We start from the raw sequence: 60,512 nt of genomic DNA on the forward strand, positions 1-60,512 counted from the left end.
ATCCAACATGTTTGTCAAGCGTGTGTATGTCAAGGAAGTATTATTAACCATGTGACGGTCATACAGTTGATGAGATGTAGCGTCTTCTCTTGTAGAGGTCGGGTAGCCGTGAAGTCTTGTCTCGCCACGAACCCCACATTGGTGTCATGCGTCAGGTACATCTCTGTATACCCCTACAGCGATCTACACGTTTGATTACACGATGTATAAATATGTGTGTATAAACACAACACATTGTATTATAGACATTGTACTACATTACGCACGCACACACACACACACACACACACACACACACATAGGACTCGTGGAAACAGCCAAAGACAGATACCTACCACACAAGTACAATCCTGCAGCCACATTGTAGAACATAGTCCCCAGCTTACTGAGTTAACACTGAGAGAGTTCAGCTCCTGAAGTGATTTGCCGTGAATACGTCCGAAAAATTAGTTTCACTTGCTGATATTCCCCTTTCAAATGAATATCTCTATGTGTGTACTGAAACCAGTACTGACTGACCCGTGTAGGATACTGGGAACAATATTTGATACTTTTGAATGTATAGTACAGTGTAGTACAGCGCAGTATAGTGTAGTATGGTACAGTATAGTATACAATGTAGCATAGTGCAGTGTAGTATAGTACAGTATAGTACAGAGCAGTATAGTGTAGTATCGTACAGTATAGTATACAATGTAGCATAGTGCTGTGTAGTACAGTACAGTACAGTGTAGTACAGCGCAGTATAGTGTAGTATGGTACAGTATAGTATACAATGTAGCATAGTGCAGTGTAGTATAGTACAGTACAGTACAGTGTAGTCAACAACGTCTCCCTGGGGTCTTTTTAAAGATGGCGGCACTTCCGGTCGCGCGATCTAAGATGGCGGACGCGTTTCAAGATGGCGGGCGCGTGTCAAGATGGCGGACGCGTTTCAAGATGGCGACGGACGGGGAAGGAGAGAGAAGGGGAGGAAGAGGGAGGGAGGGAGGGAAGAAGAGGGAGGGAGGGAGGGAGGGAGGGAGGGAGAGTGGCGTGGACGATGGCGTGCGGTGACGATGATGTAGTCCTAAAGTGTGTTTATTGTGGTACCAGCCTCAAGGATACCTATATTTACCGGTTGACGCATGGATGCAAGTGTGTAGTGAAACGAATGCTGGGCATTCACCCATGCCAATGTATGACCCAGCTGTGGTCCCTGTGAGTGAGGTACACCCCACAAAACGGTCCTTTTCTGGGCCACCCATCTCTCTCAAAAGAATGGTACATTCAAACAACAATAATAACAACGATAGACTGGCGTTTTTTTCAAACGTTTATTTCCCCCGCTAACAAGAACACTTTGACAAAAGATGCAGGATTAGGGGCGTTACTGATATCTTGTTTACAAACGGTATGAACTGTAACATCATAATTGTAACATATCACAATATATTCACCTAATGATCTTAGCAACGTTGTGATTTCATTGTATCTACTATTAAATGGTTCAAGTGGCTGTAAAGTTTGCAACACAATGCCCAGTAACGGTACGTACTCACACATGTTGTTTTCATTCAATGGGCTTTCCTGTCCACCATACTCTTGATCCATTTGTTTTGGGGAATCGTTTGCACTCCTTCGTAACCCCGTGTCAGGATCGTGACTAAGGCGATCACTAAGGCGATCCCGAGATTTAACTGTGAAGAGTGGGCATAAGACCATTCTTTTGAAAGTGACGGCCCCATGACAAATGGCTACCGATGTTGTGTTTACGTTAGACATTGCATAACTGTGACGTCATCGATGACTTCACAGCTCATGTGGCATTCCTAGAACTGGGTATTTTCCGAGAACTGCTCATTCTCATTTCTTTAACGTAGGAGCCCTGCGTTGCCATTCGGGGCGATAGCATTAAGTCATCTATGTTTTTCCAGTTTCATCTGTATACCATCCTGGGCACTGGATATACGTCCTTTTGGCTGTCTCCCCATAACTTAGTCACGTTTTCAAATAGGCTCGGTAGGATAGGTTCCCATAGAGGGAGTAATTTCCAAATGGTTGTGTTCCACAGGCACACACACCTCTCGTAAGAGGGAATGCATCATGTCGTTCACCGTGGACACGGCGAGTGCGTGATCGCCATCATGAACTGCATCCGTGCCATCGGTATTCTTGATTTTGAGGCAGATGCGGAGGTAACACTGACTCAAATCTATGTAAGCACTGACAGGGTTAGCAATGTTAAATTGGAGGGGATCCGTGACGTAAGATGGCGCAGGTCTTCCTGTCTACGCCAATGGTACAACCGACTATCATGCCACATTTCAGTGTATCTATTGTGCTACATTATTGAAGGACACTCACACCAGGCGTTTGAGTGAGTGGGTTAGTTTTACACCACGCTCAGCAATATACCAGCTATATGGTGGCAGTCTGTAAATAATCGAGTCTGGACCAGACAATCCACTGATCAACAGCATGAGCATCCATCTACATAACTGGGATACGATGGAATGTGTCAATCAATTCAGCGAGTCTGATCACCCGATCCCGTGAGTCACCTCTTATGACAAGCATGGGTTGCTGAAGACCAACACTAACTCGGATTTTCATGGGAATCAGGCATTTGGAAGCAAGTGCCTTGTGAAAACAAAGATGACCATCTATGCCTGTCAGTGTTTAACACACCTGTGGTCAGTCCCACTGTGAGTTAATCTCACCCAGCAGTCCTTTTCAGGACCACGCATCTCTCAAAAGAATGTTGCGACCAATGCAAACAATAGGTCAATCTTTTTATATCATTCGACAAAAGATGCAGGAAGTAACACAGACATCGATGTAGGCATTCACAGGGTTAGCAATGTTAAATTGGAGGGGACCCGCGACCGGAGGGGGGGTGCCAGAGGACTGTAATGAATCCACTGACCTTCTTGGGCCAAAGTCATCACAGGAGAGACAGGAAAGAGATCCTATTGTGCCTTGGAACATTCGCAGGCATCCTGGCGCATCATATTGACAGCTAATCTGGACAACAGGTCTGGAAAACAGGTCTTGACCGTACCGTGTCTGGTGTTGAACTGAACCCCTCTTCCATCTGGACGGCCCTTTATGCTGCCTGATCAGGGACATCTGGTTGGTGGTGTACCGTGTACAAAGCACGTTGCTCTTCTCTTGCATTCTTCTTCTCCTTTGGCCACCAGTTGTCTGTAGTTGTCATTGATTTCTTCCTCAGGACATAACAGGCACAAGTATTCACAAGGGACTTTGGCATGCTGCAGGTGTTCTCGCCAGGGTTGGTCTGTGGCTTCCCATCAATGAATTTTCAGGCCGCAACAATAACAGATCACACTATCACCTCGTCCATGATAGAAATAGCCAGCCATGGCCAAGTCATAAGGACACTGGGCCATCTGTATAGGCCATGTTCGAAACGACCTCGCACGTTGATAAAACTTGGCATACTCGGGGTGAGTTGGATTCTTCAAGCTGTATCCAGGTTGTGTCCACGAGGATGACAGAGGAGAAGGAATATCCTCTGAGAATGATGACAGAGGAGAAGAAGGAATATCCCCAGATGGTTTCCATGGGGATATATCCACATACAACTTCTTGTGCCTGATCTTTTGAGACACCCATTCCGTATCGGGGACATCGAATGCACTCATGCTGATATGTCTGCACTGTCCGACGACTTGAAGCCAAATGACGCCTTCTCTCAAAAACAATGCTTTACGTTTCTTGTGAATCCCACAGCCTGTTTCCGTTTTCTTTTGCGCACGGGTGATCCTGGTGGTGGGTGCTGTCGCAAGGTGGCGAGTAAGACTTGTTTCCCATGATGTTACAAACTGTTCCCCACACTTCGGTGTCCAGAACTGATATCTTGCACTAATCCCGGCAGCATCTTGACGCCTGTTTTAAGAGCTGATTTTCCCACCGTCTTTAGGATGGAAAGTGCTGAACGTCCCATGTGGGCCTTGACCCAGCTTTGACGTCCTGCTGCTGCTTGCCACAAGGCAAGCCACCCTCCATAGCCTGAAGGATGTTTAGGATCGTAGCAGGTGTGGTGGAGCCATGCAGGAGACAAAGACGACGACTCTCTGTTGTTGTTTCTCTATGGACGTCTCATGTTGACACTGTCGTTGACATCTAAAAGTGAATCCACTGACGAACCCGGTTGAGAGAGGAGGCGGGGGGTATCTGCTGTTGTGGCTGTTGTAGCTGCCTTCTTCTTCTTTTTGGGTTCCAGAGGAAGGTTGGATGGAGGTGGTGTCAAAAACAAATCAGCTGGGGGGGTCAGCTGATCCACCATGTGAGTCCCATACTCGAGGGACACTTGAGGGACACAACGAGACAATCGAGGGACACAACGAGACAATCGAGGGACCCAGAGGGACACTTGAGACAGGCTCTATTTATTTGTTTTCACTTTGGAATGTAAAGGGTGGTGGGGTTGTGAAAGAGATGGGACCGTACACGATGCTCTTTGGCCGTGGTAGGTTTCAGGTCCAGAAACAGATAGGAATAAGGAGTCAAAGTGGCATCCTCATAGGCTTCCCGAAGGAAGGCCGTCTGTCCTGGAAAGATTTGCCTGCACAAGTGATCCATTTGAGAGGCGTCCCTCGGGTTTTTAAACAGTACCATGTAGTGGGCATTTAAACTAATGGTGCGATGATGAGGCGATGAAGCAAAGAGGTTTTGGGTCAAGTACAACACGGACGTGTTGTGATGATGGCTTTTCTTGGTAAACCATCGCAGGACATCATCCTCTTCCTCTTTTGTATTGTCGCCCAGCAAATCATCAATGATCAACCAATGGGGCGGGGCGTAGGCAAACCCTCTGTCTTACCACCAGACCCTGCAGGTAACTGAGTGTTGGCTTCCCCCATGGTTTGCACAAACGTCAGGGGTATCCCTAACCTCGAGGTAAGAACTTCCAAGTCCTCATACATGGGTTGCCATTCACTGTACACCCACACGATGCCCTGAGGTGGAAGATCAAGGATCCCCGGTTGAAACACATGTTCCATGAAGGCTTTGACAAACGATGTTTTACCCGACCCTGTAGGGCCTGCAATCAACATGGTAAAGGGATGACGTAACGTGAGTGGGGTGACCATGGCATCAACCAGGTCTGACCCTGTCCCTGACAGTGTCCCTGACATAGTCCTTGACAGACGTCTTTCCACCCTGCGGGTTGCACCGGAAATGACCTCCAAGAGCTAAGATCCCTGAAGATATAGATGACTCAACCCTTTGAAATGGAATTCACATTTTATTGAGGAACAAAAACAGGTTATGAATGAACAATGATGCATCAACAGATCAACAGTACATCTGTGACCTCTGGATCGTTGGAGAACAAAGGTAGAGTGCAGGTGGCACGTCGAAGATCATAGCTGGGTGGGTGAGGCCAGAGTTTCACCTGGAGTTTGTCCAGCAGCTTGAAGTACAGTACACCATTGTCATAGGCCATAGGACGTCCATTCCTCAACTTGAACATGATGTGTAACAGCTTGCTGAGGAAGGTCTCCCCTGCATATTTCTTGGCATACGCATCGTTGATACCTATGAGTATCAAGCGAACAGAGTTGTTGTCGCTGTCGGAGAGGATCTCTAAGTGGTTTTGGTTATACGCCATCCAGTAATAGTCTTCCTCAGTCAACTCACAAAAGCGACCCATCATTCCATACAGTGTTTCTCTTTTCGGATGAATACCCGCCAGCTTGCGGATGATCGACGGCGACTTTTGTTCCATCACACGCATCCGGTCCTGGAGATCCATGTAAAGTACTGTCGGAAATGCTAGAAAAATGCTTTTTGACTTATAATTAAAATTCAGAGGTATTACAGTTCCTTAAATAACAAATATCACTTTAAGAAACATCTACCTAATGTAGACCGAGGGAATAAATGTTGAGACATGCCCTAAAATGCGTTTTTACTGATGAAAATACCCAAAACTTAGAAAAATAAGGGGTAGTGGGACGTTATTTGATACAAACATTAACTGCCTGTGTTACGTCATCAGCATGCATGGTATCGACAGGTGAAATTGACACCTGAGCACACGCTCGGGCGAGGGGTCATCTCAATAGATGTTTTCTTCAAAATGTTGAATATGTGTACGTATAGTATACGTATTGGTTATGTAAGGGATCATTTGTGTATGTGTGATTGTTTTGAAATAAACATACGAATTACTGTACATTGGAAAGAATCCTATCACTTGTGTTATCTTATTGATTGATTGTAGAAATGTGCAACGTTTTAATAAATGTTTTGCATGTCAACATTATATTTCATTGCAAAAATAAGGATGTAATTCGGTCAGTTTAATCTAGTTGTGAACATTGGCCAAAGATTTAACGAAGTCACTGGTGTAGCCTTTAGAATATATATATTCTTCTTCTCCTAAAGTTTGTAGACCGCCCGTCTAAGTACTCCCTTGTCAAAGTTGTCAAGGATGGTTTTCCGTCCCAGTTTCGCTTTTGAGACGGCCCCTGTCTTGTCTGATTTGTTTACAATATTGTAAACTTGTTGGTAAGACGTACCAACAGCTCTACAAGTTCTGTATTAAACCATTTCTATACTAATGAAAGGTTTACCTCTGTCTTTTTCAAGCACAAAAAACTTATAACCCTTTGCAACAATCGTCTGCAAATCGTTGGCCATAGTGGACGCTGTGATAAAGATATGCATGCATGACGGGAAACATATGTACCAAGACTTAACATTTATATTAATATTTCTTCAATAAAGGAATGATAATTAAGTAAAGTAACACAAACATTCAGCATCTATTTGTTTAAGAAAAACGTTAATTTATATTTTTACACCACCTGTATTATTAGCATAAATGTAAAGACTATTTCAGATTTCTGTTGTTGAACTCTGAAAAAATCTGAAGTTGTTGTTTTGGTACCAAATTTTCTCCTGTAAACTGCCCTTTAAATGCATGGGAATGTTAAATCAATTGAAATAAAAATTAGGTACACTATAGGTGAGTTGATGTATTGACAACATGATACATTTATCACCTTTCTAAAGATATTAAGGCTAAAAAGCATTTTTCTAGCATTTCCGACAGTACTTTAGTTGGTCTTGTATAACTGGCTTTGAGCCATCATGTTGTTGTGGAGATGGGCCATGTCAGAAGCTAGGTCCTTTGCCTGCGAAGCCAAGTTGACGAAGGAAGAAGGGAGGTTGCCTGGAGATGCCATCTTCAACGACTGAGCTGGTGCAACTGATGACCCGCTTGTCCGATCCTGCATTTTTATAGGCAGCAACAGCGCGAGCTATGACGCCACTTCAAATCGCGTCACGATCGTGTTGTTTCTGCACAGCGTCTTGCATCGCTTCTCTGAACTGTTCTAAAAAGTGTCTCTCTTCTAGATACGTTGCGACCACAAAGAACAGTGTGAACAACATGTCTAATCATGACTCGGTCAGAGTCTTTATATATACACAGGGTGATGTCACGTGGGTTGTTCTTGGATGACGTCACTGGAGTTTGTCAATGGATACCGTCACTCACAACAACAACTTTTCACGAAGATGCATTAACGCTTTTCCCAACTTGTTTTTCCCCCGACCATTTCCAGGGTTCGTCAATATCAGGATGAGATACACCAATTCCTATTCCCCATCTTTTATCAAAGGGGCTAGCTTCAGCTAACGGCTTAGGGTAGGATTGAATCAATATGTTTCAAGTCATTGTTCTGGGAAAATTAAGCCGTTATCGCCTTGGTCATCACATCGAGACTGACAGTGTCCCACACTTTTTGAGTAAAGCTTTTCACACATCGCCCCAGACGTTTTTGCTTTGCTGGAACAGCCTCTTGCAAAATACATGTCGCACTGTCCAAATCTCCAAAGTAGATTGCTTTAGAGTACATGTAACACTGTTCAACGCAATTAAATGTAACACCATCCAAGGTAAACACAGCTGGATGAAAGTTGCTGAACGGAGACTTGATTCCATAGAAGAATAGCCAGCTGACTGTCACTTGTGACTGTGACTTGTCACTTGGAGTCTCTAGTCCCAGTAATGTCATGGCTTCTGTCTCTCCATATTCCTCCAAATCTTGCAGAAGAGGGAGTAAGCTTGGGGTCCACGTCTGGGAAGCATGTCTAACAATTCTCTGACACGATCAAAGGCGGTTCGAGGTTTTTCGATAATCTTTGCCTTCATGAAGATGGTAAAGGACTTTAAACTCCATCAGTTTGTCGACCATGGCTTCGAGCTGCTTGATAGCGAGATTCTGGACACTGTCATTCCTCAAGCTTGACCAAGCAACGTCTGTTAGTAGTCTATTTCCCTCTCTTAGGCACAATAATCACTCACAGCCTTCCCATCTACTCCGACTCGGAGCAAGTGCTTGATATATTCCTACGCGCAACCAAGCCGGTAGCACTTTTTTCGCTCGCGCAATAAACCGTTACGAGAACTGTAGATGTGATGTAATTGTTGATAATTCCCACTAAATTTTCGCATTCGTGGGTCACCCCACTCACGTTACGTCATCCCTTTACCATGTTGATTGCAGGCCCTACAGGGTCGGGTAAAACATCGTTTGTCAAAGCCTTCATGGAACATGTGTTTCAACCGGGGATCCTTGATCTTCCACCTCAGGGCTTCGTGTGGGTGTACAGTGAATGGCAACCCATGCATGAGGACTTGGAAGTTCTTACCTCGAGGTTAGGGATACCCCTGACGTTTGTGCAAACCATGGGGGAAGCCAACACTCAGTTACCTGCAGGGTCTGGTGGTAAGACAGAGGGTTTGCCTACGCCCCGCCCCATTGGTTGATCATTGATGATTTGCTGGGCGACAATACCAAAGAGAAAGAGGCTGATGTCCTGCGATGGTTTACCAAGAAAAAGCCATCATCACAACACGTCCGTGTTGTACTTGACCCAAAACCTCTTTGCTTCATCGCCTCATCATCGCACCATTAGTTTCAATGCCCACTACATGGTACTGTTTAAAAACCCGAGGGACGCCTCTCAAATGGATCACTTGGGCAGGCAAATCTTTCCAGGACAGACGGCCTTCCTTCGGGAAGCCTATGAGGATGCCACTTTGACTCCTTATTCCTATCTGTTTCTGGACTTGAAACCTACCACGGCCAAAGAGCACTGTGTACGGTCCCATCTCTTTCGCAACCCCACCACCCTTTACATTCCCAAGTGAAAACAAATAAATAGAGCCTGTCTCAAGTGTCCCTCTGGGTCCCTCGATTGTCCCGTTGTGTCCCTCTGTGTCCCTCAAGTCTCCCTCAATCCCCACACGGTTTAGTTGCCCTCAAGTGTCCCTCATGTGTCCCTCTGTGTCCCTCAAGTGTCCCTATGTGCCCCTACGTGCCCCTCGGTTATAAAAGTGCGCTTAGTTGCCCCCTCGATTGTCTCGTTGTGTCCCTCATGTGTTCCTCAAGTGTCCCTCGAGTGTCCCTCGAGTGCCCATCGAGCGTCCCTCTGTGTCCCTCAAGTGTCCCTCGAGTGTCCATCGAGTGTCCCTCAATCCCCACACGGTTTAGTTGCCCTCAAGTGTCCCTCGTGTGTCCCTCTGTGACCCTCAAGTGTCCCTCTGAGCCCCTCCGTGCCCCTCGGTTATAAAAGTGCACATCTAAGTTGTTTTATCAGTTGAGCTGGAACCGGCCAAAGAGCACCGTGTACGGTCCCATCTCTTTCGCAACCCCACCACCCTTTACATTCCCAAGTGAAAACAAATAAATAGAGCCTGTCTCAAGTGTCCCTCTCGGTCCCTCGATTGTCTCGTTGTGTCCCTCTGTGTCCCTCAAGTCTCCCTCAATCCCCACACGGTTTAGTTGCCCTCAAGTGTCCCTCATGTGTCCCTCTGTGTCCCTCAAGTGTCCCTATGTGCCCCTACGTGCCCCTCGGTTATAAAAGTGCACTTAGTTGCTCCCTCGATTGTCTCGTTGTGTCCCTCAAGTGTCCCTCATGTGTCCCTCAAGTGTCCCTCGAGTGTCCTTCGAGTGCCCATCGAGCGTCCCTCTGTGTCCCTCAAGTGTCCCTCGAGTGTCCATCGAGTGTCCCTCAATCCCCACACGGTTTAGTTGCCCTCAAGTGCCCCTCATGTGTCCCTCTGTGACCCTCAAGTGTCCCTCTAAGCCCCTCCGTGCCCCTTGGTTATAAAAGTGCACTTCTAAGTTGTTTTATCAGTTGAGCTGGAACCGCTGAGGTGCCAAAACATGGGTCGTGTCAAGAAAGATTGCCCTGTTCCTGGTTGTACTGCAAAACAACTTTCAAAACTATGCAATCATTTATCACAAGTACACAAAATGGATTCTGATGGAAAGAAACCCTGGTTGAAAATGAAGAACAGAATGACTGAAGTCAAACCTACTCTTCCCAAGTCGGATCTATCACATCTTCCTCCTCCTCCTGACCCTGCTCCTTCGTCAGCGTTGAAGTATGCACAGAAGATGCTGATGGTCTCAGAAGAGGTATGGCAAAGTCTGCAAGAAGAACAACGTCAATGGCATTTGTTCAAGTCCAACCTGTTGGAACAGAAGCGTGTGCACACGCTTCACGATATGGATACCCTCGTCCGTGATGACACGGTTCCTTTTAGGGACAGAGAGCAGCAGTATAACACCTTGTTGCAACACACCTTGGCGTTTCAAGACCAAGCAGCGGTCAAACCACGCCCCTTGGCAGCTGGCACCCCCAGGACTGGAACCCCCAGGGCTGGGACCCCCACAAGGGACGAGACACCCAGGAAGAGGACTCCCAGGGAGGGAGCTCCCTTTGCTCACCGTAAGTACGGTTGATTTAGGGAGTCGTGTATCTGCATGTGCCTGCCTAGAGGTCGCATTCATAAGAATGAGTCCACGAAGCCGGTCGCAGAGCAGTGGCTCATGGTTTGTTCTTTGTTTCAGAACCCGATGTCGAAGCCATTCTGAATGAAGTCGTGCAAACAGTTCCCAAAACACTACAAGACAAGGCCAGGCAGTTGATGCGACGTATTCAAGCCCACCCCGACTTGGGTTGGAATGGGCACGGTCAATTCGTGGTGGAAGGGGAACCCATGCCTGGGACTCACATGGTGGATCTCATCAATGATCTTGTTCGACAACGTACCAAATCAGACCCTCCACGGGGTTGGACTATTCTGGGTCAGTATCTTGCTTCCAGCAACGTACCCCATGAACTGATTGGCAACCCTCTACGTTGGTCCTGGATGATGAAAACCAAAGGGTCATCCACCCAACCCCCTGACACCCCCCGTGAAACGTCAACACCCCCCAGCTGACTAGTTTTTGACACCACCTCCATCCAACCTTCCTCTGGAACCCAAAAAGAAGAAGAAGGCAGCAACAACAGCCACAACAGCAGAGACCCCCTCCTCCCCTCCTAACCGGGTTCGTCAGTGGATTCACTTTTAGATGTCAACGACAGTGTCAACATGAGACGTCCAAAGAGAAACAACAACAGAGAGTCGTCGTCTTTGTCTCCTGCTTGGCTCCACCACACCTGCTACGATCCTAAACATCCTTCAGGCTATGGAGGGTGGCTTGCCTTGTGGCAAGCAGCAGCAGGACGTCAAAGCTGGGTCAAGGCCCACATGGGACGTTCAGCACTTTCCATCCTAAAGACGGTGGGAAAATCAGCTCTCAAAACAGGCGTCAAGATGCTGCCGGGATTAGTGCAAGATATCAGTTCTGGACACTGGTGGCCAAAGGAGAAGAAGAATGCAAGAGAAGAGCAACGTGCTTTGTACACGGTACACCACCAACCACCTGTAGTTGTTGAGGTCGAGATGTCCCTGATCAGGCAGCATAAAGGGCCGCCCAGATGGAAGAGGGGTTCAGTTCAACACCAGACACGGTACGGTCAAGACCTGTTGTCCAGACCTGTTGTCCAGATTAGCTGTCAATATGATGCGCCAGGATGCCTGCGAATGTTCCAAGGCACAATAGGATCTCTCCCCTGTCTCTCCTGTGATGACTTTGGCCCAAGAAGGTCAGTGGATTCATTACAGTCCTCTGGCACCCCCTTCGGTCGCGGGTCCCCTCCAATTTAACATTGCTAACCCTGTGAATGCCTACATCGATGTCTGTGTTACTTCCTGCATCTTTTGTCGAATGATATAAAAAGATTGACCTATTGTTTGCATTGGTCGCAACATTCTTTTGAGAGATACGTGGTCCTGAAAAGGACTGCTGGGTGAGATTAACTCACAGTGGGAGTGACCACAGGTGTGTTAAACACTGACAGGCATAGATGGTCATCTTTGTTTTCACAAGGCACTTGCTTCCAAACGCCTGATTCCCATGAAAATCCGAGTTAGTGTTGGTCTTCAGCAACCCATGCTTGTCGTAAGAGGCGACTCACGGGATCGGGTGATCAGACTCGCTGAATTGATTGACACATTCCATCGTATCCCAGTTATGTAGATGGATGCTCATGCTGTTGATCAGTGGATTGTCTGGTCCAGACTCGATTATTTACAGACTGCCACCATATAGCTGGTATATTGCTGAGCGTGGTGTAAAACTAAACCCACTCACTCAAACGCCTGGTGTGAGTGTCCTTCAATAATGTAGCACAATAGATACACTGAAATGTGGCATGATAGTCGGTTGTACCATTGGCGTAGACAGGAAGACCTGCGCCATCTTACGTCACGGATCCCCTCCAATTTAACATTGCTAACCCTGTCAGTGCTTACATAGACTTGAGTCAGTGTTACCTCTGCATCTGCCTCAAAATCAAGAATACAGATGGCACGGATGCAGTTCATGATGGCGATCACGCACTCGCCGTGTCCACGGTGGACGACATGATGCATTCCCTCTTACGAGAGGTGTGTGTGCCTGTGTGTGTCCCTCTATTGGAACCTATCCTACCGAGCCTATTTGAAAATGTGACTAAGTTATGGGGAGGCAGCCAAAAGGACGGTACCAGTGCCCAGGATGGTATACAGATGAAACTGGAAAGACATAGATGACTTTAATGCTATCGCCCCGAATGGCAATGCAGGGCTCCTACGTTAAATAAATGAGAATGAGCAGTTCTCGGAAAATACCCAGTTCTAGGAATTCCACATGAGCTGTGAAGTCATCGATGACGTCACAGTTATGCAATGTCTAACGTAAACACAACAGCGGTAGCCATTTGTCTTGGGGCCGTCACTTTCAAAAAAAAGGTCTTATGCCCACTCTTCACAGTTAAATCTCGGGATCGCCTTAGTGATAGTCACGATCGTGACACGGGGTTACGAAGGAGTGCAAACAATTCCCCAAAACAAATGGATCAAGAGTATGGTGGACAGGAAAGCCCATTGAATGAAAACAACATGTGTGAGTACGTACCGTTACTGGGCATTGTGTTGCAAACTTTACAGCCACTTGAACCATTTAATAGTAGATACAATGAAATCACAACGTTGCTAAGATCATTAGGTGAATATATTGTGATATGTTACAATTATGATGTTACAGTTCATACTGTTTGTAAACAAAAGTTCAGGAACGCCCCTAATCCTGCATCTTTTGTCAAAGTGTTCTTGTTAGCGGGGGAAATAAACGTTTGAAAAAAATGCCAGTCTATCGTTGTTATTATTGTTGTTTGCATTGAATGTACCATTCTCTTGAGAGAGATGGGTGGCCCAGAAAAGGACCGTTTTGTGGTGTGTACCTCACTCACAGGGACCACAGCTGGGTCATACATTGGCATGGGTGAATGCCCAGCATTCGTTTCACTACACACTTGCATCCATGCGTCAACCGGTAAATATAGGTATCCTTGAGGCTGGTACCACAATAAACACACTTTAGGACTACATCATCGTCACCGCACGCCATCGTCCACGCCACTCTCCCTTCCTCCCTCTCCTTCCCTCCCTCCTTCTCCCTCTCCTTCCCCGTCCGTCGCCATCTTGAAACCCGTCCGCCCTCTTGAAACGCGTCCGCCATCTTGAAACGCGTCGTCCGCCATCTTGAAACGCGTCCGCCATCTTGAAACGCGTCCGCCATCTTGAAACGCTCCGTCCGTCGTCCGCCATCTTGAAACGCGTCCGCCATCTTGGATCGGGCGATCGGAAGTGTCGCCATCTTGGATCGCGCGACCGGATGTGCCGCCATCTTGAAAAAGACCCCAGGGAGACGTTGTTGACAGGTGGGAATTTTAAACGCTGATGTAGGTGACGCTGTTCACTTCAAGCTCGCCTCTTCGTGTAACCATGTTTCATGAACAGGAAAGTAATGAGAATTGATTGTTATTTTAGTGTCTATAAAATAGTAGCACAAGCAGTAGCAATATTTTAGGTTTTTGGTAAGCTAGATATAAGCACTGCACACCAATGAATACACAATGATATCAGAGCGGGTGTGTAGCCTAGTGGTTAAAGCGTTCGCTCGTCACGCCGAAGACCCGGGTTCGATTCCCCACATGGGTACAATGCGTGAAGCCAATTTCTGGTGCCAGTGCCGGGATGTTGCTGGAATATTGCTAAAAATGGTGTACAGCCAAACTCACACACTCGTCTGCATCAGGCATACGGCCTTTCCATGAAGTCTAGGGTAATGTTTGTGTCGCTTTTATATTGTTGTTCATGACGCTACCATAATGAATAGGAGCGCCACAATAGTCTGCGTTAGAAGTGCAATCATTGTTTTCTGGCATGATCAGGATCTCGCCAGACATTGCCTACCGTCTCTCTCATCATCAAGGTTTGTGTGCCAGAAATAGTTCACACATCATACAGCGTGACTCCAAATTTCCAAAGATTGTTTATGCCACATGGTTGGTTGGCCACAGTTACGTCATCATAAGGCAAATGAAAAATTCATTATCATGACATTATCTCTAAGGTGAACAAAAGCGATAAAATCCTTTCCATAATCATAATAGATATCTGCCACGGTCGGCTGCACGCTTTCAGTCTCTCAGGAATGAATTACCAACAAACCGTGATGACAGGAGTGCTCGAGGAAGGTCGTGGTCACCCCGGGCCCGCTCCACGGGACCCGTGAAGATATTGATCTTCAGTAACCCATGCTTGTCGTAAGAGGCGACTAACGGGATCGGATGGTCAGGCTCGCTGGCTTGGTTGACACATATCATCGGTTCCCAAGTGCGCAGATCGATGCTCATGCTGTTTATCACCAAATTGTCTGTTCCAGACTCGATTATTTACAGACAGTCGCCATATAGCTGGAATATTGCTGAGTATGGCGTAAAACTAAACTCACTCACTCACCCGCCCCACGGGGAGACATGAAACAAACGCATTCAGTGGCAAGCCAACAGTTGACCTAAACATAACCACGAGGACATATGGTGTAACTCACATTGGGGTTTTTGCATGAGACATCCCGTTTGTAATTGGTACATTAAAACACACCCGAAACAAAACCTTTTGAAATCTCCACCTAGGTCCAGATAGCTTATAATCCGGCCAAAGGAGTTACAGGAGGCTTACTGAAATGCTTATACCCCCTTTACCCTTGAGGCGGAATGAGCCGAAATACTGTCCGAATGAACATTCCTGGAAATTCGAACTGGCTCATATATCTAAAATTGTTGTGCAGATGTAGAGTTACCTTCCTTAGTCGTGCAAGGATCCTCTGGCCTCGAGCCTTGTTTCTCTCACGAACTGATGTACATGTAAAAGCATATATAGCAATGTTATACCCAACTTACTCATATACACTCTGGATTTGACTTTTACTATGAGTTATCAATTTTACCCATATCAAAATAGGAGTTTATACCATTACGACGTGCTGGTTAGCGTTGCTTGTGTGTGTGGTGGCTGCTTTCTTTAGTTTACCATGCGCCAAGCTTCCTGCTTCTGAAACAGGCAAGCCTTCTGATAGCAGCACATGTTTGACTATAAAATCGCTCAAATGTTCTGTTAACGAGCAGATGTCAGGGGAACACTGATCCCGGACAATCTCTCGAGTGTTGACATTACAGCTGTGACAGATGAGTTTCCAAATTTGATACGCAGACAGATCACGTGAAGAGAACCGAAAAACTGCTGAATCTACGGACCAGAGACTCCTTATGCACAGTTATCCAGATCTCTGGGTATAAAATACATCTTCTGGTTAGACGTCATCTGTAACCAACACGCCTGGAAGTGTAGCGACAGGTCTAATACCCATTCTACCATGGCTACGTGAAATGCTCGAATTTGATTGGTCAATCCATAAAATCAGACGGTATCAATTTGGATTGAAAATGCGTCTGATTTCACGGCGCTTCACTGCGCACGTTTACAACACTGTCGCACTACTTCAGCTTGGCCACCAACATGACTAATATCAACACAACAGACGTGATGGAAATGCTGATAAAACATTTATTAAAACTCGAAAACTACAATTATACAATTTCTCCTCCACAATTATTAAGGAACCTCACTATCATAAATATAACCTTCTATTATAAAAATATTCAAACTCAAATACAACACACAGCCCCAAACATAAACAAACAATATCTAACATATAAATCAGAAAATCTTGTAAAAATACATCCCTATCTGTCCCTATTTGTGCGGCAAAACGTTCGTAAACATTTACCAACGTGGTAAATGGTTTATTTGTTTCCGTTTAGAATGGGAAATTCGCAAGATAACGCTCGGGCGAAACACAAAATTTGCCACTCATACTCCATCATGTCCTGTTGCATCGTTCAAAATATCAAAAATTGAACCATGAGAATTCCGCTCTCTGCCACCTTACCCGCAAGGCTGTCACTGCTATGTACGTACACTTTGAAAAGCTTGGCCACAATCCAGTCCCAAATGATGAGAACAATGTTCCAAGGAATCCCAAATTAGTCGCATGTACACAAAGCAGCACTGTCTCTCTCTTATGTATGGTGGGGTGGAATCATGATCGACACTCGCCGGTCATAAAAATCAACAGGCTTTGATGAGTTACAGGTCATAGATCGATCAGAAAAGTATCTATTCTTCGATTCTGCAGGGTTCAGGTTCGACAGTCAGTCAAGTCTGTACCACTGTCACTTCGAATTTCAACCTTTCGCAAAATGTAAACACTGGCTCGTCTGCCATTTCAAACTGTTAAGTAACTGTCTACTTCCAAGAAAAAAGTAGGTCCGACGGTTCCATTATAGTGTGGCCAGGGGTGGGGGGTGGGGTTTACAGTAACACGGCACACAAAACAATAGGTCGGTTTCGGTCGTGTGGAGTTATGATTATATAAACCAAGCTCTTAGGTGTTACATTATTGCATTGAATAAATAGTAGCTTGTTTTCTTTGGACAGAATAGTTTTTATGTTGCAATGTTTAAAAATATACGAACGGAACCTACCACTCCCTTCACAGACAAGTTCAATTCGCCTCTCGTCCCATGCCGGATTACGCAGTGTCTTCCACGGGACGAGGAAGTTCGATGTTAAATCGGTTATGATAGAATGGAGATAAACATACTGTTTTGGAAATTAGATGAATGTTAGACCGAATTCATAGTCTCTAAATTAATCATTTGAAACCTCACGCTACGCGTTCGGCTTCAAATGCAATTTAGAGACCATCAATTCGGTCTAACATTCATCTAATTTCCAAACACAGTACGTTTATCTCCTAAATCTTCCAGAGACTAGACTACCTAAAATCATTCACAAGCAGTGTTAAAAAAGAACACGTTCGTGGGGACATCATGTTTATAAACTCAGTAAGTCACTGGTTATAGATAACTTGATTTGAACATATTTCTTTCACTATCTTACATAAAATTAACTTATCTGATAATATAATTTATATTCTATTTGTCAATTTGAAGTTGAAAAAGTATTCCACTAATTTTGGGTTAAATAACGTTAAATAAGTTAAATAATTCTTGCATCACTATTGAGCCTACTTTCTGAAAAGTGCTTACATGTGCATAATTTGAAATTTGACCTTCAATTTATTCTGTTTGGTCTGAAGGAAAGTATATATCCTGATATGTTTGACCTACTATTGCATTAGCTGAATTCGTTATCTATAAATGTAAAGTTTTAAAACAACCCTGAATTTTAATCACTTTAAACATTATATCCACAACAGGTATATATCATTGAAAGAAATATTATGCTTTTAACAAAAAACAAGTTCTATACAAAGTGGATGAGGTACCAGGAACTAGCTAATGAAGATATGTCGATTTCAGATGTTCAGTAATATTGATTTAATGAGTACAACCATTCTTGATTAATTAAATTTATGTTTTGAGGAGACTACATTAAACCTGTTTATGGTTGAGTGCAGAATGTGAGTGAATCAGAGTGGGAATGAGTGTCAAAGTAAGTGGGTTTCTTTTAAATAGCTGATCCCTTATATCATACTTTAATATAAACTTAAGTAACAAAACTAACATGTATAACAATTGCCTTTTTAACTGGTATAATTTTGTTTTTTTCTTTTAAAGCTGCCTATTTTACCTCATCTGATTTGGCCAAGCAGTACCCTGGATGTCTGGTTCTGCTTGTAACAGGGGCTCAGAAATAAAGTATTAATTCCAATAAAAAATTAAAACTATTCACTAGGAAGCCCTCGGTAGCCCTCTTCCAAAGTATTAACGTGATTAGCTTGTCGATGACATGTGTCAACCAAGTCGGTGAGCCAGACAACCCGACCCCGTTAGTCGCCTTTTACGACAAGCATGGGTTCCTGAAGATCAATTCTAACCCAGATCTTCACGGGTTGTATCACATTTGAAGCACAGATCCCAGTTGATGATTTATACAGTACAGCTCAATTCTGGAATGACATGGTAAGTGTACACTGCATGAGTTCTGGGTATAAATTATGTTCTCTATTCTGTTTACTTTGGAGGCTATATAAAGAGAGTGAAAACGTGTGAATAGCTTCTTTGTACAACTGTTCAATGCTATGCAGCGAATCCTTTTGGATTTCTTGCGACAAAAGCTATTGATACTGTGAAATGACTTTATTTCAATACAGGTCATGAGCTTGGCGAACATTGCTGCTACAAAACCAATCCAAGTTTGAGGAATGTTAAAACCCTGCCTTACACACAGACACTAAACAAAGGGTTAGGATTCTTGGTTCTTGCTGGGTGACCCCATGACATCACTGTAAATCTATTGTACTTCGTGAGTGTATTTTTTTCAATTTATTGTTTACACCCAATAAAGGCTTTAAGATTCGCTCTGAACAGTATTTCTGTAGCATTGAAGACTACGAGATCGACATCTCTAAACCAAAAGAAAAATACCCGAGATAGTGCCCCTTCCAGTATTTCATGAAAAGAGGATATAACGAGTACTCACAGTTTATACAAGAACTTCATTGTGACAGACCATGTGTAACACTGAACACATCAACGGTTGAAAGGACATACTCCTCTGCATTTTGCTCTCTCTCTCTCGTTCTTCCCCCAATTAGTTTGTCCAGTGTCAGAACGATCCCTCCAGTCAGGAGAAAAATTCCTCCTAGAATAATGACAACGAACGACCAGCTCAGATCCGTCATTAAGAAGTAGTCTTCTTTTTTGATGGCAAAAATTATTCCCCCAGCTAAGATGAATATTGCTGAAAGTAGAAAGCATACATTCGGCATATAGAACTCAAACTGTTATACGAGGGGCTATCAAAACGTTTTGAGCCTAAAATGTTCAGAGGCGGAACATTGATGCAATCCCCATTTATTTATCAACATAATCGTCTTGAAAGTCGATGCACTTGGTCCATCTTGTCTGCCAGGCATGTATGTCTTGTCTATAGAACTCCTTTTCTTGGTCCTGTAGCCACATTTCTACAGTTCTAGTGAGTTAATGAATCATCCTCAAATCTCCTACCACGGAGGTGCTTCTTCAGATCAGGAAACAGGTGGTAGTTACTTGGTGCATGTCTTGAGAATAGGGTGGGTGAGGATTTCAAATCTACATTCTTCGACAGCGGCCAATGCAACACGACTGGTATGGACTGGCGCGTTGTCCTGAGAAAGAAGAACTCCACGTTTGAGTTTGTCTCTTCTCCTTGATAGACTGTCTCACTTTCTTCAGTAGGGTACCATAATATTCCTGATTAATCGTAGTTCCTCGTGGAAGGTAATGTATGTAGATGATGCCTTGGCTATCCCAAAATATTGTGGCCATAACCTTCGTGGACGATCTGGACGACTTGAACTTCTTGGTCGGAGGAGACTTGACGTGCTTCCATTTCATGGATTCCTGCATGCTCTCGGGGCATGGTCATAAATCCACGTTTCATCACTAGTAACTAACCTAAAATGTTTATATCTTGTTCTCATGGCATTACTTATGGTGACCCTCGTGAGCCTCATTTCGCTGGTGAATATTATTGGGACCCATCTTGTGCAAACCTTAGACATGCGGAGATGTTCATGCAGGATGGTTACAACTCATCCATATGAGATGCCACTTGTCTGCTCTTACTCATGGATGGAGGTTCGACCGTTGCTCATTACCAGGGTGTTCGCTAGGTCAATGTTTTCCGGGCTGGTGCTGGTTGTTGGCCGACCAGGGCCCCGTTCCTCACACCGATCGTAGCGCTACGACAGTCGTAAGTCTATGTTAAAGTATGGGAGTTACGATCATCTTAGCTGTACGATCGCTTTAATTTGTGGAACGGGACCCAGGACGGGGTCGTCTTCAAGACCATCTCTATCACACTGGATTTCCCTCACCCATCGCTTGATGGTTGCAGATGATGGGCAAGAGTTCCCATATACTGCTGTCAATCGCTCTTCAGTGTGCTTCGCCGGATGGTCCTAGAGGACCAAACACTTTGTGGCTGCTCTGTGCTCAAGCTTATCCATTTCTGCCGTTTCAATAGGGATACATGTGGTTAGATGTCACGTGACTAGAAACGGGGGACATGTACATGTCAATATTACGTGTATGTGAATGATATAAACCATTCTTCAATATCTTAGTTATTTTTAACATATTTTCGGCTCAAAACCTTTTGATAGTCCCTCGTACATACCAGTGACAACGGGTATATACAGATATAAAGACTACAATATTTAACGTGTGCAAATATACGTAGAAAAGACAGGAATTTCTGATCTAATACTTACATTTAACTGAATAAATTCTTTTATAGTATCTTCTTTTCATATTCATGAAATTTGTCACAAACACCAAAACCCTTTTTAACGTATAAGTGTATGATCAAAACGTACTTGAGAGATAGGCCAACACCAAACCACTGTTCTTTAACAGTTCCAGGTTGGTCTTCACAAACACGAAGACGCACAACACAACCACACAAGCCCCTCCAAGGCACAACCCTAGTGATGATAAGGCCGTCGCTGTACCGTCAGCTGAAACAAGAGTAGCTGCGTCGCTATTGCCGTTTTAAAAAGTAAGGCTAATGGTAGACCAACTGCTCTATTACAACGCCACATGATTTTTTGAAAATCGTAACTCATCTTATAAAGTGTGAGGGATAGCAGATCCAAATCGTGGTGATCGCAAGAGATCTTTATATTCGTGGCAAGATATTAAACATGTTTAATACTACTACGTAGTAGAGTGTGGCCATCAGAACAAATCGTATTAGAGCGTGAAAATGTGGAATGGGGCGTGTCGGAATGATCGTAATAACGAGTATTAGATCTTAGTTCCCATTGTCCTACGATTATACCAAGATCTATTTCGATTCTATGAAGATCTATTACTATCACATTAAGATATCCTGCGCTGTGTCACATTGTGCACAATCAATCTCGATCTAATACGATTCAACGCATTTCTATTAACTTTTTAACAGGCTGTACTACGACTAACGATCTATCACGATATATCAAGATCTGTTACGCTCCCTTGTGCTGCGACACGTTATGGCGCGTTTGGTGTGTTTTCCTATAAATCGGGGGCGGTGGGGTAGCCTAGTGGTTAAAGCGTACGCTCGTCACGCCGAAGACCCGGGTTCGATTCCCCACATGGGTACAATGTGTGAAGCCAATTTCAGGTGTTCCCCGCAGTGATATTGCTGGAATATTGCTAAAAACCAAATTCACTCACTCTCTCCTATAAATCGTGTCACGCTGCCAGACGAACTTCATTGTGATCCAACTGCCAGCCGTATCACACTATTTTTTCGTCATTACAACAAAGTTTATTTTGTCAATAAATGGGAGTCATTCAGTTTTGTGACACAACTACTTTGTTGTAATGAAAGTTTATTTTCCCAATAAATGAACGTCATTCAGACATACTGAGTCCCTGTCCTCAAGAAATGAAAGGTAACAGAGAAAATGTCTTCTTCGTTACTGAAGCAGATCAACATAATCGTGGACAAGCAGATTCAAATCTTTAAGCTGCAGAATGTTCAGGGGGACAAATTGTTCAAGAGATCATCTGGTCTGGTATGGAACAGCTCCTCCTCCATGAAGTACTTCTTGAGGTACTGGGGCGGTGGGGTAGCCTAGCGGTTAAAGCGTTCGCTCATTACGCCGAAGATCCGGGTTCGATCCCCCACATGGGCACAATCTGCTTCAACAGATATTTCTTGAGCGGGAAAGCATCTTCGCCCAGAATGAAGGTATGTTCTTCTCGTTCATCATTTACCAAAGGTTCCGGTGGTGGGAATATTGAATATTTGTGCACCACACATGTAATCTATACCACTCAATTCTATATCCAGATGACATGGTAATTCGCATTAAAATGTCATTAATATGGAGCAATAGCCCTTGCAGTTATGGAATAGACAAGCTGTGTTTTACTTTGTGATGGCTATATGTTTCCCACTCACAGCCCCTATTGCTCTCCTTGGCCTTTGCTTTCCATGCCGCCGGCAAGCCTCATCTTTGTAGGCCTGGACAATGGCTCTGCATGCTTCTGGGATAGGATGGCAAATAGAGGATTTACTACATCTGAAGTTGTTTAAGAATTGAATGTCTGTTTGTGTGTTTGCACTGAAAATTGAACGATGTCAAAGCGTTGTTCAAACTCGTGTGAACGAGCGAGTTTACGAGCTAAGAGAGCTTCGGAAATCTAGGCCCTGATCGTCAAATATTCGCAACAGATCTTAATTGAAGCGTAACTGATCGGATATCCAGCTGTAAGGATGCGTGTCAGATCCTATCAGAGCGAATGAAACCGTAAAAGAGCGTCATGAAAGGGAAAAATATACAAAACGCCGTGCTTAAACCGAGGTGCCGTCCAAAGCGGCGTCGAACCTAATTCCCGCCTTCTCTAATAATCCAACTTACCCCAAAAATATGGCATACACTCAAAGGAAGAAGTTGTGAGAAAACATAGCTGGAACAATCCCCACGACACATGTAATCCACTAGTTCTATGAGAGGTGATTGTCACCCACCAGGGTGTTAGGAAGCCAATGATGTCAAAGATGACGCCAGCCACACAAAATCCAAATCCAAGCTTGATTTTGGGAGACAACCCCATCATGTGTAATGACATACCCTGGGAACCTGGTTGAGAGATTGCTAACGTGGTCTCATGGGCCTTATACCCTGTTGGTCCCCTCTATACTGATTGGCTGACAAACAGTTACGCCTCCAAATATTGTCAGATGAGTAGTACACGGACGAATCACACTGTACACAGAAGTGTTTGAGCTGTTTTTCGGCGTTCCTGCATTCAGTCTTATCAGTTCGGAAGACACCAACAGAGGCTTCGTTTGTTGTAACATAAAGGATATCTGTCATTGGCATTATAAATACGTAACAATACCCGTGAAACTGTTTCTGTTGGGCATAAGAAATACAATGGTTGTTATAGACAGTTACAGGAGGCCTATTGACGTTAGAAATTCATTAACATCTTTAGTCCTGCTTCTTGACATTTTAACTAAAGTAGCACTGTTCTGCTAGCGTCTAAAAATATGCTGTATTATGTATATATAGCATGGCCTGTTTGGGTTTAGTGGGACAGTCTGTGTGACGTTAGTTACCAACAAACACTCACTTTGTTAACGCGAATGGAGAGAACAGAACTGCGTTGCGATTGTTTAGCCTAAGCATGGCATAGTCAGTGATTTCAATGGTTCATTTATGCTATAGTGTTCACCCCTATTTTAACGTGACGCTCAAAGGAAATTGTTTTGACGGACAGTCTAGACGGGCGTGGACGTTTCAAACACACTTGATAATGCTTTGAATTAAATGCAGCAATGGTTTGCGAGTCGATACCGTCTTTAAAGACATATAAATATCTGATGTATTGACTCATCTTGAAAAAGAAGAACAATTGATGTATTATAATTTAATCTCAAACATTTATGCTTATGCCACAAATGTGAAAGTGAGCGTCAGTGTTAACTGATCAGCTGCCTCGTGTTGGCGCTACAAAATAAAGAAAGTTATGATCATAACCACTTTTTAAATTTAATTCTGTCGCAAATTAATGCTGACTTAGAAGAACTCCTACGGTTATAATCGTATCCCAGTTGTGCATTTCGATGCTTGTGATGTCTATCATTGGATTGTCTGGTCCAGACTGGATTATTTAGAGGCTGTCGTTATGTAGCTGGAATATTGCTGAAAGCGGCGTCAAACAACACGTAAACAAAATATGTCGTATTGGGTGAGTGAGTATGGTTTTACGCCGCTTTTAGCAATATTCCAGCAATATCACAGCGGGGGACATCCGAAATAGGCTTCACACATTGTGCCCATCTGGGAAATCGAACCCGGGTCTTCGGCGTCACGAGCGGACGAGGCTTTGACCACTGGGCTACCCACAAGTACAGCACAATTAGTTGAGGATATCGAAACAACGTGATGCTGATCACTGGATTGTCTGGTCCAGACTCGATATTTACAGACCGTCACCATATAGCTGGAATATTATGCATTCCCATAGACTAACAACTGGTCTCTGAAATGAACATATTTTACAGAAAAAAAGCCCATAGTAAAAAAATAAAATACATGTATAATGAAAAGGAGCCCTGAGACTTTCTTCATTTTCGGAACCTAGACTTACCACATTTTCTAGACTTTCTAGGGCTTTCTTGGATATATTTGTTTCAGGGTCCTTATGACAGACTAGCATTCCCATGCGTCATAACCAATTATGTCAGTTAAGTCTTGAATAGCATTGTCCTCAAGCATAACTACACCCACACCAAGTTTATCAATCAGACAGGAGAAAGAATGGTTTCCGTCACACACGACTCGCAGTGCAAGATAATAAGACAATTATAAGCATAGCAATGTCGATTACAGTGGCTCGTTCTTTTGACACTTTTGTTCTTGATCCGATTTTGACAGAAAGTCTTAGGGATATTCTTTAACAAAGGAAGAAAAATAAAATATTGTCACTAAGGACTCCAAGCTGTCTTCATCCTTTTTTGCTACAACAACCTAATGACTTAGCTGTCTGCCTCTGCAACGACCCGTGAAGATCCGGGTTAGAATTGTTCTTGAGTAACCCATGTTTCTCGTCTCGTAAGAGGCGACTGAGGGGATCGGATGTCAACATTTGAACGTATGACAATTTTGTAGACTGATGCTCATGCTGTTGATCATTGGATTGCCAGGCCCAGACTCGATTATTTACAGACCCCTGCCATATATCAGGTGCTCCTTTCACGAAGCAACCTATAATAAGATTAACCTTAACTCCCATTCTGTCACATTGCACTAAGGTTTCCTTAGTGACGTACCATAACCTTAGTGCTTTGTGAAAGGAGGCCCTGGAATATTGTTGAGTGCAACGTGTAACAGCAAACAAACTAACAAACATAGAAACTATAACTGCAACCTCTGATGTGGGAAACTGAGCAGAATTAGAGTTTTAAAACCATATTTCTCCTCTGTCACTATGCGTTTGTTTCTTAATTTCAAACAGGTAGAGTACAATGAAAACAAAATTGCTCCTTTCACGAAGCAACATTTACTAAGGTTAACCTTAACTCCCATTCTTTAACATTGCATTAAGGTTACCTTAGTGACTTACGACCACCTTAGTGCTTTGTGAAATTAGGCCCTGGGCCTCCTTTCACAAAGCACTAAGGTGATGGTAAGTCACTAAGGTAATCTTAGTGCCATGTTAAACTGGGAGTTAAGGTTAACCTTAGTAAAGGTTGCTTCGTTAAAGGAGACCCTGGTCCATAACTGCCACATGCCTGGAATATAGGCTAAACTGCTAAATCAGACTCACTCACTCTAAATCATGCGAAAATAGGTAGCAACACTAAAGGAATCATATTCAAATTGTTTATTTCTGTCCAATCACTGACAGCTGTAGGATACACATACATCAGACATCAATGACATGGATCTTCATTGGTACAAATAGGTCATATCAACAGTCAATTCAAATAGATATACATGTCCTGTACAAACCAAGGCCATTTTGCATTCTCAGTCAGGATAAGGCTGAACACACGGTGCAATCACAAATATATGTATGTGTGCATGAATGTATGTGTGTGTATGTATTTATGTATTATGTATGTGTGTATGTATGTATGTGTATATATGTATGTATGTATGTATGTATGTATGTATGTATGTATGTATGTATGTATGTATGTATGTATGTATGTATGTATGTATGTATGTATGTATGTATGTATGTATGTATGTATGTATGTATGTATGTATGTATGTATGTATGTATGTATGTATGTATGTATGTATGTATGTATGTATGTATGTATGTATGTATGTATGTAGGTGTATATACTATTATATATAAACAGGAATGTGTATGTCATATATATGTAAACATGTTAATTATCATACATTCCTAAACTAATATCTTTAAGAAAATAATGTCATCAAAATTTTCATTTGTATATTGCAATCAAACTTTTGACATTGTTTTGCATATCAATTATGTAATTTCACCTACGTTCATGAGATCCCAAATGACACATGCTTTCCTTACCCTGGTCAAGACATCGTCTTTAATGCACTGTGTGATATAGTGGTGGTGAATATATACATAATTATGATATCTGAACCAATTTATACATTATAGCTCAATAACAGTAATGTGTGAGAAATGTCTGAGGGTGACTGAATGTAAGGGAATCGTTTGATCAGCATTCTAGAAGTTGGTGAGGAAATAACAGAGCATAAAACTCAATAGATACCAATGCTTGTTTATTAGATGGGCTGACTTATATTTGATTTTTAATTAACTCAGTTTCACATTTAACTTGATAATGGTGTAAGACTTTACACTGAAAATTACTCAATCAAATAAGAAGATGTTATCCATAAAGTTGTATACTTTTCTAAAAGCAAGAGGATGTTAAATTTGAGACGTCTATTTCACTGTCATGAAAATCAAAACTCATAATTGTTGATTTACAAACTATTAGAAAAGGATGACATGAGCAACGCAATACAAAATTTGTATCATACTGGTGACACAGGTGAACTGTCCAGTGAACATATCCTTCAATTCTTCAAATGAAATACTTGGTTTAAATGGAATCTGTTATTTGATTGTCGCATAGTTTAAAGCTCAAAAGAAAGTACATATTGATTCACAAAAGTTATCCTGAATGATAATGTATTCTCTTGCAATTATTTTCCAACAGCTGAATAGTTTCAGGTTTCCATACATACACTGTACAACTACTGTGAGCTTTTAAAAACCAACCTTCATTCATGTTGCAAGTCAATCAAAATATTCTAATATCATTGGTAAACTGCACAACATGTCATGTGTCACTTCCAACAAACTTAAACTGAACATCTGTGGTAAGATGACACGTATCTCCAACCACGATTCCAGATCAGAAGAGCTCCTCAGTACCTTCTTCACATTGTTTGAGTCAGTGAGTTGGGTTTGAACAGCATTCCAGTCATATCACAATATGTCTGCTTGAAATGGGCTTCACACATTGTACCCATGAAGGGATTCGAACCGATGTCTTCGGCGTGGAGAGGCAACGCTTTAACCACTAGGCTACCCCACTGCCCCCAAACAGGAAACTAATCATGGACCTATACCACTTGGTGAAACCCTTCACATCACAGTTCTCTCCATCATTCTCTGTCACAAGGACAAGCTGCAGTTCCATTGTCATTTAACAACATGACACTCATTTCTAACTCCCTTCTCCAACAATTGACACAATGACCTAAGTCGACTGTCCTGTAGGCATCCTGTTCAAAGCCCTATACATAAAAGGGACCACTGCTCACCAAGAAAGTCTTGGAAGTGATCCACATTAAAAAGGGTTAGTTACCTACTGTCATATCACAACAGGTGACACAGATACTTAAGTTGATTGTCCTGTAGACATCCTCTTCAAATCCTCATACATACAAGGGACCAGTGCTCTCCAGTCAGCCTTTGATGCAATCCAGATTGCAACGTGATGATGTCTATATTTTTTTGCATTAGCAAAAGATAAAGTAGGAAACACTATGAAACACTGGTATGCAAGTCGGATAGTAATGTCATCCTCCAGTTCCTAAAGTGAGAATATCATGCCTTTGAGGTATATTATTCATAGAGCCATCCTGGCAAAAGTTCTATGTTCCAACACTTTAAACACCCACATATCCCCTACAAAAGATGTCATGTAGTTTATAAAACATTGTGTTCTGGTAAAGATCTTGCTCAGTACTTAACCACAGCAATATGTCCTCTTCACTTTCTGTCTGTGTCCCGTGTTTTGGCATCCATGATGAACACCATTCACTAAGCACAATAAAAGTCTTGTCAATGATTTTCAGTAAACTGTACTGTATCTAAATCCCCTGCTGAACAAGTTCTATGCCTCCTGCATATTCACCCCAGACTGAGTGTTTCAGTTGAGCCATGCAGGTCTTCACAGGTACTGTGTCCATACTAAATGACATAATGGCAGTCAGTCCAGGTTCCAGCAAGATATTCATGCCCATCAATGCGTCACACAATGGTCATCACCATTTGTAATTCTGTCCATTGGGAAAGCTTCTCTTTTGTCCTTAGTCAGCACTTTTTACTTTTGACTTAGTTTCCTGAAGTACTTCCTTCTCTGCTTCGTTTTCTTCCTTGGCTTTCTCAGCCAGTTCCTTCCATTTGTTTAAGTTTGCTCTGGAAGGGAATATTAAATATCTTTTACATTTCTAACAAATATTGCATTCATGCCAAGGTGCAATAAATGGCTACTTTCAAAGATTGTATATGTCTTAATTCTTTCCCAAACATATAAACCAAAGCTTCACTTTGTACAGAACAGATTCTTAGCGTAATACTATTAATGACAAACAATTTGAGCCAAGTGTGTCATAAAGACATATGTATTACCACTATTAAGCTGCTGTCACAGGTTTGTTGAGAACAGAAGAGACTAACCTTATTCCATCAACCATTGGTGTTGTCTCGGGAAGAATCTGGGCCAGCAACTCATAACAGGGCAAACATATTCCAACAATGAAGCCCACCTAGAGATAAAACATCATATATTTAGACCTTACGTGTAGCTGATGCAGTGTGAAAATTCAAAATGTGCCATCAGGGGATACTTGGTCTCAATTTTCTGTAGGATCAGGTTTCATAGGGACTAATAGGCGAATGATTGATGGAAATCATAGGAATAGATTGCTGGAAGGAGTGATAACACCAGGGCCCATTCCTCAAAGCGATCGTAGCACTACGACAGTCGTAAGTCTATGTTAAAGTATGGGAGTTACGATCATCTTAGTGCAACGATCGTTTTGTGGAACGAGTCCAGGTGGTTGTTGGTAAACATCTTTTGTTCAACTGGTTGCACTTCCTAAAAAGGTGTTTTTTTGGTGACCTAAAGTCTGACACGGTCTTACTGAAACAGCCATAAATTCAAACTGTGAACCTGCTCCAGTCATACAATATGACTGAAATACTGCAGGGCCCCGTTCCTCAAAGCAATCGTAGTCGTAAGTCTAATTGTTAAAGTTACGATCAGCTTAGTGCTATGATCGTTTTGAGGAACGGGGCCCTGTTATGGTTAAACATTTCTCAGCTCACCTTCTCCAAACATAAAAATATGGCACAAATACTACAGACATGGAATTCATCTTCAGTCAAACAAAATGGCCCACATATTGCTGACATGGCTATAAATCACTCCTCCCCTTCTCACACTCAACATGGCAATGACATTGAGCTCACCTCAAGCTGAGGCAGTTCATCTTTCTTGTCCCGATCCATCATTGCCATTGGGGTCATGCCCTGTTCCTTCTCCTCATCTCCCTACAAGGTCAAAGGTCAAGGTCACCATATTGAAACTGTAGAGCATCACATCACATGCATATAAGTGTTTTTGTTAAAACTTTAAAAAAATTTATCACTTCAGGCTGAAAAATGTGTTTATGATGATAATGGCCATATTACAGTTTACTTTCTTAATTTAAACAGAAATTATAGCACATTTCATGATCACAATTGCAAATCATAAAAAAAGTTGAGTTACATTTGTTAATCAATGAAGAATCTTACAATAATTATAACAAGAATGTCTAGGCTGATTATTTATAAGTGTAAGTGTATGTTATAGGCACTTAAATTGTTTACCTATACAATAACTATCTACAAACATATTTCCAGCAGTAATCCTGGACAACTTAGTATCTCTACAGTGAAGTTCCTACTGAGGACTGAGTAATGAAGACAAACAGGACACCCAGAAGATGACAGATAGAGAGAAATAATTAAAAAACATCACACAAAGAAATCCAAGAAAACAGCAGGCAATAACCTGTGAGATTGGACTATATTCACATGGAGCAATAATGTAGTAAACAATTAGCCTTCATTAACTTATCACTTGACGGATGACAGATCTCAATTAATATTTTGTTTGTTTGTTGATTAATGCTGCACTCTGCAATATTCCAGCTATATGAAGGTGGTCTGTAAATAATCGAAAAACCAAGTTAGTGAACCTAACCACCTGATCCTGTTAGTAACTTCTTATGACAAGCATGGGATGCTGAAGACCAATTCTACCCTGGACCCTCCTTGGTTCTCAATTAATACAGCATGTGATGATTCATTTAACTACTGACAGACTGTTTCCTGGTTGATGACAACTTGACAAGGTGTAATTTTGATATTTATGATTCCACAGTACTGACACCATCAATGCAGCTAATAGAACTAATGTCCTAATAGACAAGTACTCTTTACTTTTTAAAATAATTCATTCTTATACAAACCATTTCAAAAACCATGTAGGTATCAGTTGAGGATTCATTTATAAGCTTATACCACAACATTTTCCCATTTCCCTGATGAAATAAAACTTCAAATCACAGTACAATGTTGCAGGCATAAAGTGATACTTCCCTAACAACTTCTAGTACAAGCTACATGATTGTGCCTACACACACTGCAGTACTATCACAACAGTGTCTGATCTACATCACAATAATTACAACGTCCCGCACTGAAACTATTGCAAAAATGGAATATGGTTTTGGGAACTAGAATTGATTGAAATTAATGTGAAATATTGTGAAATTTGAGCCAAGTTCCAGAATGAGACTTCTAGTGACCTTGACCTTGCAGAGGTGACCTTGACCTCACCAATGGGTTCACATTCACTAGGTTTTGACCCGTAACTGATACTGAGTAACCTTTATCTTCAAGGTTATCCCCAAAAATTCAGAATTAGTTAAAAAATCTCTATCATCTGGTTTTCAATTTCAAGGGAACTGCCTGAAAGGTGGCTGCCTTATGCTTCTGCTAGAGTAGAAACAAGCAGTTAGTTTATTAACACATTTGCTTTATATAATATATAGGAATTAAATAAAAAGGGGAGTTAGGAGTTCCCAGTAAATCAGTTTATCCTGGCAGTAAAACACCTGACCAGAAAATCTGTTTATCATTGTAGTACAAGAAGTTCCCAGTTAATCTGTTTATCCTGGCAGTAAAACACCTGCTCAGTAAATCTGTTTATCATTGTAGAACAAGAGGTTCCCAGTTAATCTGTTTATCCTGGCAGTAAAACACCTGCTCAGTAAATCTGTTTATCATTGTAGAACAAGAGGTTTCCAGAAATCTTTTTATCATTGTGATAAAAGACCCTCTTTTGAGGGCTAGACCTCCTCAGGAAGTCTGTTTATTACGTTGTTGTAAGACCTTCCAGTTAAACCTGATGTTAAATGAGTGCTGGTTGCTCCCTAGGTTATTTCATCATAAGAATGGTGGCTGGAATGTACAATGTTAGATACTGAACTGTCATAAATGTTAGTACGGGTTAGTAGAACTCATATATCGACCAAGGGTTCCTACCTGTTGCCAAAACTCTTCCATAATGACATAAACGAGGTTAAGCTGCGTATCCCAGGGCTTATACATGGCACAAAGGTCACACGCGGTCATGGAAACAGTCATTAGCATATGTCTGTAGATTGAGAGAGATGTCCACATAGTCACACTAGCCACAAAGTAAGCACTAAAACACCAGACTTGTCTCTACATACCTCACTCCTTACTGACTCTGAGGAGTACTACTGTATGGTGTGACCCTTTCACCACCTGGGTGTGGGTTCGAATCCCATAGAACTCAACCCAACAAAAGTACTAGAATCCCAAGTGTAATCCCAAATATAACATATGTTACTTTCACCACCAGTTGTACAAAACAAAAGGTTTCCAGGTTCTTTTGCATGTGAACAAATGTAGAATTCTACTTACCTTGTGACAGTAACTTATAGGTATAATAAACTGATTCTTTATTATTATAAATGTGTACGTAATAAGCACAATTTAGTGTATTTTTAAAAAAATTCTGTAACTATGTTATCTAATGTGTAGTATATGTAGAGACAAGTCTGAGAGTTAACAATAACATATCTGAAAAAAAAAAGTTGAATTAAGGCTTTACATCACACATATTCCAATGGACAAAACCCCCACAAAATGAATAGAAAATCATCAATGGAAAGGTATACACTACAATCATCTATCACCTTCATGGGCGGATCCAGGATTATGGAGAAGGGGCGTTGCACATAAATTATAAGTCCAAAGGTTAGGGGGAAAATTTGGTGGGGAGAGGGGGGTGGGTTTGCACACCCCACCTCTGGATCCGCCCCTGACCTTGAATACAGCAGTACAGAATGGGTCCAGCTCTATGTATGAGCTTCGTGAGAACGCTTCATGACTGACTCTGAACCATTGTGTACAGCAGACGCAACATTATTGCTTGTTTCCTGAGGATTCATTGGCCATATCATCTTCAGGTCGGCCATGTTGTTGTTAGTTGTATTCAAGGGTGATATGAACGAAGCGTATAGAGTTAAAAATATTATCAGATCAATGAAATATGTTAACACATTTATTCATTTTTGTATTTTTCAAAATTATGGTCTTTGGAATAAATGTGATGTTCCTGACACGGTACAATCCTCCATTGCTTACTACTAACTCAGACAGTTACAACTGATTTCATCTACAGAACTCATGATAACAGCCAAACACAGATGAAGAAATATCTGGCAAATCCTTATGAATGTCATTTACTTATATCATTACAGAAGGATCAAGATGCTGCATCTAAAGAACATTCAAAACTTTTGAAAAAAAATAACAATTAAATAAATACTCCAAGGCGGGCCAAAATATGTTCAAAAGAAAATCAAGAAATTGAAATAGGAATTGAATAAACAAAAATATTAGGGTTGATACTTAAAATAATGTGGAGTGCTATATGCATTAAAAGGTTTAGGTGAATTTGAAATGTATATTTTCATTTAAAATAGTTATAGTTTTAAAAAAAGTAAGAAAAACACTAGACAAAGAACAAATGTAAAACTACCCAGCATATTCAGAAATGCAGTGAAAAACACTAAAAACAAAGTGCACAATACAAAAAAAACAAAAGCAAAACCTCATGCATGAATACACCCTCTAACAGTTTTCCTAGGACTGTTGATGAGCACTGCTAATATATCTGCCATGCATACACAGGCTGAATACAATCAGCTGATACAGCCAAGACATCTTCACACTCTGTAGAAGTCACCTGTGCATAAAACTCCTCATAAATGACCTTGACTGTTTCCGCCTGAACCTCCCATGGCTTTGTCATTGCACAAAGGTCACACGATGTCATGGCAATGTCACGTAACACCCGCCTAGCGTGTCAGGGAAAAATAATAATTGAAATTGAACAGAGCTATTTAGTAGACTGTGCATGACATTAAGACGTTCACATCAGAGACTCCTGCAGCTGAATACCTCTGGGTTTATGAAAATACTTATGTGAAGTTGACACAAAATCCCGCCTTTTGACTGAATCACATTCCAGTCATATGGACATGAAATTGACATTCACAACCACATTATTGGCATATTTTTAGGTTCATATTTATCATAAATGGTCACATTGTACGAATGATGGATTCAGCACTTGGTTTTTGTCACATTCCCACTGATACTTGTGGGAGCTGTGACACAGTTAACTACAGAAGCACAGATCATAACCTTATATCAATTTATCCTTGACAAAAATGTCTTTTAAACTTTGAAGAATTACTTACGATCACATACTCTGTAAAACAACCTCTTCACCATGATCTCTCCAATAGTGAATGGAATGAATGAGTTTGGTTTCATTGCCCATGTTAAGCTATTACAGTTCTATCATGGCATGTAAGCTAAGTGTGCCTTAAGTGATGCTAATCAGATGTTTACACCTTTGGCGAAACCCTTGAGCACAGGTATGGTACTGATAAACTGGAAACATAATCAACATGAGCCAGGATATGAACCCATGATCATTGTTTCCTAGTGCGCCCAAGGGAGGCAATTCCACACAGAATTACTGCACCATAGACAACTAGGCTGGGTGTGATTCCTTGAATGAAATGAATGAATTCCCTTATCCAGTCTCCTAGATATTGGCACATTGGACCCAAACCACATGGATCTGAAGCTCATGGTGAGTTTTTAAAAATATTTCCTACATTTAAAACATAAAAGGATCTACAAGAATATATATATATGAAAATAACTTTTTCATACAAAACACAAAAACATGACTAACTTCAAATTGTATCCTGCATTCCGCATTTTGAGACTATGCTCTTTGTTTTGCTTTTTTTGTATAACATCTAGGCATTTCATGTTTGCTTAGGAACATCTCCATAAAGTAAATATGTGAATCTATGTGCTTCTGTTAAAATAGCTGAAGATGGTATTGACTGAAACATGATAAAAAAGCTGATGTCATGTGCCACACAATGTCAACAAACAACACACGACCAATAATCAGTGATGCTGGATGAGTCGGATACAATGTTTACTCAGGTCATGTGACTAGAGACCAACTTCCCGGAGACGATAGGTTCTTCATGAGAAACCTATCTTTCCATATGCAGTGGAACACTGTCCAAAACATCAACACCACATGCTTTCCACTGTTTCTGGAGACCGGTCCTTTCAGTATCCAGTGGAACGCTGTCCACCACCTGCAGGTTGCTAGGTAACATCTTGTACTGATTCCATGCTCTGATGATCATACTTTGGCTGGCATAAAAGACATTGGCAGCATGACATTGTGATGACCCAGTTTCAAACATGTCTATGCGTCTGCCTCATTCTTCGATCATCATACAACATCTCTAATGCTGAGGTGGAATAAAGGGCATTTCCTGGATGCAATCCTCAGTAGCATATGTTGTCATGCCCTCTGATAATGATGTGCAACGATTCTGTCACAATATATGCAAACATTGGTTTGCAAGTACATCATGACTGACTGCATGCATTTCTTCATGCATTTCTTCATCATGGAAAGTAAGATCCTGTGCGGGCTACCCAATCTTTGTGTACTTGTTGGATCATCATCAAAACTTGATCCTTATCAAACATATAATACTGGAATATATATAGTGATATCGAACATATTGAACACCAGTCTATAAATGTAACATTTGTTATATTTCGGATTACGCTTTCTTAGTAAAGCACAGATTCATGAGCTTTGGTTGGGTTGAGTCCCATCCAGGATTCGAACCCACACCCTCAGAGTCAGGCCCCTAATCACCAGCACACAAAGTCAGCCACCTAGACCGCTCAGCCAGCATGACTTTCAAGAAAGAGTAATCTCAAATATAACCTATGTTACTTTTGCCACTGTCTAAATGGCATTGTGTAATCAATCTATAAATGATTAAAAAGTGTATTTAAGTCTAGGATAAAGATTCTTTAAACATTTAGAGCTTGTAAAGAGTAACAAACAGCATCCTGAGAATACAGTACAGTGAGTCAGACAGACAGACTAGTGATGCCATTTGATTGTGATGTCATGGCAACAGAGATATCACAATGTTTGAAAAGTATTGCAATGCAGTTTCATTGTAGTGATATCCTATGCTATCCTCATCTAAGTGATATCTCCAGCGGAAGACTTTCTTGGATGATAAAATGCTCTGCCTGTAATGTTACATCGGACACTTATTCCATCACATAAACCTTTTATTTTGCTGTAAAATAAGGATATTTCATTTTTTCTGAGGACCCTTTCATATATCCTCTAAACATTAATTACCGTTATCAGAATATACTTAAAATTTATACATACCATCAACACACACAGATTTCACCTAGATATTGCATACGTTGCACATAATTCCATTGTTACAATCTAAGGTTAAACAAAAGCTCACTCAAAACAATCTACCTTTAGATGCCAGATATTATGGATGATTAAGTATAAATATTATAAAAAAATCATTTTTGACGCAAAGCAAACAATGGAGAGACTGCACAGCAACATATTAATGTCATGAACAAAGATGTTAAAATACCAATTCAAACACAATGCACCTGAGTATAACCTAAGCATATATGTAGTGACAGCTAAGAATATCCTTATTTCTCAAACAAGTACAACCAGTGCCAATACATAATTATGTGCATGAAATAACCAGAACAATTATACAAAAATATTTTTTATCATCAGGTTGCTGTCATAATAATTCGGTATGATGCCGTTACAGTTTGTGAGTTTACCTGTGCTCTTGTATCTCCCATGAAAAGTCCTTCCTTTCCACAATGTCCTTTAACTTGGCTCTGTTGCCAAAGAACAGTGCCAGGTCTGTTGCAAGAATGCAGTGCCTGATGTCTCCAAGAACCTGAAATGGCAGCATGAATATTGGCTGAAATATCGATTCTTGGTTAGTCATGATACACCTACACCAAATATTAGTAACTTCTAAATTCTAAGCTTTCTAAAATTAGCAAATTCTCCATTCTCTATGCAGCCCAGCTAGAGTATTAAATTTCTTCATGTTCCAAGCAGCCCAGCTATATTACTAAATTCTCCATGCTCCCTGTGTCTTCGCTATATTTTGATAAGATGAAGGGTCCATTCGTACAGTGCATAAACATACATGTAACTTCTCAGAGAGGGGAGGTGGGTAGCCTAGAGGTTAAGGTGTTCCCTGGTCACACCGAAGACCAGGGTTTAATTTCCCACATGGGTATAATGCATGAAGCCAAATTCTGGTGTCCCCTGCTGTGATATTGCTGGAAAATTGCTGAGAGCGCCGTAACTCTAAACTCACTCACTCACTCACATCTCAGAGGTCATCTTACCTTCTTGTACTCTTCTGAGGAAAGGTGTCTGAAGATGTTGTGGCCTTCATGCTGCAACAGTTAATTCCAGTGTCACCATCAAATACAAGCTGACACAACAAGCTGACACAACAGACTGACCATGTAGGAGGATACATATACTGAGGGAAACAAATAAGGGAACACATGGAAGCACACATGTTCCTTTATTCTTTTCCAGGTTTCTTCACAAGCTTTGTATTGCACTGTAGGTGAAAATCTGATAATATAGGAACACTGCGATGATGTGGTGTTCCCTTATTTGTTTCCCTCAGTATATTTATGTGGTTTACAGCATTATGTAAGATATGTGTTCTATTTTCTCACGTGACCAATGACTAACATTAAAAGTTGTAAGTTGACCTCGAGGTACTAGTATTCAAGGTACAATGTTCTCTCTGTGTAAGCTACAGGACCCCATCACACAAGGTACATCATATCATATCATAGTGAACAATGGGCTTACTGACATTCATTCATTAAAGTTCCAGAACCTATGTCCACAGTTTCAGAGTTTAAGCATGACTGGTAACAGACAACATAAATGAAGCAAGGAACTTCAATTCACCCTATGAATTCAAAGACATTAGTTCATTTCGGAAACTCAACAATATTATTGCAAGTAAGCAAGTTATCAAAGATGTGTTCAGATCTCTCAGTTGGCTGTACAAATGTCTCTAAGCTACATGATAAATAATTTCCCACTCCTAAACCAGTGAAAAGCTGATATCCTAATGTAATGTAAGATAATGAGGTTTTCATAATGTGGTACTCCCAGTGAGCTAGTTACCTGTAGTATTGCCACTGTTTGGTTGAAGTGATGATGTTCCATGGTGGAGGTGGAGTAGATTGCTGCCAAGGGAGATGCACTCTTCACCATGAAGGCGTTGGTTTTCCCGCGATGATCCAAGTCGTGACACAAGCATGCCACAAACAGTGCAAGGCTCTGAAATACACAACACATATTGGAACTGATCGTTAAAGGTCACATGCAACCAAAAATCAAACATAATTAAAACACAATTATCACTTATTCATGACATATAATATACATTGCTGGTTATGAAAAAACATATAAACAAAATTATAAGCGTACAATCGCAAATCAAAAGTGCAATATTGTGTACTTGGGTTTACTTCCCAAGAAACGAAGCAGCCGGGATACCGAACCCAGTCAGAGCGGGTGGTGTGCACTCAAGTGTAACGGACTCCCTCACGGCTCATTGTGTGTGTATATATAGAGATGTTGGGTTTTGTAAATACATGCTCATTTTTTGTGTATAACATTTTGCAATCAACAGACATCATAACATGTCATGTGTTCAAGTATCACACCTGCCCGTCTGTGTAATTACATAATGTGACAGAGGTTGGAAATCTGAGAACACAACTCTGTGAGGAAATGAGTGTCTACCTTTGATGATGGCCATATTTTATTTTGATATTAAAAATATTTTTCGAACCGAAGCGAGGGAAGCACGTTGCCAACCTTTGCTTGCTTCGCTCGCATATGGGTAGACTGGTCATTTTCTCTTTGTTGTGCAACCCTATTTGCGCTACAATTTGCCTGTGCCTAGAGTCATATTGAAGTCAGGTGACAGGCATATTATGTTTCATGCTAGTGCAGTAGCCATACACAGTTAATGAAAGGAATATGAAGCTGACTGAAGTGGAGAACACTGCTGTCCTGCCCTACCAGCTTAGCAGTTATAATACATGTCTGGTGAGAAGAGGTCTGAAACTGACTGACCACAGTTAGTGGTCCTGTCCTACCACCCTGCTGGTATGGTTGTGACACATGTTATCATTACACACTGTATATGAGACAAGGTGTTGAAATGACTGACCTCAAGTGGTCCTGTCCTACCACCCTGCTGGTATGGTTGTGACACATGTTATCATTACACACTGTATATGAGACAAGGTGTTGAAATGACTGACCTCAAGTGGTCCTGTCCTTCCACCTTGCTGGTATGGTTGTGACACATGTTATCATTACACACTGTATATGAGACAAGGTGTTGAAATGACTGACCTCAAGTGGTCCTGTCCTACCACCCTGCTGGTATGGTTGTGACACATGTTATCATTACACACTGTATATGAGACAAGGTGTTGAAGTGACTGACCTCAAGTGGTCCTGTCCTTGGTGCTGGTATGGTTGTTCCATGACACATGTTATGGTTGTGACACATGTTATCATTACACTGTATATGAGACAAGGTGTTGAAATGACTGACCTCAAGTGGTCCTGTCCTACCACCCTGCTGGTATGTATATGAGACAAGGTGTGACAAGTGGTCCATGTCCTATCAGTGCTTATGGTTGTGACACATGTTATCATTACACACTGTATATGAGACAAGGTGTTGAAATGACTGACCTCAAGTGGTCCTGTCCTACCACCAGTGCTGGTATGGTTGTGACACATGTTATCATTACACACTGTATATGAGACAAGGTGTTGAAATGACTGACCTCAAGTGGTCCTGTCCTACCACAGTGCTGGTATGGTTGTGACACATGTTATCATTACACACTGTATATGAGACAAGGTGTTGAAATGACTGACCTCAAGTGGTCCTGTCCTACCACCCTGCTGGTATGGTTGTGACACATGTTATCATTACACACTGTATATGAGACAAGGTGTTGAAGTGACTGACCTCAAGTGGTCCTGTCCTTCCACCTTGCTGGTATGGTTGTGACACATGTTATCATTACACACTGTATATGAGACAAGGTGTTGAAATGACTGACCTCAAGTGGTCCTGTCCTACCACCCAGTGCTGGTATGGTTGTGACACATGTTATCATTACACACTGTATATGAGACAAGGTGTTGAAATGACTGACCTCAAGTGGTCCTGTCCTTACCACCTTGCTGGTATGGTTGTGACACATGTTATCATTACACACTGGTATATGAGACAAGGTGTATGAGACAAGGTGTTGAAATGACTGACCTCAAGTGGTCCTGTCCTACCACCACCTGCTGGTATGGTTGTGACACATGTTATCATTACACACTGTATATGAGACAAGGTGTTGAAATGACTGACCTCAAGTGGTCCTGTCCTACCACCATGCTGGTATGGTTGTGACACATGTTATCATTACACACTGTATATGAGACAAGGTGTTGAAATGACTGACCTCAAGTGGTCCCTGTCCTACCACCATGCTGGTATGGTTGTGACACATGTTATCATTACACACTGTATATGAGACAAGGTGTTGAAATGACTGACCTCAAGTGGTCCTGTCCTACCACCATGCTGGTATGGTTGTGACACATGTTATCATTACACACTGTATATGAGACAAGGTGTTGAAAATGACTGACCTACCACAAGTGGTCCTGTCCTACCATGCTGGTATGGTTGTGACACATGTTATCATTACACACTGTATATGAGACAAGGTGTTGAAATGACTGACCTCAAGTGGTCCTGTCCTACCACCATGCTGGTATGGTTGTGACACATGTTATCATTACACACTGTATATGAGACAAGGTGTTGAAATGACTGACCTCAAGTGGTCCTGTCCTACCACCATGCTGGTATGGTTGTGACACATGTTATCATTACACACTGTATATGAGACAAGGTGTTGAAGTGACTGACCTCAAGTGGTCCTGTCCTACCACCATGCTGGTATGGTTGTGACACATGTTATCATTACACACTGTATATGAGACAAGGTGTTGAAATGACTGACCTCAAGTGGAGTGAACTGGTGGTCTGCCCGCTTGATGACTGTATACATGGAGTGAGCCACCGAGAACGCATGAACCCAGTTGTGGTAGGGTACATTGCGGTAGTTTTTCCGCACAGTCAGGGTGAACCGAATCAGAGCATCGGTGTCAAACCTGTAAAAATTTGAATTATTTGAAAAAAAGTCTATGTTAAAAAAACCAACAATGTATTGCATGGGTATAATAATAATAATAATAATGTGTCCATTAATATAGCACCAAACTCCACACCAGGTATGGTCACAGAATCATATGCTAATCTGGTATGTGGAATCATATAGGTACTAGTGAATACTGCACCAGAAATGTGTACTCTTTACGAAACAAAAAGACAAAAGATTCAACAAATGGAATCAATATTCTTGACAAACACATTGTAAGTAACTACAAAGAATGATTTAAGATATTTATTTCAGTTTCAGGAGAGTGACACAGTGCTGTGACCATGTTCCCTTAGTATTCGATTGTCAATGTGATGTAAATTTTACAAGTCCTGGAATGAAGACGCCACATATTGCATAAACAAAACTGAAAGCCTGTGATGGACAATAATTTGTGGTGAGAAATGAGAATGAAAAAATCTTTGGAACCAAATGCAAAATTTTGACAGACTTATTTATCACTTTCCAAAATTGTATTCAAATGCTGGTCCACACTCAAGTAAGTTTAGAAGTATTTTCTTCTGATGATAAAAAGTCATTCTGAATAAAAGTGTTGGTATTTTTGTATGTCATTTATAATACAGGTTAATATTTCTATCATTCTCTTAATTTCACAAACGTGGAATATAATTAAAATTTAACAAAATATATCTCTTCCTTTCCTTTCTATCAATAGATGCTAAATCATTTCAGTAATCCATAACTACTTCAATGAAGGTCCCGGAAGTAACAACAGCTGTTTAAAAACACTTCTTCATTTTTAAAATTCAATTTATCAGTAACCGAAATAACTTGAGGCAACTACTATTCAAAATACATATTTCTAAAATTTTATTGAGAAATCTATTTTGATCATCAATCAACACGTTCAATAAATCTGAAGGCCAAGTGATTAAAAAAGACGTCGAAGGGACGGACAATTTGATATTCTATTTGTGAGAAGCAGGGAGATGAGAGGCAGGAGTGAAGATTGATTCTTTGAAAATAATATATTTTGTTATACAAATTATAATTTACAAAAACATATCTTTTCTCAGGTTTTGGTGGGTGTTGTGAGAAATAAAGTTGATTATACGCCCAAAAATGCATAAAATATATTTGTCTTCATTTTTTACAGGGCAAAAGATTGGATGTATTGATCAGCAGCTAAACTTCAGTATCCCCAAACCCTCCAAGAATAACAAATGGTCAGTCCCTGAATATCTAATACACTAAGGTGGTCTACAAGCTCTAAGGACATTAGTTCTATAAGCTGTAATGACAGTTGAAAAGCTCTAAGGAAATACAGGACATACTATCATCACTACACTATCAACATCTACGGGGGTTGTGATTGAATTCTTTTGACACCATAACATGAATTTTTGAAATTTAAAATTATATTTGCTATAAGCACAAGAATAAGAATCCACAAATGCTGAAAGTAATTTTTGAGCCAGTTTGTAATAGTTTGGTTAATTTGACAGTGTAGATAATGAAAATATGAAAGTATGAGAGTGAGTGTTTGCATTTGAAGTGCATCGATTATGTTATGCAAAACAGAACGTCCTACAAGTACAGAATCATTGTAAAGCACATTTAATGGTGTAAGAAAAAACAGTAACTTGTAAACAGATGACAAAGAACAAAGCTGAAAGACAATGATAGTTGCAGTCAACCTATTATCTTTCTCAACAAAAACAATAAGTACAATGAATGCCTACAGGAATATTTTTATGAAATTGTATGATCAGTCTTCAACATAAAGTAAACATCACACCAAATATTTATGATCCGTAAATGTTGTATTATTCAAAATTAGTTTGCGAACAATTCACTTCCAGGTTTCCATATCTTTCTTTATTGTTTGTTTGTTGCTTAATGCAACTCTAAGCAATATTACAACTACACGTATATGACAGCGGTCAGTAAATAACAAATATTTTCAAATCCTAGTTAAATCCTTGAATATGCATTGAAGCAGGAACATAATATCATAGTGATACTTTATCACTCTCGCATTAACAAATATCCAATCGTGGTTCAATCGTCAGTGTAGTATGATGCAAAGATGGAAACCTACTATCCACAATGACAGTATACTTTAAGTACTAACCATACTGCTATATCTATCTATCATAAGGCACCAAGCATGGAGGAAGAAAACAAGTGTCATATCTATATGCAAAGAACGGAAATTCCAGAAAGAAGGTTGGTAATACAATGACAACAATGTTCAAACATCAGTGGCGAAAGATTGCTTCCAACTTCCTGTTATCACTGAACATATAGGTGAATTTAGATCCAGTACATTGAATGAACGATTGGTATGCAAAGAATCAAAGACAACCAATCAGCAGTACCTTTATCCAATGCTTACTCCCATCACAACAAAAGTGTCTTGAAGCCCTCACTCCCTTGTCACCCCTCTCCCTACATGAGTGAGTGAGTATGGTTTTACACCACTTTTAGCAATATTCCAGCAATATCATGACAGGGCACACCATAACTGGGCTTCACACAATGTACCCAGGTGGGGAATCGAACCCAGGTCTTCGGTATGACGAGTGGATGGCTTAACCATCAGCATCAGAGCTGTACACTGCTAACATATATTTTAAGAATCCTCTCAATGTTATTATAACTTTCCTTGACCTCAAACAGCCATTCTTTCTGGAACTTCCTATGATGTTAGGGCAAGAAGCAGCTGAAAGCCTGAGCTGAAATAAAATTAATTGCTGAATTCTATTTGAGCAAACAAATTTATGACTTTCTTGTGAATTTCTTATTGACTAAGTATTATTTATGAATTTTAAAACACATTTTAATAAAAGCAAGGTGAGCTAGCTAATGAGAAAAAAGAATTCACAGTAGAGGTAATGATTCAACATAAATTCTCAAATGCAAGTGTTTTTTAACTCATTGTTAGATTTAGCTGTGGACCAACTATCAATACAATTCAATTTTGAAAAAAGAAGAAAAAAAGTTCTTCATGAAACCTTTCTAAAACAGGGAAAAAATCCCCGTCATTCATAATTAAAATATATGTGTGAATGTAACAAGCAATAAACCTAACTCCAACCTTGATACAGGGGAGCTAGTCCAACATAAAAGGGAGACTACTCATAACCACTGCTTCAAGCCCTTTTGTTAGTTGGTATAATTGACAGCTATCAGCATCCTCAAACCCCAGATGTAAGTTTTCCACAACCCATTCCACAGGAACAAACACTGTATAACTCTGATAATACTCAACAAATCAAATGTTTAACAGAGAGTCACATAGGAAAGGGGAATAACTCTTCTGTGAACTGTCCATATCTTAACAGTCATGTGAACAGATATGAAGGTACATAAACTGCTGGCCAAATTAAAGTATACGATTTCAATGGTGGCCAAAGTTGAAATAAACAGGAAATGATTTTTCAATGGTGATATGTTTTATTTTAGGTGAATTTTGGACCTTACGTTACTAGTATTTAGGAGTCTTTGTTTGGGCAATGGTTGTAGGTTTTGAGCCAAATTAAATTTTCAAGTGTATATCTTGTTTTGCTAGGTTGTTATGTTCAGCCATAAAAATGCTACAACTTTGTAGACTTAGTAATTGATGAAATTTGGGCAACGTCCTCCAGCAGATCCTATACTGACATGACATCTATGAAAAGAAGTATCTTCTCAATAATTCCTGTACTTGTGCCCGACCCTTTTGTCGTTTTGGACAATAAAATATGTTTAAACAATTCCCATGCTTACTAGTGATGTAGATGATCCATGGATGAAGGTTACCCATAGTTGTACCCAATATGTAACAAGTTATGGATACTTTGCACCTGAGTTTCAAGGATGAGCCAACAGATAAAATTTGCAAAAGCCTAGATGTGGTAAAAAACCCAAACATACACATGTCTTAAATTCTAGAGTAAAAGTAATGAAGTGAAAAGACTTAAAAGATAAGAAATATATTATATATAGACTGGATGACATCAGATACCTTTGATCACTGACAGAACTGAAAGACAAAGGTTGTGTAGACCAAGATTATGATGCAAATATATCAAGGCTGTATATAAGGCTGTGTGAGTCAATTAATGGCCTCCATTGTAGGTCGAGCCTGTGCCTGGAGAGTGGAAGTTCGGTGGTTAGATCTTGTAGATGGTAATTTTTGTTACCTTGCCTGGTGCAGTAATGGGGTAAAACTGGTTGGCTAGGAGTTAGTATAATGAGCCTGAGTAGGGAAACTATGTTAAACTGCAGCATGGTGTCCCAGTGGACCAAGGACCCGATCCGCAAAGTGTTCGTAATGTTATGACCTGTCGTAACTCTATACTTTATCATAGACTTACGAATGTCGTAGCGCTACGAACGTTTTGTGGATTGGGACCCAGCACTCTACAACCGGTGTAAGTCTGGGCCAGTACAAGCCAAACCCATATACACATATTGCTGTGTCAGTCAAGTATTCTTGAGCATGATGTTAAACCCTACAGTCAGTTTGATTTCATCTGAGACCGATGAATTGCTCACTAACACAAAATCTAATAAATGCAACAAAAACAAATTTTGCACAGTCACATGAAATCAACAGACCAACTCTCATTTTTCTCTCATAATTTTGGACACCTGAATAAAAAAGTTGTTTAACAAACGATCATTATTTTGTAGTAACTTTTTGCTATTTTTAACGAGGGGGGACCACTTGCTGGTAGAACAGCCAGGTATTAAATAAGCGTGTGTACATGTAGTTTAATTTCAATTTCACATGTGCAACTCGCATGGCCTGTCTGTTCTACTAGCAAGTGGTCCCCCCTCGTAAACAATAGCAAAAGTGAAAACAAAATAATGATCGTTTGTTAAACAACTTTTTTTTCGGGTCCAAAATTATGAGACAAATCATCAAAGTTGGTCTGTCGATTTCATGTGACAGCAAAATTTGTTTTTGTTGCATTTATTAGATTTTGTGTTAGTGAGAAATTCATCAGTTTAAATTGAAATCAAAGGGACTGTATCTCCGAGGATATATTGATCACACGAACTAGAAGAAACAGCAATGAGATAAACAATACATTAGTATTAAACATCATGTCTGCAAAATTCTAGCCATTTTATCAACCTGAGACTATCTGGTTCTGTCAATTTGTGTTGTGTTTGTTATGTAAACAAATGATACATTAGTGCACTAGATAAATGATGCATCAATTATTGTACATATGAAAACTCTCCACTTACAACGAATTACAATGAATATATATGTGGGCAAACTATACAAAACCCTCTCATGATTAACTGTTTCTCTATCTATTTCCATCTTCAGTTTGTTTAGTGATACATAGAACTCATATAAGGAGGAGTTTGCAAGGACTAGTTTCACAAGTCTAACAATTAGATCCGTTAACTAAGAAAGGTCACACACACTACTGTCTCCAAAATGTCAGCTGAAAGTCTACCAGGATCTGCCTAGAGTGCTTACCTCATTGTGCCAAACAGATCCTTGAACATGAAGAGAACATACACCGGCTTCTCATCATTGTCAACACCCCAAGGGGAATAGGTGTAACTGAAACAAGACTTGGTTGTCATTGATAATACTGGGAACATTTGTAACAGTAGCTGTAATCAATGTGCTGTAGGATCCATCCCAATATGCCCCTGTATCTGTCTCATTGTGCCCCAGTATTAGTTCCTATGTGTTGTAGAAGCCATCCCAATGTGCCACAGTATCAGTTCCTATGTGTTGTAGAAGCCATCCCAATGTGCCACAGTATCAGTTCCTATGTGTTGTAGAAGCCATCCCAATGTGCCACAGTATCAGTTCCTATGTGTTGTAGAAGCCATCCCAATGTGCCACAGTATCAGTTCCTATGTGTTGTAGAAGCCATCCCAATGTGCCACAGTATCAGTTCCTATGTGTTGTAGAAGCCATCCCAATGTGCCACAGTATCAGTTCCTATGTGTTGTAGAAGCCATCCCAATGTGCCACAGTATCAGTTCCTATGTGTTGTAGAAGCCATCCCAATGTGCCCCAGTATCAGTTCCTATGTGTTGTAGAAGCCATCCCAATGTGCCCCAGTATCAGTTCCTATGTGTTGTAGAAGCCATCCCAATGTGCCACAGTATCAGTTCCTATGTGTTGTAGAAGCCATCCCAATGTGCCCACAGTATCAGTTCCTATGTGTTGTAGAAGCCATCCCAATGTGCCACAGTATCAGTTCCTATGTGTTGTAGAAGCCATCCCAATGTGCCCAGTATCAGTTCCTATGTGCTGTAGAAGCCATCCCAATGTGCCACAGTATCAGTTCCTATGTGTTGTAGAAGCCATCCCAATGTGCCACAGTATCAGTTCCTATGTGTTGTAGAAGCCATCCCAATGTGCCACAGTATCAGTTCCTATGTGTTGTAGAAGCCATCCCAATGTGCCACAGTATCAGTTCCTATGTGTTGTAGAAGCCATCCCAATGTGCCACAGTATCTGTTCCTATGTGTTGTAGAAGCCATCCCAATGTGCCACAGTATCAGTTCCTATGTGCTCCACTCTCCACTTTTCCACCCTTCCTCTGCTTGCTCTCTTCTCTCTTTCTAATTGTGTGTTTCTAGGCTCTGTGTTCACCTTGTGGTTGAGGGGCAATAAATTGTGTTTCTAGGCTGTGTGTTCAGCTTGTGGTTGAGGGGCAATAAATTGTGTTTCTAGGCTCTGTGTTCACCTTGTGGTTGAGGGGCAATAAATTGTGTTTCTAGGCTCTGTGTTCACCTTGTGGTTGAGGGGCAATAAATTGTGTTTCTAGGCTATGTGTTCACCTTGTGGTTGAGGGGCAATAAATTGTGTTTCTAGGCTCTGTGTTCACCTGGTGATTGCATGCATATCATGAGGTACTTTTCTGGAGCGGATTGACCTCATTTCCTCCTCTGAACACTGACTATGGTAGGACAACACCTCCAGTGCCACCCTGTACTTCTGTTCTGAACGCCGAATCTTCTCATACAGCTGGAAAAGGAACATCAACATGATTATTATCATGAGTAGAGCAGCTAATATCTACCAATAAAAACATATCATTTTGTTCTGTTATACAAAGAAACCGTAATAATTATAATAAATATAAATATTTATATAATTCTATTCTAACTTAGGTATCAACTTGGTATTCTAGATACAGATGCATTGTTAATCATAGGTATGGCAATTGTGTAGTTCCTTCAGTTGCACTCTTTCCTTCAATTGCTCTTTCTCCACTTTCCCATCCTTCCTTCACTTGCTCTTCTCTTTCTCCACTTTCACAGACATTCCTTCACTTGCTCTTCTCTTTCTCCACTTTCACAGACATTCCTTCATTTGCTCTTCTTTCTCCACTTTCCAATCCTTTCTTTCACTTAAGTTACCAACACTGTACTCTCATTTGTTTGGTAATGCCCTAATTCATTTACTCCCAGTGTTTTCAGACATCCTCTCAACGTTCTTCCCCAGCATCCCACTTCACGCACCCTGTTACCTTTGCATGATGCAGTGCCAGTCCACAGTATATAGCAAAGGTTTCAAAGGCTTCCTCGTCTGCCCTGGTGAAAGGTCCACTCATCTTGTTTTCAGACACCATCTGAACCACTCCACCTTTGCATGATGCAGTGCCAGTCCACAGTATATAAAGGTTTACACCTGGTGAAACACTCATCACTCACCTCGATGACTGGACCACAAACCAGGTCACTGGATTATTTCAGACATACTGATCATGAACTCCGAAAGTATCTGGAGTATATACACCATCAGGCTATAAAGAGTGACAGAAATATTCTAGGCGAATCGCAACAAACTGTGAGCAACCAAGCCTGAGCCAGGCAAACCAGTGGTTGATAGTATGATGACCAGTCTCACCTATTCCAGATTTTTATGACTGGAATACTGGAGTGCTGGAGAACTATTGACCAATAACTCAATGCTCAACTGCTAAATTTGACATATCTTGTATGATACCAAATTCAATACCTGTGGAATATATCTATAATTAATTGAAGAAATATAGGATATTTATCTACAGGCATTAATATGTTTTTTCTTCTTCATGTTTTTATTGTTCCCAAGGGTGCACCGTTACACACCAGTTCATATTTTTGAGAGTTTGTAAGACAGAATTCGAAATTACACAAAAATTCACATTTTAGGGTTTTGACACACAGAGTCCAAAATTATGTACAGAATATAAAGTATAGGTTTATTGTTAAGTTGGGAATATAGATCACCATTTTGAGTCATGATTTTGAAGGCTATTATTTTTAATTGCAATGAACTTTTCCGCACTGAAAATTTCTCTCAAAACAACCAGAAACCTTTGAAGTTTTGGAGTATGTTGGTTAAGTCCACATAAATGGATATATTTTTTGGCAGTTAGGATAATATGATTTAATAGTCTATCACTGTATAATGTTCCAAACAAGGTATTTTGTTATTTTGATTGTGTTCTCAATATAATTATTCATCCAAAATTCAAGTTCATTCCAGAATGTTTGTGTTTCTCTACAGGTAGTATATTCAAAACATGCAAATTGTCCAGATATGTCCCTTTAATGCCATACATTTCCTTCATGCCATGCCATCATATACATGACCAATCTGTACCTGTACCAATCTTATCTTATGTTGAAACAAACGTGTCATAGAAAATATGCAAATTGGGCATCAAATGTTATGCAACTATTATTCACTTATGGTTTGGGGATACAGCAGGGGGTCTACTCCCATTTGTGAGACTCCCAGTTGTGAGACAGTGGAGTAGGTAATTACCAAAGAAAACACACCTTACTCCCCTATCTGATAGAATGGATTAACCCCAGCTAATTAGGGATTAGCTATTTAACTGAATGTGGAGGTAACTTAATGAAACTCTAGAAGATAAAGTAATTAACCTACTCAGATAAATGGCTTTAAAAAATAACACTTTGTGTAGGTAACTTCGTGATCATTTGAAAGAGAAATTAATTTACCTACTCAGATTTACGTCTTTGAAAAATCTAGCAATAACTGTTGTTACTATAATTAATCCCACTGTATTTATTAACCTTTGACTGCTCTTTCCGATCACCATTATGGCAGGTCTTCAACAAGTAGAATATATCACCAGTTCACGATAATCTTTTTCAGTATTTCAGTATCTATTGAAAACAATCAATGCTCTTCAACGAACAATGTCTTCTGTGTTGATTAACTCATTAATGAACTATGCCTCCTGCGGGTACTCTTCAGCAACAGGGCTGTTTCATTGTAGGGATGGGGAAGCACCACCTGTGTGCACTGAACCATTAATTAATGTGTCTCACAAATGGGAGGACACCCAGCAGGGAGTAGGTAATATTGATTTATTTTTAAAGCTATTAAAGGAAAGATTAATTGATTGTGCCAAGCAAGACTGGCATGCACAACTTACAAACAAAACCTCGTTACAGTTTTATTCTATTATTAAGTCATCACTTACTACAGAATTGTACATCTTTGACCTTAATAATATTAAATATCGTAAAGCACTGTTCATCTTCAGAAGCTGTTACAAGGCTAGGAATACAATGTATTAGAAAAGGTTTTTGTGATTATGAAAGCTTTGATTCTAAATGTGCTTTATGTAATGTAATGGAAGATGAAATACATATTTCATACAAATGTCCAATGTATCAAACTCTTCGTGATGATGTACCTCTTATTTTCAAGCACAGTAAAAATATCAATGGGTTAATATCTTTAATGAATTCCAATGATTATAAATTCATGTTAGTAAAATATCTTTACAATGTGTGTGCATTCAAGGAGAACTCCTTTGATACGCATGTGTATATATTTATGTATATTTAATGTACTGTATTATGGGTGAAACAATAAACACTAGATTGATTGATTGATTTCCTTCAACTTGTCAAAAGATAAGAAACCAGATTTTCACACAGATCCTTAATTGCAAGAATGCCTTTACTGCCCAGTTTTTATTGTAATGTGTTGGGTTCTTGTAATTATGGTTAAACCATAGTGGTTGGGCTAGGACTTCATAAATATTACCAGAACTCACATGACTTTTTTTACAATATTTGTTCCATGATTTGAAAACATCCTTCCAATAAGGGTTGTTGATTTGAGTTACTTAATCAACATTTGCACCAGATTTTAAAATGACATCAAAAGGAATATTACAGGAATTTTCAACTGTTGTTTTTCTACAATATGATCTCAGGGTAGCTAGTTTCAAGGCTTCACAGAAAGTTGCAGTGTCAACCATCCTTAATCAACCATTTCTGTATACTCTTTTCAAATTGTTCCTTTTGATTTTATCAGGTTTGTCATTCCATATGAATTTGAAAAAGATATTCTCCAATGAAGTAATGAAATCTTTTGGAGGATTAGGTAGAATATTGAATACATGAACAAGTTTTGACAAAGCCAAAGTTATTATGACAGTGATTTTGCCAATCAGTGTCAAGTGTCTTTTCCTTTGTGAAAGCAATCTCTTTATCTCATCTAGACTTTTTCTTGTATTGATTACCCACAAATTGTTAAGATCTGTGTGGAATTTAATTCCCGAGACTTCAAACACACCCTTGCCATTCTGTTTTAATGTCTTTACATAGTATATCCGTACTATTTCTCTTTGAGTCATTCCATATTGCTTTTGCCTTATCAATGTTTATTTTAAGTCCTGCCAATTTAAAAAAATAACTAATTACATCAATAGCAGCCTTTAAGCTTTGTTCATTCCCATCAAGAAATAGTTCCGTATCATTTGCATATTGGTTTAATTTATATTCATTATTGTCAATAACAATACCTTTTATGTTCTCATTACTTCTAATCATACAACCAAGTATTTCAGCGACACAAATAAAGAGATACGGTGACAGGGGGTCTCCTTGCCTGCATCCGCGTTCATTTACAAAAAAATCAGCGAGTTTACCATGTTGGATGACACATGATGTTGTTTCATATGTCAGTATATTTATCCAATGAGTGATTTCAGGACCAAAACCAAATTTAGATAAAACAATATTCAAGAACTCTTTGGATACTGTATCAAAAGCCTTCTCAAAATCTATTAGGAGAATTAGTCCTGGCATATTTCTTATTTTTAGTTTCAAACATATCATAAAGTAATCTTATGTTTTCACTAAAGAGTTCTACCTGGAATATAGCCTGTTTGATTAGCATGTACTAGGGTCTTGTGATACAAGTGCTAATAATTTTATAAATAACTTTCAATAAGGTAATAGGTCTCCAATTTTTCAAAAGTGTTTTATCTCTGTTAGCTTTAGGTATACAAGTTATTATACAGGCATTAAGTTGCCATCCATATACTCATCATGATCTTATATCTAAACTGGAATATCTGTAAGGATTCAAAGAAAGATGGTTAATGCCCTGTCTCCTACAGTTCTGTGGTACTGATGTGTAAACACTCACTTCCCCCTGATGTAGATGGGCATACACAGTATGCTCTTGGTCCTGTAGCCAGTCTGAAGGTCCACATCCCGGTTAAATCGGATGTCGCCATAGGCATCCTGGATATTGAGAACCTCCCCAGTGGTGGCAACGTGGCCAGCCACGCCCTTGTCCATGGGGAATCTACATGCAGTAATAGATAGCAGATAAAAAACGTGTACACTGTCAGAACAATCATTATATTGGGCAAACATTTTTTCTTGAAAAGGATGAAAGGCTAGAGTAATGCAGTTTTTAAGACATTTACTACTTAGATGAAATCCACAAACATATGATACAGACAGATCTATGTCCAGAATTAAGACTAATTTGGGCTTCCATGATCATCGAATCCTGTTCTACACAAGGGGTGCAACTCTACACACAGTAAATTGGAGCAGCTTTGATGACTGGTCCATCTAGAGCAATCAGTGAGCAAACCTAGTCTGCGCTATATATGACATAATGTTTTTGGTGCTGCTTTAAGATAGTTTCTACAGCTTATTCTTTCTGCAAAAGTTTACCCTGTCAAGATGTGTGTAACAATTCCTTGAACACTATCAAGTCTGCTATTCATCATGAGGGGAAGCCCAAAATGACATCTCATCAGTATGGGTGACCAATATTCAAGAGGGATTTGATCCTGATGAAGCAGATCCTTGTATAAAATGGGAGACAAATCTTAACAGTGAACTGTTGTAATTGGAGAAATTGGTTAATGAGAACATTGGCATAAGGGAAATATTTTTAATTCCATCTTTCACTACTTCATTTTTCCTGTTTTATATGAAAATAACCTATTTGTACTCAGAACATTTTTACATTTAGAGACCTGAAATAATTATCATATGATGTATAACATTAGAGGCCAGGGCCCCGTTTCACAAAGCTATCACAGCGCTACGACCTCATAATGTAGCTGTTGTACCTCCTATACTGTAACATAGACTTTGGAAAGACTAACGATGGAATTATTAAAAAAGAAAGCATCACTGATGATATAATGACAACAGCAGAGTGTGTATGCAAACCCTGTTTTGTTCGACTTTAGGTAAGTTTTATTAATTTATTTGTTTTACTTTGAGTAACATGTCTTACATGCGAGGGGCAGAGTTTGTGACCACACTTAAAGGTGTTGAACTTTGCTAACATTCGATGTTATTTATGCATTACAATTCCATTACATAGATAATGAACCGAAAAATATTCGCTCGAACGCAACTGCTAAGGCGTTGTGAAGCCAAACCTAATGCGTTACCTCTCCTCTTTCTGCGTTTTGGCGTTCAATTTCGAGAGCGTACGGGAACATCGCTGATTCTCTACGTATATGCTGTAGCAGCGAGCATTTCAAGTTTTTCAAAGCAACGTCTCATTCATTCATTTATTTGAATACACATTCCAAACTCCATGAATGAGCACGTTTCATAACGTTAACTCTTTACCTCCTACCATAGATGTGAATAATGACAGAAGATTATAAACATATACAAAAGGGATGATTTATAAGATAACGAACCTTCATGGAATAAAAACACCTCCAAACTTGTTGGAATGTTTTTGTCACTAGTGAGAGCTGTGAAACACATGTATAATAGAACGCTTACGACACTAACCGGATCGAGCTGCTCAAGGGTTAATGTGTAACTTGGTTGTTCACCGTATATCGTTTGAACGGTTTCAATTGTTTCAGGATGCACCTGTGAAATGCTATCATTAAATAGTTTGCATAGTTTGCGGGGCTTTAAATGAGCGCTCCTGTGGAATGCTATCGTTAAATAGTTTGCATAGTTTCAAGAGCGTTAATGCTCTGTGGAATGCTATCGTTAAATAGTTTGCATAGTTTCAGGATTTTAAGGAGTAATCCTGTGGAATGCTATTGTATGACTGAAATATCTTGAATAGTTTAAGGATTTTTAAGGAGTACTCCCTGTGGAATGCTATTGTATGACTGAAATATCTTGAATAGTTTAAGGATTTTTAAGGGAGTAATCCTGTGGAATGCTATTGTATGACTGAATTTTATTCTTCCTCTGAATGTTTGTTCACCCGCAACGTCAATAGATTGAATACTTTCAGGATTTAAGGAGTAATCCTTTGGAATGTCTATTGTTGTGCTTAGGAATGCTATTGTATTCGTCAGGAATGCTTTTGTTCTCTTAGGAATGCCTATTGTCTGTCCTATCTGGATTACTTACTTACTACTGACCCCCATTGTGTACTGTTCACACAAAAACTAACCTTGTCTAGTATCGTAAATGAATTGTCTTTGAAACTCCCAACAGTGTGCGGAAATAGCCACGCTGGTCCGCTAGCCCGTGGCTAGTAACATCCAATCGGGCCAGTGATTGTGGAGATTTACTGGCCCGGCTGAATTTCCATGGGGTCATTTTTTTAAAATATATCACTCTCTCAGACTTGTTAAGTTATAATACACTTTTAAATCATGCAAGATTATGACCTGATAAATAATGGTATTTTCTTTTTCTTTTTCTAATGTTTTGCTAATTTTCTACTTTCAAATTTCGGGCTAGTGAATAATGTTTGGGCTCGTAACGTTCAGGCATAGTTGGCCCGACTGGCTAGCAACATTGGAAACTATTTCGCACACTGACTCCCAGCCAAGTCCACAATATTCCGTCAAGCCTAGATCTCTTCAGTTGGAAAATGACTTAAAACTTACGAAAATATCACTTGATTTCGGAGACTAAACTTCCTTTGATCTGTACATTGGTGGGTCTTGATCTCGGATCTCGGAGACTAAACTTCCTTTTGATCTGTACATTAGGTCTTGATCTCGGATCTCGGAGACTAAACTTCCTTTTGATCTGTACATTAGGTTAGCGTTCCCATGTTTAGTAATGGAAGTATTGTCACTAAAAGCCACAGGACACTCTTTTCACCATTCTGATTCGGAAGGTCATATCATTGTAAGCCCTTGCGTGTAAAGATAGCTCCTTGAAAAATGTCAATGCCAGTCAGGTTAACATGAAACGTTGACCACCGACTGGAGGCTGAATAGAACTGTCGAACATTTGAAACAACCATTTGAAAGACTCACTGATGTTACATTGGTGTTATGTTTTAATTATCAAGGTATTGTTTCGTTGGGTACAAAGGTGTCACTGTTTTTGCCACGGCTTCACACTCAGTTGTTTTCACGCGTGTTTTGTAGTTATAGTGCGTTTGACTTCATTTGAGACCGATGAATTGCTCACTAACACAAAATCTAATAATTACAAAAACAGAAGCAAATTTTGCACAGTCACATGAACTGTGCTGACCAACTCTGATGATTTGTCTCATAACTTTGGACACCCTGAATAATAAAAAAAGTTGTTTAACAAACGATCATTATTTTGTTGTCACTTACCGCTATTTCTTACGAGGGAGGACCACTTGCTGGTAGAAAAGCCAGGTGTGCGAGTTGTACGTGTGAAATTGAAATTTCACTGCAAGCGCTTGTTGATTAACGGAATATAGAAGTCAATCAACAAACATTTATTTTCACAGACTGCCTGCAGGTGACGCTGTTTACTTCAAGCTCGCGTCATCGGGTAACCATGTTTCATGAACAGGAAAGGAGTGAGTGAGTGAGTTTAGTTTTACGCCGAACTCAGCAATATTCCAGCTATATGGCGGTGGTCTGTAAATAATCGAGTCTTGACCAGACAATCCAGTGATCAACAGCATGAGCATCGATATGCGCAATGGGGAACAGATGGCATAATGCCAACCAAGTCAGCGAGCCTGGCTACAACAGGAAAGGAATGAGAAAAAGATTGTTATTTTAGTGTCTATAAAATATTAGCACAAGCAGTAGCAATATTTTGGAGTTTTTGGTTAGTTAGATATAGGCACTACACACCAATGAATACACAATGATATCAGGGCGGTGGGGTTGCCCAGTTGCTAAAGCGTTCGCTCGTCACGCCGAAGACCGGATTCGATTCCCCACATGGGTACAATGCGTAAAGGCCATTTCTGGTGTCCAACGCCGTGATATTTGCTGGAATATTGCTAAAACGGCGTACAGCCAAAAATCACTCACACGTCAGCATCAAACATACGACCTTTCTATAAAATCTTGGGTAATGTTTGTATCGCTTTTTATTGTTGTTCATGACGCTACCGTATTGAATAGGAGCGCCACAATAGTCTCGGTTAGAAGGGCAATCATTGTTTTCTGTCATGATCGGGATCTCGCCAGCCATTGCCTCACCGTCTCTCTCATCGTTCGCTTTATCTTATCCAAATTAAACTATATATATATATATATATATAGTTTAATTTGTCAATGAATTCCTTTGCAGGATTTGGGAGTGAAGTGAATATATGCACCAATGATGAAAGTGCTAAAGTTTTAATAACAGTTATTTTCCCCTATTAATGTCAACTTTCTTTTCCTCTAATTCCCTAGAGTTATATTAATAATTTTCTAGGCTTTTTTCTTGTAGTAATTACTCAAAGGTTATTTAAATTAGGATTAAAGCCTTATTCCTAGGAATATCAAAGTCCCCATTATGCCAGCAAGGCTTAAGAAACGTTGACCACCGACTGGAGGCTGAATAGGAACTATCGAACATTTGAAACAACCATTTGAAAGACTCTTTACTGATGTTACATTGGTGTTATGTTTTAATTATCAAGGTATTGTTTCGTTGGGTACAAAGGTGTCACTGTTTTTGCCACGGCTTCACACTCCAGCTGTTTTCACGCGTGTTTTGTAGTTATAGTGCGTTTGACTTCATTTGAGACCGATGAATTGCTCACTAACACAAAATCTAATAATTACAAAACAGAAGCAAATTTTGCACAGTCACGCATGAACTGTGCTGACCAACTCTGATGATTTGTCTCATAACTTTGGACACCCGAATAAAAAAAGTTGTTTAACAAACGATCATTATTTTGTTGTCACTTACCGCTATTTCTTACGAGGGAGGACCACTTGCTGTGGTAGAAAAAGCCAGGTGTGTGCGAGTTGTACGTGTGTGAAATTGGAAATTTCACTGCAAGAAGCGCTTGTTGTTTAACGGAATATAGAAGTCAATCAACAAACATTTATTTTCTACAGACGCTGCCTGCAGGTGACGCTGTTTACTTCAAGCTCGCGTCATCGGGTAACCATGTTTCATGAACAGGAAAGGATTTGAGTGAGTGAGTTTAGTTTTTACGCCGAACTCAGCAATATTCCAGCTATATGGCGGTGGTCTGTAAATAATCGAGTCTTGATGACGAACAATCCAGTGATCAACAGCATGAGCATCGATATGCGCAATGGGGAACAGATGGCGTATTGCCAACCAAAGTCAGCGAGCCTTGGCTACAACAGGAAAGGAATGAGAAAAGATTGTTATTTTAGTGTCTATAAAAATATTAGCACAAGCGAGTAGCAATATTTTAGGTTTTTTTGGTTAGTTAGATATAGGCACTACACACCAATGAGATACACAATGATATCAGGGCGGTGGGGTTGCCCAGTTGCTCAAAGCGTTCGCTCGTCACGCTGAAGACCGGATTCGATTCCCCACATGGGTACAATGCGTAAAGGCCATTTCTGCAAGGTGTCCAACGCCGTGATGTTGCTGGAATATTGCTAAAACGGCGTACAGCCAAAATCACTCACCCGTCATCAGCATCAAACATACGACCTTTTCTATAAAAATCTTGGGTAATGTTTGTATCGCTTTTTATTGTTGTTCATGACGCTACCGTATTGAATAGGAGCGCCACAATAGTCTCGGTTAGAAGGGCAACCATTGTTTTCTGTCATGATCGGGATCTCGCCGGCCATTGCCTACCGTCTCTCATCATTCAAGGTTTGTGTGCCAGAAATATACTGTATAGTTCACACATCACACAGCGTGACTCAAAATTTCCAAAGATTGTTTATGCCACATGGTTGGTTGGCCAGGGTTTCGTCATTATAAGGCAATAACAAATTGACATAAAGTGTCGAAAGACTATAATTATTATGAGACATTATCCCTAAGGTTAACAAAAGCGATAAAATCCTTTCCATAATCATAATAGATATCTGCCACGGTCGGCTGCACGCTTTCAGTCTCTCAAGAATGAATTACCAACAAACCGTGATGAGTGCTCGAGGAAAGTCGTGGTCACCCTGCCCCACGGGACCAGGAAGGTCCGGGTAAGAATATTGATCTTCAGTAACCCATGATTGTCGTAAGAGGCGACTAACGGGATCGGATGGTATGGCTCGCTGGCTTTGGTTGACACACGTCATCGGTTCCCAGTTGTGCAGATCGATGCTCATGCTGTTGATCACTAGATCGTCTGGTCCAGACTCGATTATTTACAGACCGACACCATATAGCTGGAATATTGCTGAGTTCGGCGTAAAACTAAACTCACTCACTCACACGCCCCACGGAGACATGAAACAAACGCTATCAGTGGCAAAGCCAACTGTTTACCTAAAGATAACCACGAGGACATATGGTATAATCCACATAAGAGGTATTGCATGGGACATCATGTTTGTAATTGGAACATTAAATCACATCCAAAACAAACCTTTTGAAATCTCCACCTAGGTCCAGATAGCTTGTAACCCGGCCAAAACACCCGGCCATGGGTTACAGGACGCTTACTGAAATTCCTTTATACCCCCTTTACTCTTGAGTTCTGTTAACGAGCAGATGTCAGGGGAAACACGAAACTCTTGCGTGCTGACATTACAACAGTGACAGATGAGTTTCCAAATTTGATACGCAGACAGATCACGTGAAGAGAACCGAGAAAATGCTGAATCTACGGGACAGAGACTCCCTTATGCACAGTTATCCAGATCTCTGGGTACCGAATACTTCTTCTGGTTAGACACATCATCTGTACCCAACACGCCTGTAAGTGTAGCGACAGGGTCTAATACCCAATCTTCCAGAGACTAGGGATCTACCTAAAATCATTCACGAGCAGTGTTAAAAAGAACACGTTCGTGGAACATCATGTTTATAAGCTCAGTAAGTCACTGGTTATAGTATAACTTGATTTGAACATATTTTTTCACTTTCTTATATAAAATTAACTTAACTCATAGTTTAATTTATGTCTGTTTTGTCAATTTGAAGTTGTTTTCAACTTCCACTTCTTTGGTTGAATAAAGTTAAATAAGTTAAATAAATTCTGGCATCACTATTGAGCCTACTTTCTGAAAAGTGCTTATATGTCCATAATTTGAAATTTGACCTCTCAGTTTATTCTGTTTGGTCTGAAGGAAATGATATATCCTGGTGATATGTTTGACCTACTATTGCATTTAGCTTGCGAATTCGTTATCTATAAATGTAAAGTTTTAAAACAAGCCCTGAAGTTTAATCACTTTAAACATTATATCCACAACAGGTATATATGATTGAAAGAAATATTATGCTTAAAGCAAAAGCCAAAAGTTCTATACAAAGTGGATGAAGTAACAGGAACTAGCTAATGAAGATATGTTGATTTCAGATGTTCAGTAATCTTGATTTAATGAGTACACCCATTCTTGAGTAATTAAATTTATGTTTTGGAGGAGACTACATTAAACCTGTTTATGGTTGGAGTGCAGAATGTGAGCGAATCAGAGTGGAAGTAGAGTGTCAAAGTAAGTGGGTTTTTCTAATTATCTGAGCCCTTATATCATACTTTAATATGAACCTCAGTTACAGAACTAACATGTATA

General features: G+C 40.4%; 2 protein-coding genes across 2 annotated transcripts in view; both read right to left on the reverse strand.

Moving 5' to 3' along the window:
* The window catches only part of LOC124255093, a 3,597-nt gene extending 3,196 nt beyond the window's left edge, over positions 1-401 (reverse strand). The window contains exon 1 of the mRNA XM_046688927.1: positions 336-401. Coding sequence (XP_046544883.1) covers positions 336-372 — 37 coding nt within the window. The 5' untranslated portion in view covers positions 373-401. The remainder of the gene's footprint in view (positions 1-335) is intronic.
* A 26,623-nt stretch (positions 402-27,024) lies between these two features.
* LOC124255094 (probable 3',5'-cyclic phosphodiesterase pde-5) lies at positions 27,025-52,962 on the reverse strand. Its single transcript, XM_046688928.1, has 12 exons — positions 52,833-52,962; positions 48,870-48,985; positions 48,225-48,364; positions 46,853-46,939; positions 41,209-41,359; positions 38,276-38,431; positions 37,468-37,518; positions 36,883-37,004; positions 33,890-34,001; positions 30,031-30,111; positions 29,236-29,324; positions 27,025-28,974 (listed from the first exon to the last, which is right to left on the reverse strand). The coding sequence occupies exons 1-12, from the start codon at positions 52,960-52,962 to the stop codon at positions 28,866-28,868; spliced, it is 1,344 nt and encodes a 447-aa protein (XP_046544884.1). The 3' UTR covers positions 27,025-28,865.
* Between the last annotated feature and the right edge of the window lie 7,550 nt (positions 52,963-60,512).

The sequence above is a fragment of the Haliotis rubra genome, unplaced genomic scaffold (genome assembly GCF_003918875.1).
Source record: "Haliotis rubra isolate DU_JTF1 unplaced genomic scaffold, ASM391887v1 Scf592, whole genome shotgun sequence".
Taxonomy (NCBI): Eukaryota; Metazoa; Mollusca; class Gastropoda; order Lepetellida; family Haliotidae; genus Haliotis; species Haliotis rubra.

What these genes read in the sequence shown, in the direction of transcription:
- LOC124255094 (XM_046688928.1), bottom strand. Translation starts at nt 52,962, where the DNA reads ATGGACAAGGGCGTGGCTGGCCACGTTGCCACCACTGGGGAGGTTCTC. An exon ending in TGGCACTGCATCATGCAAAG is followed by an intron (nt 48,365 to 48,869) that starts GTAACAGGGTGC and finishes TTCCTTTTCCAG; the next exon opens with CTGTATGAGAAGATTCGGCG. An exon ending in ACCAGTTCACTCCACTTGAG is followed by an intron (nt 38,432 to 41,208) that starts GTCAGTCATTTC and finishes TGTGTATTTCAG; the next exon opens with AGCCTTGCACTGTTTGTGGC.